Source organism: Musca autumnalis, unplaced genomic scaffold (assembly GCF_047663935.1).
Source record: "Musca autumnalis isolate F117 unplaced genomic scaffold, ASM4766393v1 scaffold_2, whole genome shotgun sequence".
Lineage (NCBI taxonomy): Eukaryota > Metazoa > Arthropoda > Insecta > Diptera > Muscidae > Musca > Musca autumnalis.
This window is the reverse complement of record NW_027411755.1, coordinates 90,331,993-90,404,081: the sequence shown is the minus strand read 5'-3', so window position 1 is coordinate 90,404,081 and position 72,089 is coordinate 90,331,993. Positions and strand designations below refer to the sequence as shown.

Sequence of the window (72,089 nt, the reverse complement as noted above, 5' to 3'; positions counted from 1 at the left end):
TATGAGGAAATGTTCTCTGGGACTCTATCTTTCATTCCATGTATTCAGTTTGGACGAGGTTTGTATATTGAAGATTCCAGAGGCGATTCTCTGTCCTGACCACCAGTTGGAAAACGGAAAATGGACAACTTTGTTCTACAAAAAACTGAAATTGAATATTCCTAGTATGAGGAAATGTTCTCTGGGACTCTTTCTTTCATTCCATGCATTCAGTTTGGACGAGGTTTGTATATTGAAGATTCCAGAGGCGATTCTCTGTCCTGACCACCAGTTGGAAAACGGAAAATGGACAACTTTGTTCTACAAAAAACTGAAATTGAATATTCCTAGTATGAGGAAATGTTCCCTAGGACTCTTTCTTTCATTCCATGCATTCAGTTTGGACGAGGTTTGTATATTGAAGATTCCAGAGGCGATTCTCTGTCCTGACCACCGGTCAATTTTAGGTTCAAAACAATGCGTTATTTGATATGGTTTGGTAACATTGACGTACATTTAACTCTTGAAAATTACTTAAATTTTATTATTTATAATAAGATGGATTGTTTTTAGAGTTTTCCATTCATAATTTTATAAAATTAATTAATTATAATATTCGTCGCTAATATTGCCTTTATATAAAGTGTTCTGCAACGTATTGTGTGACCTCTGGGCAGCAAATTACCGGGCTATACCAATGTGAGAACAAGTCCTGCTTTGGACCCGGACGGAACAATATCCCGTTAATATATCACAGATAGAGTGGGTGAATATAGCGAAACGATTTTTGTCGTGCACATGTCAATAAATCGGTAGATATGGGCCTTTAAATTTCCGTGCGTACAGATTACTTTTTATATTTTAACATCCGACCTAGGAAATGTAGTACGAATTGTAAATCCCGCGGTTAAACAAAAACAAAGAACTATTGTGTACGGCCGGGAATTTAAAACTTTCCCCTATGGACAGGACCGGAATCCGACTATGTGGTTTAATCTCCCTTAAAAATAATAGGTTTTTGTGGGTGGCTAGTGGGAATCGCACGTCCAGGACTTTACAATAATATCCATATTGCCTTAACCGTTTGGTTAAATATGAGGAAAGTTATAGGTACTATAAGCGAATTATGGACTTGTGCATGACAAAACCTATTTCGTTTTATTCAGAACCCCACGAGCTATCTGTGGTCCGTAACCAAATAGTGCTTAAGCAAAGAATAATATTGGCCGAAAATCCTACAGTGATCAACGAGTGCAAGAGTATATGTACAAGACACTGATAGGCTAATGTGAAGACGTGCAGTACATTGTATACTTGGAAGGAAAATTCTGTAAAATGTAGTGTCAACCTGATTTTATTCTCAATACTAGGTAGTATACTAGGTAAAAAACTACAAATAAATATTAAAAATATCGAGTTCGCGGATACACCTATTGTATCACCAAGACATTTTGGATATGGCTTGTGTATCATATGGTAGTGTCCTATGTTGGTATTTGGCAATGTTTATAGCTATAAAATTTACATTCCCATTCAGTTCCATTGACCCCTATAGAATTATTAGCCCCAGATTGGTTCCAGACTATAGACCTATGCAGCAAAATGCAACAACCTAAAAAAGTACCACAAAGAGATGAGAAGCAAAAACGGAGAAAGGTAATAACATTTTAAAATATCAATTTAAAAGATAATAAATGTATGTACATCTATTTATAGGAATATGTTAAGTTCAAATGCCAACATCCTCCGGTAGCATTGGTAGCGGCAGTGTCCATTATGACATAGAAAATATAGAAATTCAAGTTTGACACCAAAAATAGCAGCAAATCATATTTGTGATAGAATCTTGATTTGTTTTTCAACTGGACTTAAACATCATTGAAAAGGTTCAGAAAACATACGAAGTGATGAAACGAGAACACCAACGTTTACTTCATGTCCAAAAGCTGGTAGGTAAAACGATCCCGAGCCAATGGATATTGAGCTACAGCGAAATTTTTTAGAAACCAAAACCGAAAATAAATGAAAATACATGTAACGCATACGGATTCTGCTAATGATTGGCCAAACCCAAAGGTGGTGGTATTTATCGACAGTGGGGCAACTTTCGCAACCTACTAACGACCATAAACCATTACCACAAGTAGCTGCCGATGAAATAAAATAATTTGAATCAATGTTTTTGTATGTAAAATAATGTAATTTTGAAATTAGATTAAATTATAGCTATCTTTATTTATAGTATATACATATGTTTTTGTTAAAAATACAAAAAAGACAGTGATAATCCACAGGAAGTTTTTATTTTGCTCAGTTGAAGTATAATATGTATGTATATAGAGGTAGATAAAATGACCTAACTTATAGTCGTACTTCCAATCTTCCACTGCCTATCCCGATTTGAAAGTTTTAGCCACATTATCGAACTAAAATTAGTGAAATTTGGTATTAAGTCTTCCTTGGGGATACAAAAGATTGTTACAGGCACAAAACATCTCTTAAGAAAACATACAGTTATAGGTCCACATTTTGGTATAGCCCCCATATAAGGGTACCACCGTATTTAAGATTTTATTCACATTTTTCTACCAAATTATTTGGAATTTTGTGTTCACAGAAGATCAACAACTTACTCGGAAAAAACTGTCCATATATATTATGCCCAATCCTGTCCAATTGTATGTATTTGTATACCCACAACCCTAAAGTTGAGAACAGAATAAAAATTCGTGCTTATCCAAGCCTAATTTTATGTAAAAGAATAAGGAAATGGAAGATCGCATTACATCTAGGAAGTGTCTGGCCTTTAGTCTTTTACATGAAATGGAGCGGAAGCGAGCAACAAAGTTCATTGTGTTCTCACCTTAAAGTCCTGGGTACATAAGCAACCTCGTCTTCTGGCTTTTGTGCTTTGCTTCATTTTTGACTATAAAAATAAAAGAATAAAGAAGAAGAGGGCAACCTATTTCGAAATCAGCTCAGCAAGGAAGTCAGGCAACGAGGCGGCTTATGTACCCAGGCCTTAACGTTAAAGGGTATATATGTACACTTTGATACACAAAAATGATTTTAGACCCCAAGTATGTGGGGACGGAATTTGTTTCAGACAATTTGGAGTCGAATTAGCCATGTGGGCTAGGGATTTGAGGACTTTGTTCCTACAGTTTGTCGCAGATAGGTGTGGCGTGCGCGGACTACGTGAACGTAGTATCGAATGATACACAAACATCAGAGAGATTGGACCGTTCTCTGAAGCGTTGGTTGGTGAGTTCTCTGAATCCTTGTCAGTTGCCTTTCCCATGGTTAAGGAATGTACCGCGATCACAGGTTATGAAGAGATTGCAGTAATTTGTTTTTGTGTGTTTTCAGAGGAAACAAAAGTTCAATTCAGAAAATGGTTGATATAGGTCCATATTTTGTTAAATAGAAGTTCTATATTGGAATAAAAATCCCAGTTGACATAAGAAAGTGATTATGAAAACAAGTAAAAACGGATCAGTCGGCTTTGCCGACAGAGATTACCCTCAGCCTGTGTGAGTTGAAACTTGCATCAATACTAGTTATACATATATGGATTTGGATTAAAATACAAATTTCTTGTTGAGGAGGTACTTGAAGGAATGGACCCACATTGCCCATTTTGAGATAGGATCTTATATTGGGAGACATTCCTTTCATGCCAGTGTGTCACCGTAGAATTTAGAACTTTTGTACCATTAAACATTGAAACACTTTTTTACAAAAACGTTTATATTTAGGGGGTCCTAAAAATGTTGGGCGTATGAACCGGCGAAAATATTGATTTCGATAGAAGCTCAAAAAGCTTTCCGGGAAAGATATCTAAAGGAATGGACCGAAAAAGTCCATCTTGGAAGTCAGTCTTATTTTGGGTGTCATTCGATAGATATCGCGATCACCTGTCGTTCCAGTTGGTCACCATATAATTCAGAGGTTTTGGACCATTATATCAGGAAGCATGTACTTGCCTACGAAAAACATGATATCGCTGTAAACAAGACCACTAGGTAAAAATTTTCAAGTGATCCTCGAAATTTAATATAAGGTTCACTGATCGTTTCTAATGTAATATATTAGCGGTATTCACTCATTGTGGTAGATTTACAACTCTTGTTAATGTACTATATGTACCAGGGTTTTTTACAACGAAGTGTGAATGTCTTTTTTGTGAATATCGTAAACAAATCAAAGCATCTTAATATCGTCGTAAGTCTACATTTTAGTTTCAGTTTTATTACACTTTTTTCATAAAAAATTGTTTTTTCTTGGCCTCCATTCTTTTATTATTCTCTTTATTTTCCCATTTTTCTATCAAAAAAACAAAACTCCGACTTAAATAAAACTCACAACAAAGTGACGACACAACAATCAGCTGTTCTAACCCTTGTAAAAGTACAATGGAATGTTTACAATACTTTTAAGTGGAGTAAATTAACAACCCTGTGGTAAATTAAACTTTCATGTATTTTGTTGTTGTGGTATTGTAAACACTTGTAGATCTACAATATTAACAAGATGTACAAGATCTACAATGCCACTTTACCAACATGAGTGAATACCGCTATTATTATTTGCGATCCATAAGCAGCATGTATTCTTGATCAGGGGGATTACTCTGTATCGCGATGCGTAAGAAAAATTGTGCCGAATCAAGTAATTGGTACTCTCTAATGCGTTTTCGCATCTCCTTCCGCATCTAATTTTCGCAAATCTGGTATCACCGCACTCAGTAATACGAAAGCGTATGTCAAACTCGTTCGATAAGCACAAATATCTTGCGTTAACAAAATATCAAACGCAAATGAAACGAATCATGTAACTTAGGCACAATTAAATGCTTGTATTTATATCAGAATTGTTTATTCTTTTAGGGAAATGTTGTTAAAATGTTAACGTATAATGTAATAAATTATTATTAAAAAAATCAAAATAAAATTATTAATTATTTGCGGCATTGGAAAGTACTCTTCGTCGAGTCTCATATTTCATAGGTTTTAGTAATAATGGTGATACAAGTAAATAAGTTAAGACCCATATCTCGGGAAGTATAGACTTAGCTCTGGAAAATTAAATATCGTTATAATCAGTGTACCAAGGGCTACTTATGGTAAAAATTTCAGACCCATCCGAGAGGTGCTTCTAAGCAAGAGATTTGCACAAAAAACCGTATAACTTTTACATAATTTGTTGTTATAAACGAACAATTAAAATAAAAAAGTTTCAAATTTTGGTTTTTGCAATACATTAGTTGTCTAAATGTACATAACCGCATCTTTATTAAGACGAAAAAATTTTTTTCTCCTTGTAATCCGTTCCGCCACCCAATCAATAATTATTTTTTTTGTTATAAACGATTAGCAAGTTTTAAAAACGCATGTACCAAACAACAATTTTTTTAAAATGTTTTTATTTACAATTTTTTGACATTTCCTTTTTTCATTCTTCGTTATTGTTTACATTGTGCAGCCAGCGTTGCCATATTTTCAGTTTGTTTTGCGAAAGTGTTTGCGTTTGTGATACAGAGTACCAAATTATACTCTTAACGCATTTAACTTTCACATCGCAATACAAAGTAACCCCCCAGTATAAAATTCTGAATCGATCTACACGGTGGCCTTGAAGCAACTTTAAATGGAATAGAAGTTTTTGCGGATTCTGAAACTACAATGTTTATAGATGAGAAAAAAACAAAAAAAAAAAAAAAAATAATCGCCGGAGCGCTTTTTAAATAAATCGCGATTTAAGTTGGCATTTGTAAGGGTTGTTTAGGTTTTCACAATTTTGCTTGGAAACCGCAAGTAGTATCGAAATGCGACTAAAAACAGTTGTTGCTATGTCGATGGTCAGACTAGCACGATTTCAACATGGCGACGTCAAGTTTATAGGCGAGGGGTATAAAGTAGTGAAACCCATGTACATGGTTTTCTGTGTTTGTTATGTTGCCTCTTCTTGTTTTTCGTTGCAAGATTTTTTCTTCCATTTTCTTTCATTTTTATTTTCTCAAGCAAACGTTTACAACAAAACAACCATAAAAAGATTTAATAATAAAATTTAATTAATGGAATAGTGAAAATTTAACTATTAATATTAATTTAATTATTAATGTTAATTATTTTGTGTGGTTTTTTAGTTCATTTATGTTTGTTTTGTTTTTATTGGTATCGGAAACACAACAAACGCGAATGGTAATATAAAGAGGACACGCAAAAATCTTAAATTTCAGGTTAACGTGTGTGGACACTAACGAAACTTTAAAAGAAACTTTAACGAAATTGGTTTCAAGAAACCTTGCTAGTCTGACCATCGACTATGGAAATTCCTCACAAGATTGACTTTTGTGATGTTTTCGTAGGTTTTACCATTTTTGAGATACAGAAGTTGAAATTGGGACAATTCACTGACTTTATCGCCTACTTATAAAACAATGTCATGACTGCAAATTCTCACATTAAACTTATATATCTCAAAAATGGTACAGTCTACGAAAAAATTACAAAAGCCAATATTGTATAGAATTTTCTCTGTTTCCTTTATTCCCATTTCGATAGAAGTTGCTGTTTTCAAGCTAAAACCTGAAGACCTAAGAAAAAATCTGAAAGTTTGATCTGAACCTCTATATCTCAGAAATGATAAAAGCTAGAAAAATACCAATCAGCCAATCTTGTAGAAAATGTTCAATGCTACAACATTTTTTAAGCCCCATTTCGATAGCACTAGCGGTTTCCAAGCAAAATCACAAATACCTAAAAAACCCTAAAAGTGTGAACTTTGACCGCTAATTATTTAAAAAGAGCCCCGGCGTTTTTTTTTATTTTTCTCATCTATGAACATTGTAGTTTCAGAAGCCGCAAAAACTTCCCAGGTGTAAGCACCTTTCATTTAAAGTTGCTTCAAGAGCACCGTGTCTAGCAACTTCCGTTCCGTACCGCCCTATTTTCTGTATTTGCAAATCTTTATCATACTTACATCAGTAAAGTCTTAATAAGATGCAAAATTATTTATTTGTCAAAAAAATTCGATATATTCAATACTAATCTTGGTATTATAAACGTGGAGGATTGATTTGGGCATATTTATTATAAATATGAAAAAATAATAAATGTTTCAATTTACAATATCCCATTGCCATGGAACTTGGCCTTCATTATTGAAGTAGTGACAATATGCATCTCGAACGTTTTTCGCTTCTTGGTACGATGGGCTTACTCTAGCTTGTTACGCGCCGGCTATCCGCTGAATAAACTCTAAGCATAAAATCGAATAAAAATGTATGAAAAATATACGAGGTCGGTTTGGGCATGGTAAGATAACAAATTTGCCTGGCTAGCTCATCCAGGAGGTCAGTTCTCAACCCGTTATTCTTCAGCGCGCGAACATATTAAAATAAACATTCCATGCCACGGAAACCAAACGTTTATTAAAAAAAATAGAGTTGATTTTAAATTATATTGCACAAGGTCAATTGTAAGTCATTGTTGTATCTTACCTGTGACCATTTTTGGTATGACGAGGTCTTATGACATACCGAGGTACACTTGTCCCACCCTGTCACCTATGACATTGTATGTACCTTTAATTTACAATGTCCCTTAATGTGACCTTCAAAACCTAAAAGCCTTGGTTACCCAACATTCCTTTTAAATGCGAAGTCAGTTTAGCATTTCATATTCATAACAAAATTCATTTTATTGAACATAATTCATAATAAGATTAGGAAAAATAATTAAATTTAAAATTTGAAAATTAAATGCATATTTGCATTAATTACTAAATTAATTAAACATAAAAAAAATAGAAAAAAGGAAAAACTAAGAAAAAGGCTAAATGTCAAAATATTTTTTTTTTTTGTTTATAACAAAAACCATTTTGTGCAATGGCACTAACCAAAAAGTCTATTAAAATAGCCTGATGATTGAGCTCAATAATCTAGCACTCGAAAAAATTACCCATTAAAAAATTATTTTTGCGTGAAGTCTAAAAATGTTTGCTGGGTTGTGTTCTAATATTTGACACTCATCTTCTTTTACAAAAACTCTAAACTATTCTTAAATGCTAACGGGATGTTATTTACAAAATAGGAATAAAAATATATGTATTTCTAATTATGTATGTATGTACATTGAAGGTCAGTAAGTACCGTTATGTACAGCAAAGCAAAATTCAATAAATTTGGGAAAAATCGAAGTATGTATTATATACATACAAATATTTCGGAATAGAACCGTTATTTATGACAATAAAAAAAAATATATATATAGAACAAAAATATTTTGCAAAAAATATGTCGAAAAAATCACATATGTTTAGATGTCTTAATTTTTTCAAGGTGTAATATTCTAATTGTTTTGGTTATGACTTAAATTTTCAGCAATTCACTACATTGTATTTTTATTTATACATCACCGCATAAATTGTTTGTGTGGTTATGTCTGGAGGCACCTTCATAGCTGGGAAGGATTGATCTTGCTGTTATCGAAGTCTGTTCCCCTTCCTTAAATGGTTAGTGACGTCAAAAATTCCCGAATAACTTTTAATTGTTGTTGTATTCACACATCGCAATTTACCAATGTAAGGTCAGGAATGCCCTTTACAAGATTTGGAATTTTCCAGTTTTGTTGATGTCACTTGAAAAAATCAAATTTATTGCAATAAATGCAAATTTATTTGGGAGGCTTGAGGTCTTTGCAAAATGTCACAATGTAATATTCACTTATTAATGTTCTTATTATTTGTAGGTCTTCTTATTAGAATATCCCCTTTTAAGAGGTTATGTGACAGTCTTTAACATTTGGGCACACTTTGCTAAAATATTTATTTTCACTACGGTCAAAATATGATTTTTATTTTCTTGCTGTTGTGCTCCCTTTGCTGATGATCACTGTGATGGCTTGATCGTGTTTCACATTTACACATACGTATGTGTGATAGTGAATGTAATTTTGACATACAGTGGTGCCAAACTCCAGTGTTGCCACTAGGCCATCCTTAATGATTGACGTAGCGTATAGCATCGCGTATGTCGTCAGTCATATTAAGGTCGACACACATTGAGTGCGCCCTAATAAAATAAGGCGATCCGTTTCAAAACTGCTTCGTCTCTAGATCTATGATCGTAGAACGAACAGGCAGGATAGCCGTTTAGAAAACGTGTGGCTCGACCCACGAAGCCGGGCTACATCAACACCACAAAATATATAATTGTGCTATGCTAAGACGTCATGAAGTAATGAAAGTTTATTGCAATCATAGGATCAAGTTTATTCTGGTGTCTTCATCGAAATTGTTGATAATATTTTCTTCCGAAATCTCATAAACATGTCTAGAAGGTTTATTTTCTTGAAATACTATTTCAGCTTTCCTAGCAATGTCTCTAAAATCACTTAAATCTTTTGGCATAATCTTAAGGTCGGTATTCACATTTTTGTTAATAATGTCTATTACTGAAGAATAAAGTAGTGGTTGACCAAGTCTTTGGTTCATTTGGACTATTACTGAATGAAAGTCATGATAACTTTCTTTAGAATGTTGCTTACGAGTAGACATTCTTATAATTACCTCATGATCACTTTCAAGATTTCCAAATTCGCGTGTCATGGCAGCTTTGAGCTGAGGGTAGGTCAAACCTGGATTCTATTTTGTGTACATCCAGTGCCACTCATCAGCTTTTCCACTCAGAAAATTTGAAAATTTGCCATTAAATGATCATATGGGCACTGAGACCTTTCGGTAAGGGTATCTATTTTAAATACAAACTCCGAAACACTACCTGTATCATTGTATGTGATATTCCAATCCTTAAGATTTTTCGAAAGTCCAGAAGAAAAGCTTGAAGGTATGCTCGTGTTTAGCTCTAGAACCTGTAGGTTGGCTTAAAGTCTGACGAATCGAGCTAATTTCTCTCCTAAAATTTTCCTGAGTTTCCCTCATAACTTCTCTGAAATATAACATAAGTGACTGTGTTTAGTCAAGGTCCTGATTATCAGGGCGTTCTGTCAATGGTGGAGGAGGTCTACCAGTTCCCTCGTTATTTTCTTCTGACGCCATATTTGGTGGATTAATTAAGTCTACAGACGAATCAGTATCTGCTGACTCAATAGATAAAAATAATGGTTTACCTCGACCTCTAGTGGAAGTAGCAGAAGTATTTAAAATATTTTTAGAATTTGCTTTTGTACTGAAAAGTCCTGCACTACTAGTTCTATTGTAAATCCTAGTAGTTGGAGAACCTCTACCTCTAGTACTGGAAATTGGTGTATTTGGTGAGCGATTACTTGATGTACTGTAAGTCGATCGTGTAACACGTTTGCTCATATTAAAACAAAATGTCAGAAAATAACTTTAAATGTATTAAGCTTTCAAATAAATCGAAAATATTTCATAAAATTTCAAGGAATGTTGAGTAACTATACTAATAAGTCTTCAGGACACACTCGAAAGAATTGCAAAGATACCGAAGTATACTGTCTATTCTATATGTCTTTGGCTCATCACTATCTCCCAAATGAGGAAATTAATTGATGACTCAAAGAGAAATTAATTTATATTCAGAAATCTGCTGTTCTATTTTTATTATTTTAATGCCAATGTCCAATATCTTATAAAAGACCAGACAAAAGTCTGAAGGAAAAGTCAAGACAAAATCGATTTACCTAGAAATGATTCCTTTATGCAACATAAACTGAACTACTCATAGTCGTCAGTCTGGACTCTAAATTCCTCATCAAAAGATAAAAAAGATCTAGGCATTTAAAAGCAGAAATCTGAATACGGATCTATTTATTTCAATTTATTTCATTTTATAGTCAATTTTACCAAGTGTATACAGGTCCCAGTAAAAAGGTCTTATAAAAATGATTAAAATATCGATAAATAGAAAAAGAACAAATATGTCACTAAAATGTTCCAATAGAAATCACCTGTATATGATTCAATTAGAACAATAGTTAATAAGATCCAATCAACGACTCAGAATTTTTTAATTTGTTCAAAAGAACTGATTTTTCGAAAAAGGTGCAAAAATAATTGAAATCAAAAGGTCAAAATACACAAAATGTATTTCGTTGGGCGCCATATATGTTACGCGCCGGCTATCCGCTGAATAAACTCTAAGCATAAAATCGAATAAAAATGTATGAAAAATATACGAGGTCGGTTTGGGCATGGTAAGATAACAAATTTGCCTGGCTAGCTCATCCAGGAGGTCAGTTCTCAACCCGTTATTCTTCAGCGCGCGAACATATTAAAATAAACATTCCATGCCACGGAAACCAAACGTTTATTAAAAAAAATAGAGTTGACTTTAAATTATATTGCACAAGGTCAATTGTAAGTCATTGTTGTATCTTACCTGTGACCATTTGTGGTATGACGAGGTCTTATGACATACCGAGGTACACTTGTCCCACCCTGTCACCTATGACATTGTATGTACCTTTAATTTACAATGTCCCTTAATGTGACCTTCAAAACCTAAAAGCCTTGGTTACCCAACATTCCTTTTAAATGCGAAGTCAGTTTAGCATTTCATATTCATAACAAAATTCTTTTTATTGAACATAATTCATAATAAGATTAGGAAAAATAATTAAATTTAAAATTTGAAAATTAAATGCATATTTGCATTAATTACTAAATTAATTAAACATAAAAAAAATAGAAAAAAGGAAAAACTAAGAAAAAGGCTAAATGTCAAAATATTTTTTTTTTGTTTATAACAAAAACCATTTTGTGCAATGGCACTAACCAAAAAGTCTATTAAAATAGCCTGATGATTGAGCTCAATAATCTAGCACTCGAAAAAATTACCCATTAAAAAATTATTTTTGCGTGAAGTCTAAAAATGTTTGCTGGGTTGTGTTCTAATATTTGACACTCATCTTCTTTTACAAAAACTCTAAACTATTCTTAAATGCTAACGGGATGTTATTTACAAAATAGGAATAAAAATATATGTATTTCTAATTATGTATGTATGTACATTGAAGGTCAGTAAGTACCGTTATGTACAGCAAAGCAAAATTCAATAAATTTGGGAAAAATCGAAGTATGTATTATATACATACAAATATTTCGGAATAGAACCGTTATTTATGACAATAAAAAAAATATATATATATAGAACAAAAATATTTTGCAAAAAATATGTCGAAAAAATCACATATGTTTAGATGTCTTAATTTTTTCAAGGTGTAATATTCTAATTGTTTTGGTTATGACTTAAATTTTCAGCAATTCACTACATTGTATTTTTATTTATACATCACCGCATAAATTGTTTGTGTGGTTATGTCTGGAGGCACCTTCATAGCTGGGAAGGATTGATCTTGCTGTTATCGAAGTCTGTTCCCCCTTCCTTAAATGGTTAGTGACGTCAAAAATTCCCGAATAATGCTTTTAATTGTTGTTGTATTCACACATCGCAATTTACCAATGTAAGGTCAGGAATGCCCTTTACAAGATTTGGAATTTTCCAGTTTTGTTGATGTCACTTGAAAAAATCAAATTTATTGCAATAAATGCAAATTTATTTGGGAGGCTTGAGGTCTTTGCAAAATGTCACAATGTAATATTCACTTATTAATGTTCTTATTATTTGTAGGTCTTCTTATTAGAATATCCCCTTTTAAGAGGTTATGTGACAGTCTTTAACATTTGGGCACACTTTGCTAAAATATTTATTTTCACTACGGTCAAAATATGATTTTTATTTTCTTGCTGTTGTGCTCCCTTTGCTGATGATCACTGTGATGGCTTGATCGTGTTTCACATTTACACATACGTATGTGTGATAGTGAATGTAATTTTGACATACAGTGGTGCCAAACTCCAGTGTTGCCACTAGGCCATCCTTAATGATTGACGTAGCGTATAGCATCGCGTATGTCGTCAGTCATATTAAGGTCGACACACATTGAGTGCGCCCTAATAAAATAAGGCGATCCGTTTCAAGCTGTTTGCAGAGACATAAGGTGGGAGTTTTTAAAATTTTGGCCACGCTGTATATTACCAGTTGCCACATTTTCATATTCCATGACAGACCGAGAAGCATATTCCTTTTTATTATGCTTTATTAAAAAATTGTGTAGATAACAACATGTCAAAGTAACTATTGCCGCTTTCTTTGGTTCCAAAAGCATAGGTTTTTGAAAATCACCAAATCGTGCTGCAAGGACACCAAAGGTATTTTCCACAACTCGTCTTGCGCGGCTAAGTCTATAGTTAAATATTTGTTGCTCCTTTGTCAAATTTGTTGAAGAATACGGCTTCATTAAGTCCCGGGCCACACTAGAGTAATTTCACTGAAATTTTAACATGAAATTATGCGTCTCTAGATCGAGTTCCATAGTAGAGAAAAATCATGAAATTGCTGTAATGAGGAATTCGGCCTAAGAACACCTAATTTCATGAAATTTTTTTATGAAATTTACTCTAGTGTGGACCGGGACTAAATTCGTTGACAAAGGAAAAGCGTCATCAGCTATAAAAACATATGGGGTTTCAGATTGTATCCCTGGAAGTGGTTGTGGAGGTGGTAAATTGAGCTGTCCATTTAGAAACCGCTGCCAAAATGATGTATAAAACATCACACCACCATCGGAGACACGGCCATTAGATCCAACATCCACCATTATAAATTCGTAATTGCTGTTAACAACAGCCATTTTGTAGTTATAATACATCGATCCCGAATTGGCTGGCTTTCGTATTGCCACATGTTTGCCATCAATAGATCCCAAGCAGTGGAAGAAGTTCCATTTCTTCCCAAAATGTAATGCAGTACTTCTCCATTCGTCGGCCGATGTTGGAATCTGAAATAAATAATATAAAACATTAATATTATATAATTTTTTGTATATGTATGTTTATAACTTATTTAATAAGTAAAATATTTAATTATGTTTTTTTTAATTTTCCATTGCAGTTTAATGACAGCACAAATTATCTGGCGACTGACGATAGTTCGGGGCAGACTCCAATAAAAATGAAGAGAACGAATAAGCAAAACAAAGCCTTGGATGTGGCGATGTCATACTTACAAAAAGAAAGTGACACTTTTGATTAAGACTAATCAATGAAATTATGTTTCAAGGCGAGTCACATATGCTGACAATAAATACTACAATTCAAAACAGAAGACCGCTTTCCACATTGGGACGATCCTCCACACCAAATGAAAATCGACCAAATGCGTATTTTTGTGCTAACAACTCCCAAGAAAATGAACCTCTACCATATGAGAAGATGTTTATTTCATCCTTAAATGAAGATGTTGATCAAGGCGAAAATGAAGGAAAAGATTTTGGGAATGAAAACCGCATGAATCTCAAACAATTTTTTTATAAATTTAAATAATAAACTTTAGTCATTACTGTTCTACTATAATAGTACGTTTATATATAACCGGATTTAACAAAACCACTGGGTTTCAAATGTCAACTCCCTTGTGTATACGTCAAATAAATCCTCATTAAGAAGGTTAACCCTGCAAAAGGCTATAGTATAAACATGACCTAAGTTTTAGTTAATTTTCCGCTAGATCTCTCTGATGTTCCTGATGTATTTATAATATAAATAAATATTAACTGAATTGAGTTTCTTAACTGCAAATAATTGTTCTGCTTGTAATCATGTAAGGATAATAGTTTAGCAGTTTACGAAATACATTCAAATAAAATCCAGTAGATTTATAACTAAGATTTATTAGATGTATACACAATGGAATCGACATTTGAAATTGAGTGTATTTCGTATTGAGTGTAATTGTACATAACAAGCTAACATTACCCATAAATTATGGAACTGGCTCCTTGTGATGTCATGATTTCACTGAATCTTTTCAATAGGTATAATGTCGAAAAACATATTTTTCGTTTTATTAGGTCATTTCTGGCTTAAGTCCGGCTTAAGGCCTGACCGCAGATCACCTTATCATATGTACTGGTGGTAGTCTTTGGGGCCCTGATTATAACTATATACAATTTGTGTTGCGAAAGTCCATACTACCCAATATATTCAACTTTAACCAAGGCGATATTAATATAATTTTAAAGCTTCTGAAGGCTAGATTTCAAATTAAGAACGAATATTACTCAATTCCTTAAAACACATCGAAGAACCTATATAGACTATTTTTCGTGGAGGAGTGTTGCGACTAGAGTTGTGTCAATCAATCTAGTTCACTTGAACGATATAGTTCATTACGTAGTTCTAATCGTCCACACAGTTTGTATGGAAAAATGTGTATACGCAATTTCATACGTTTCTTCGCATTACGTCACTCATACAGGTAAATACGAACTAGATCGCCAAACTTTAGTTGCGACCAGCTAGTTTAGTTCAAACTTGTAGCTAAAATCCTAAAAATACAAAAAAATTGGGAGAAACCGTAATAAACGATGCCGATATGGCCCATCTTCGATCTTGACCTGCCTATGGCAAATATACACTTGGGTACAAAATAGATATGGGTTCAACACTGCACATTTTGAGCTAATACGTTTTTGAGTACCTCCCCGTGGTGCAATGGTATGCGCCCCGCCTTGTACGCTGAATGGCCGAGTTTGATTGCCTGACTGAGTAATACCCCATTATTATTATAAGTCTCCTTTTGTTGTAGTTTGGATTTACCAAACAGATTTATAGCGTTCCGGTTAACTTAATGTTAAAAGTGACGACTTAATTTCAAGGAGAAGCTTCTTGGAATAAACATTCAATGTAAAAATCATATTTGTAATGCCTCCAAATTGGTTTATTTTGGGTTTTAAAATCCTTCAGATAGTAAAAGACACATTGTTCGGACTCGCCGATAAACAGTAAAGGCCTGGGTACATAAGAGGCATGACTTTCTTGCTATGTAACTTGAATCGGGTGCATTCTATATACATATATATATATACATATATATATATATATATATATATATATATATATATATATATATATATATATATTGTCTTCAATTGCAGCAGCACTTATTGTGATTAATTTTATAAACTTCTTTTATATTAACTTTTAGATGAATTTATACAAAGAAGAAACAGCACAGTCGCGTCTGGATGCCGTCCCCCAGCTGCAGATCTATGGAAAATATGATCTGACTAAATACTGTTACAAAGAATTATTGGAACCTTCGTTTTAAATGTGAACAAAGAAATCCATACCTTTATGAAACCTTTTAGTACCGTATTCAATGCTTCACAAGTTTCTAGAACTATCTCCCCGATAGTGCTCCTTCCCATTACACACGAGTAGCTCAAATCGGTAAAATTTCGTCCAGTTGCTAGAAAACGTAGGGTCAACGCCAATCTCTCCTCTACACTTATGGCTTCTCTAAATTGTTTATCCTGCCTTTTTATAAGTGGAGCCACAAGATTGAGCAAATAATTGAAGTTTTCATTTGTCATTCGAAAATAGTTTTGGTAGTCCAAGGGTTCCGAATGTTGAATTTCTTTTAAAAGGTTCACATGGGTATATTTTTTGCGGGATGTTATCCATTTCTTTACCCATTTTGTTCTTTTCACCACTTTTTTTCTTTTTCCATTAGGGCAATTATTAAAAATGCGCATCCAATTTTGTTCTCATCCATGTTTATTAATCAAATTTTATAATGTCATGTTCACACGAGCGTTTCAATAACGTTGTTCGCTTGTCGAACGACGAATACGAATTAACCCGTTTCCACGACACCATTCGTAATTAACAGAAACGTAAACAAAATTTCCTTCATTTTTGTTTCCCTGTTTTCACCAAAAATTTAACCGAAAACACATAAAATATACATTAAATGAATAGAAAAAGCAATAGACTTTCCTTCAAATGTATCTTCTATATTTAACTACACAAATTTCATTAATTTTTTCCATTAATTCTGAATAATTTTGTATTTTCAATCAGCCCAATCATGAATGAAAATTCCGTGCGGAATTTCTCTCTTTTCCCTTCTTTGCTATCACAAACAAAAAATCCGCACGGAAAAACATTCCGATGGAGAAAAAGTAGGTATCATGAACGCTCTCAAACATGTGTTTTCCTCTAAAAAAATCTCCCTTGCAAAACTGAAGGGAGATTACAAAAAAGTTGGTATTTCCCAACAATGTTGCAAAAAAAATGCAAAATAAACAGTTTTGTTGGCTTTTTATACTAAAATCTTCAATTTGCGGTTGGAAATTTATTAAAAAATTAACATATGTATTTCACAAAATAACATTAGTTTGCAAACTCGGTCACTCTCAACTTTTTGTACCGATCAACGAAGAATGGCAGAATTTTGCACATACAAAACACAGCTTCTTTATTGTTGAAAAACACTGGACATATGCATATTTCCAATTATTTTTATTTCAAAATTCATATTTTTTTTCAATTTTTGCCATCTTTTTATTAAAAACACTCGTTTTTGATACATTTATGATAGTGGCAGTTCGATAGCACAATGCACTGTTTCCTTGGAATTTTACAATCTTATTTGATGATTTTCATAACAATTAACATCTTCTGAATTTCTTTGATCTGTAAAAGTGTAATTTATTTGATTAAATTTGTTTATTTTGTCTAAAAACACAAACACTTAACATTTTCTCTTTGTTTTCACAACAATTAGGGCACACAAGGTATGAAAACGACCCTTCAGTGCTGCCAAATTCAATGATTATTTTTCCCCAATTATTCATGATAGGAGGAATGTTCTCTCGAGAAAAAACTATTCCGCGAGAACTGCATTCCGCAAGTATATTCATGATTGGGCTGAATATATTTTTATATCTTTCTATTTTCAAAATTAAAGAGAGAGAGAGACATGTCAAAACAATATTTGTTTATGCAGCCTTTCAGTTATTCGTTTCCTTTTTGTTTCTGATTGTTTTACGCGATTTTGAACTAATGAAAAAGAAATGTGTGTGGAATTAAGAAGGAAACACAACCATTTTCCTTCTGAATTTAAATAAAATGTTTAGTTCATTAATTTTCATTCATCTTTTTCCATTTTTCTAAAAAATTTTGTGTTTTCAACAAATTTTTCAATTTTGAATTTAGACATGTCATAATTAATTTTTTCGATAAATTCTCTCATTTGTTAGGGATGGGACATACTTATTCGTCGTTCAGAGAGTATTTCTACTCGAACAACGTAGAAAAATCGTCGTTCGTTCATAGAATTTTGTGTGGGGAAATAAGTAATTTATTCGTAGTTATGGGTCGAACAACGAATAGAGAACGAACGACGTACCGTGGAACGCTTTGATGACAAACATGAATTATGGTTTGACCGCTTCGAACAGCACAACAAAACTGAAGCAATCGATATTTAAAAAAAACTGTCATTCAAAACTGACAATGTGTACCCAGCTTTACGTAGCACAATTTTTAAATTTTAACGCAGAGACGATTGACGACGCGCCATGACTCGTGTCCAATACGGAATCGACCCATTGTTTATCAATTTTTCGTTTTTATTCACTTGTAAATATGCACGGCGACAGCAGCTATTTTGTTGTCTCCCGAAAATGAACTTTATGGCGACAGAATTTGACGTCGTCGCAATACGGAATCGACCCATTATTGTTTGACTGAGTTTTTTGCCTTGGTATAGGTGTAGTATGAATGACGTATAGGTGAATTATGAATGATCCGACAGGCAAGGCACTCGAGAGGGTGCTTGCAACGATCCAGTGTGAATGGTGCGACGGACAAGTTTTCTGTAAGTTTGGCTTGTAACAGTCCTGGGTGTCTGAGATTCTGTGTGCTTGCCTTTTATTTTTTCGGTAAGGTATATTGTTGGGTTGTTTGACCATTCTTCATTGTGTGAGTTTGTTGTTGAGAGCCGGCGTTTCGTTCAGTGTGGGCAGGCATTTGGTTGGCGCCACTAGTCCTAGGCTTTGAAAATCCCAATGGAAGAAGTCTATATTCTGTGGGTTACCAGCCCCGGACTCTTGAGTCATACTGATAGTAGTTTTTGGCTACGAAGTCGGCAGATACTTTATTCCGTGGGTTTTTCTCTGTGGGCTACTAGTTCCAAGCTATTTGTGGCTCTACTGGTAGTAGTTTTTACACTACCAAGCCTGACCGATGCTATATTCTGGTAAGGACCCACGTCATTTTCGGCATATCTATCCGTACTTGCTCACCGGGCCACCAGTCCCGCTTCCATTTGGGAACCAACTGGTTGTAGCCTTATTGTTACTATGTCGTACAAGACTTAATTCGGTTACCACTGGTGGCACATAGGTCTTTGTAGCACTTTCCTTGTTTCGGGAAGAGTTTCAGCTCGGCCTTTGATAACTTAAATTTTTCTGATTCTGTCAGTTTCTCCTTCCTTTCCGGAACTGTACTACCATCCTATATTGTACATCTTAAGCCTTTACCTAATTAACTGCGTGTTGCGTGTGCGTTCAAAAATACAAAAACAAAATACATGTATTTCAAATTGAAAACAAAAACAAATACATGTATTTTGTTTTTGTTTTTTTGAACGCACACGCAACACGCAGTTAATTAGGTAACAATCTAATCAACATTACAATAGGTGTGTCTTTTTACGTAATAATTTGTAATAATTATTACGAAATGTTACTAAATGCTGTCTTTTTACACAAAAGTTCAGTAAAAGAGAGCGAAGTGAGAGAACAAGTTTGACAGTTGTTTGCTGAGAAATTGCTAAAAGTTGCTGAAAGAATTTTTCCTAGCAACTTTTAGCAAGTTCGATCAGCTGTTTTTTAATCATCTGCTAATGGCCAGCTGCTCAATGTTTATCTTATTTTTGTGGAAAAATATTATAAATATTACGATTCAGCTATATTTATTGATTGTTTTATTAATATATTAATTATTTTTTATTTATTTTGCTTAAAATTGAGCAACTTTTTCATTGCTTTGGAGTTAGTTTTTCTTTCATGCATTGGCGCCAATGATTTAGTTTTGGTTATCAACTGTTATCTTGCTAAAGTTTACTAAATGCTGTCTTTTTACTTTTTTCTCTATTTTCGTATCAAAGAGTAAAATCTCTCTTACTCTCTGAAAAGAAGTTACTGAATAATTATTACTGAAAAAGTAAAAAGACACAACTATTGTTTTTTTAATATAGAAAAAAAATCTAGGCTTAAATCTAGTTTAGTAAAAACTCTCCGATTTTTTTGAAATTTTTACCAGAGGCAGATATTGTTGCGCTGATCACGGAAATGTATAATTTTCTTGGGGGACGGACCCGGTTACCCGGTTATTGGACCCGAAAGTCCGGGTACAAAACCCGGGTTGGGCCGGCTCTACTGAACCGATTGCTACAAAATAGGTATCATTGGAAAGCTTATATAGCACCATTTTGGAAAGGTTAAAGTGCGAGCTATAATCTGACATACATTAAGCGGGCTCCCATAATGGACCCATTTTCGACTTTTTGAGGGTTTTATGGAAAAATCCGGGTCCAAAAATCAGTTTTTGGGTTATATCACCTGACCACCTGAAAATAACCCCATCATATGACCACTTTTTGGAAAGGTATTTCCATAAGTTGGAAAGGTATTTCCATGAGCTTTTGTAGCAATCGGTTCAGTAGAGCCGGGTCCAATAACCGGGTCCGTCCCCCAAGAAAATTATACATTTCCGTGATCAGCGCAACAATATCTACCACTGGAAAAAATTTCAAAAAAATCGGAGGGTTTTTACTAAACTAGAGTTGTTCCAAAATCTATGTAATGTACAGTAAAATTATTTATTTCTTGCAACAAAGTGTTAAAATGGCTTCATGGAATTTTTCAATCATTTCTTGATTATCCTTATAACCCACTATTTCCTTGGCAGCCTCCTTATTCAACCACCTTAGCTCTGTATGTTCCTCTGAAAGTACAGGTTCTTTGGACACATCTTTCAGTTCTGCTAACCAGTAAATTACAGTTTTCGGGTTCCCTCTTACTTCATAATTGAGAGTAATTGGATTATCTTTGTAGATAAGAAGGTCTTCTTCAGAGTACCTAAATTAATTTGTTTTAATAATGAACAAGAAATAATGAATGCTACCATTTACCCAGCTTCCTCTCTAGTTTCTCTAACAGCAGTAGTATAGTCATCTTCATCTGGATCTACATGGCCCTTTGGGGAGCTCCAGTGGAAATCACCATATGATGCCTTGAGTAATAGATATTCAATTTCATCGCGCAAACGGCGGAAAATAACAAAACCGGCAGCTCTTTTGGCCATTGAAAAAATAATTAAACTATTTCCACCTGCATGGTACAAATACACAGGTAGCCGCATCGGCAATTGTTGGTAACATAAGGTGTCAAAATTTGATATCAATTCAATGCAGTTGACACATTATGTTACCATCAGCTGGCATGATAATGCTACCTGTATTATTGTACCATGTCCACCTGATCATTTTCATGGTACAATAATACAGGTAGCATTATCGAGCCAGCTGATGGTAACATAATGTGTCAATTGCATTGAATTGATGTCAAATTTTGACATCTTATGTTACCAACAATTGCCGATGCGGCTACCTGTGTATTTGTACCATGATCATTTTATATTAGTGTTGGCATTTCAAATTGAACCAATGACGACAGATTTGTAATAAAAATTAAAATGAATATATTATGTGAACATATGTTTAATTTCGTGTTGTCATTGATTACAGCTTTATATTAGAGAAAATCAGAAAATTTATATCTCATTGTTTAGTATTTTTTTTTTCATTATGCATAAAATTTTCTTTTTCTGTGTAGAGTACGAAACATCGCCAACATAAGTTATGGTACCAATTATGCCGATAGTTTGCCGACTCTGATGAAATCATCTGATGTTGTTTACAACATGGTACAAATACACAGGTAGCCGCATCGGCAATTGTTGGCAACATAATATGTCAAAATTTGACATCAATTCAATGCAATTGACACATTATGTTACCATCAGCTGGCATGATAATGCTACCTGTATTATTGTACCATGGTTTACAATACGAACTCTGATAAACTAATAAAAACGCCATTCACATCGAACTGAGTACTTTCATTTGATAAGGAACAGTAATTGTATTTGTTTTTTTTTTTTTTTTTGCTGATAAAATAATAAACAAATCGAGTTAAAGATGAATGATTAATGTTGGAAATGTTCAAAGCTCGAATTGAATTCTAATTATGTAGCTTTTGAATAAAAAATACAGTTCAGTTCTGGCTAACAACGAAACGAATAGAGAGGGTCGAGAATATACCTACATATCCAAGTACATAAATATTGAATACATGAAAGAAAATGCGAAAATGTTCCACTTGAATGTCAGTAAATGGAGGAAGCTGTTGGTTGTTCTGATTGTCGTCGCTTTTCTTCTGGCGGCATGTCAAGTTTTACAAGGCGAACATGGAAAGGACCACTGGGAAAGTAAAAAGACTTCCAGTGATATTCCATTGATAATATGGTGGACTCCACTAGTAGATGGTGGCTATGAATCGAGAAGAATTTGTGACGTTAGTAATATTTGCAGATTTACAACAAAAAGAGATCAACTGCAAGATGCTAGTGTAAGTAGATTCAACATTAAATCTGAAATGGGCGTGGTGTCACAGTGACAATATGTTACTTGACTGTTTTGCTATTGGTTGTTTTTTTGAACATTACTTTCGTCCCATGGCAGAACTACCTATCACACCACCTGATCGAATATGAAAAGTCAAATCACTTTATAAAAAAATTATTTTTGTTGTAATTTCCCCAACAACATAAAGAACATAACATATTCAAAATTTTACGATGCCACTACTTGGGTAATTGTGCCATGTTTCGTCCGTACTTATCAGATTATGGGCCATTATTACATGTGTTCTTTTACTATCTGATGGATTTGAAAACGCAGAATAAACCAATTTGGAGGCATTAAAAATATAATTTTTACATTGAAAGTTAATTCCAAGAAGCTCTTCCTTAAAATTCAATCATCACTTTTAACTTTAAGTTAACCGGAACGCTATAAATCTGTTCGGTAAATCCAAACTATAATAAAAGAATACTTATAATAATGGGGCTATGACAAATTTAAAATTGGTTTAAAAATGATCTTTCTTTGACTTACATTATCTTCAAGTTTTTAAGTATGCAGTTTGTCCACTAAAATCCTATCAAAGACAATGGATAACTTGGGATAAATATGTATCCTGAATAATGATAAATAATTACAAAACACTAAATTTTCGGCCTAAATTTTCTTTAGAGGCACATAAGATAGGGAATACCGTATGACTACCTTGGAATAACAATCTAAGCTCCAATTTTTTAATATACACATAGGTATGGCCAAAAAATAAGTACATCATAGATTATGTTTGATGTTGTGCTTCACCATCTGTTTTTTTCTCGAGAAAGATGTGAACTGCTCTACATTTTGAAACTTCTATTTGTAATCAAACACGCAACAAGCATAAAAACGAACAAAAGCACTATTACCCTGAAAAGAGATTGGCGTCAAAATTAAGAAATGAGAGAAAAAATCTTATGACAAGATGAATTTCAATCTCAAGGAAAACGAATTTCATATAATGGTTACAAAAATTCAATTTAACACGGAGGTGGCAAGCTAATCCGCGTTGCTGTCCCGCCGTAATGAGTTATAATGAAAATTTTTATGCTTGACAATTCAAAAATTGGTATTTTCTACCTCACTTCTCCGGTCCATTGTCAAACAGAGGAGGATTTTAAATGTATCTACCGATTTTGGCTGTAACCTTTCTATTCTCATGCGGACTTTGTCGAATTTTTTCGCCCATTGATGCTGTTTAGGATTTATGATCGTCCATGTCCCCTGCCTTTTTACTAAAACGATATAATTATAATTCTCCCGCTTATTGAGACGTATATGTTTTAGTTTTTCATGGCTGATGGACCGTTGAACCTCACCATTTTGGGGAAATTTGTAAATACATACATATATCATTTTTCTTGGTCGGAGGCGCAACCACCGTTGTCTCGAAAATTAATTTGCAAGTCGATGCACTCATAAGTTTAGCACATATAGCGATTGTAAAACAATAAGCCCCGGAAATTCTTCTATAAATAAACGGCATTTTGGACCACGGGACATTCCTGAACATTTTCTGAAAATTGCATGAAATTAGGTTCATTAGTTTTCAATATATAACATATTTAAGAAGTGGGCGTGGTCCGGTCATTTGACTCCAAATATATAGCTAGTATACACACAACCCCATTGTCTCCCAAAATTTATGCTGAAACTGATATAATCATAGGTTTGGTTTATATATAGCGTTTAAAAGAATTCATAAAATATTCATAATAACGGCAACCATTGAGCTTTTGCTGCAAATTTTATGGAAATTGGTTCAGTAGTATTGGATTCGTAAATAAGTAGATAAGGTCGGAGACACAACCACAATTGTCTCGCAAATTAATTTTCAAACCGATACATTCGTAATTATTGTAAATATGACAATTTTTAAGAAATATGGTATAGGGGAAGTTCCCCGCCCCTTCCGAAATTGAAAAAATTATGTAGCCTATTTTCACCGGGGGCCATCCCTGTACATTCCATGGCAATTTCAGGAAAATTAGTTCAGTAGTTTTTGTAAAAAAGAATAAAAGTGAAAATTGAAAAAGTGGCCGTAAAAGCGGTCGTGGTCAAATTTTCTTTGCATAAAAATTCGGGTTATGACGAACATTTCACAAAAAGAATTATCCAAATCGGTCCAGCCGTTCTCGACTGACGCCATTACCAACGAACGGAATTTGATTTTTATTTCAAAAATTGACGCAACAGAAGCACAAGAACCCCATTTACTATTGGTGCACCTACAATTTTCGCCAAACTCTGTCCAAAAATAGTGTCACGATATACTCCACGCAAAAGCTCAGTAGAAATGTGTGGGAAAATTGACTTTCTTCAACAAATATTTTTGCAAATTTTTGGCAGATTTTCGCTATTTTTTTAGGTTTTATCCTTTTCTGTCATGAGATCATTAGCTCAGACCTACAGCAATAAAAATCGCCCAATATTTTAACCGTTATGTTATCTTAAGGCCAACATTGAAGCCTATTATGCAATAGGATTCATAGGAATTTGAAGTTTCAAGGAGATATGTACCCAAATTTCAGTAGAAGCTCAAGTTTATTTTGCACCATTTGTCTTCTATCATTCATTTTTCATTAAATCTTTATAAATCTGACAAAAAACTGCCAACTTATGCCAAATTTTTAACGTATTATAGACAATTAAGGTCCACAGCTTTTATAAGGTCTTATATTCCTGGTATTAAAGTCATAGTTCGACCAATTTTAGCGTTTCAAACTTAAAATTGTTTTTATTTGTTCAAATTTTAACGAATCGTAACAGAACCATTCGAAATTTGCATTTTTACCCAAGTTATTAAAGAATGTGCTATTCCGATGAATCACTTTAAACCGTACAAATTTTGGACTTTTTGAATGAAAATTAAAAAAAAATATAACGGTACGTAATCGAAGCCAAACTTTTTGTTGAAAGATACTTCATAAGATTACAAACCAAGATATATAAACATTCCCGAGGTTATTTCACGGATATCGACTAAAATGAAGTAACAAAAAGCAATTTGAAATGTGCTATTGACATGAAACGGAGTGTATATATAGATATATGTACATATATATTGTAGATATATATGACAGATCTTTGTCTAGAAACTTAATATCATAAAATTATTCTTGTTGCAAAATTTTGTTTGTTTCTGTCTTAGGCGATTTTATTTTACGGGTCAAATGTTAAAATCGGTGATTTTCCTTTGCCACGCCTACCGCATCATATATGGGCTTTAATACACGAAGAATCGCCACGAAATGTGCCATTTATGCCATACAATGATTGGCTACAACATTTCAACTTTACATCAACATTCAGTCGGAACAGCAATATGCCATTGACAACATACTACTTGACGGATGTTGAAAACTTAACCAGTCCCGCCTATACAATTCCCATAGGAGAAAAATCACGCCACAAAGACGAAGCTCTTGTTCTTTTTATTCAATCAGATTGCGATACTATGTCTGGGCGTGACGATTATGTGAAAGAATTAATGAATTACATTAAGGTTGATTCATTTGGAACATGTTTAAAAAATCGAAATTTGCCAAAAAGGTATTTAACCAATGGATTTTGAAATATTAATTATATTCATACATTTATATACTCATAGTTTGCAGGTAATACAACACGACTATTTAAACAACCTGTATGCACCAGAGCTTTTAAAATTCATGGCGCGTTATAAGTTCGTAATATCTTATGAAAATGGAGTTTGCGACGACTATATAACGGAAAAATTTTGGAGGCCTCTTATTGCTGGTTCTATACCTATATACTACGGATCACCTTCCATAAAAGTATAATATGTGCTACACAGTAACAAAGTATGTGTACAAGACTAATTTTTCTCTTTCAGGATTGGTCCCCGAATGAAAAGTCATTTATAGACGTGAGAGATTTCAAAAGTCCAGAATCATTAGCAATATTTCTCAAAGAATTGGATTCAAATGACCGACTTTATAATTCGTATTTAAACCATAAATACAATATGCTGCAGCCTATTGCAAACAAGCGGCTGTTAAATGATTTGAATAATCGCAAGACTGCTATGTATAATGGAGATATCTTTCAAAGTTTTGAATGTGCCGTTTGTTCCCATGTGTATAATCAGAAGAAAAATAAAGCAAGTCACATGGCATCCGAAATGCACTATCAATGTGCCCATGAACCGGTCTATCCATCTATGTATGCAAAGGTGTCTAACTATGACGATTGGTATTCGATAATGAATGTTGGTAAGTGTAAAGCGCACATTTTGGATCAGTTCTTTAGGCAAAATAAGAATTTTACGAGTGAGGAGTTCATGAAAAAATTAAATAAAGAATTATCACTTGGTAAATGTTAGATGTTAAAATTTCAAACCGGTATACTAAGCATACTAATTGAGGCTTTGAAGGGTAAATAGCCACCTCGTAAACCAAAAACGTTAAATGGACTTAACAAAAACTAATATTGCATTTCAGCTTCTCTATTTTTATTGTTCATATATACCAATAATATAAGAAAATATAAAATAATAAATTATAGGATTATTTATTATTTGTAATATACGAAACTACTACATTTTTATTAAGTAAATACCATTGTTTTTATAAGATTTCAATAATAACTGTAATAATTATTACTAATGTTGCAGATTTTGACAGTTGTATAAAAGAAAAGTTGCTGAAAAAATGCTTCAGCAACATTTAATAAGTAAAAAGACACACCTATTAATTTCCATATAAGCCAAATAGAATATTATTGTTTTAGCTTATTATTTAGTTATAGTTTTTAAATGCATAAGTTTTGAAGATATGAATTTTTATGAAACAGCCTGTGTTGTGTAAGAAACTAGTCCTTTGGTCGTATTAAATAAACATATGTATATGTTATGGAAACTAATTAGCGAGTAAGTTATACATGTAACATTCAATAAATATAAATTGATGCAAAAAATTTGACATACACCAATTATTGGGAGCATGTACCGTAATTTGGAGCTGCACATACACACCTACAAGTGTGACCAAGTTTGAAACAGACTTCATGAGTAATAAAAATAAATTTAAAAAAAGAATTAAAAAAAAAGTGGAGAAATTTGTCCCTACAAATGTTCTAAAGTTTAGAATCTAAAAACCATTTAAAAATCTACTTTTTTTCAAAATTGGCATATTATTCTAACAGAAAGAAAAACTTTAACAATTTTTTCTATTTCAATCATGATTTCTTCCATATTATAGTGCTTTGGATTAATTTTCTTCGAAATGTGGTTTTACCCCCAGTTTTTGTAAAAAAATTTATTCTTCTCACACGAATTGTCAAATTTTGTAGATCGATTTACTCGCTTTAGCGCAAATGTAGAGCGCTGATTTTTAAACGAGGAATCCTTAATGGTATATGGAACGTGTATACGAAAAATTAGATGTGTATGTCATCTGGAGGCTGAGCTGTGAATGCCTAAATTATTACGAATATAGACGAACGAACAAAAATAAGTTACAAAAACTGGGGGTTAATCAGTCTAAAGAAGCAATTGCAAAATATCCCATAATAAATGAAATGAATTTAGTCCTTATTTACATTACATTAGTCCTTATTTACATTACATTAGTCCTTATTTACATTACATTAGGCAATTTTCCTGGCGGCAATCGTCAGTTTGTCGGTAAGAGAGGTTGTTGAGAGGCAAAGGGTCACCATATGCCTCACCCCTCCATCAAACTGACAATTGCCGCAAGGAAAATTGCCCAATATAAATAAGACCATAAGCAATTATTGTGTGAATGCAGTCATCGGAGCACATCCCCCATCTGTCGCAGCTGAAGAGCGTCAGCTGCCACGACAAACCAGAGTAGTTTTGGCTCAATTACGCTCAGGATATTGCAGTCGCCTAAATTCCTATTGGGCGGGAATCGATCGCACCGTGCAAGACATCTGCCCAGTATGCGGCATGGGCCCGCACGATACTAAGCACCTATTAAACTGCCCCGCCAAGCCTACTCATTTGACTCCAGTGGATCTGTGGAGATCGACCCAGAGCCAGATTGAACAGGAGAACGTACATACAAACATAATAATAAAACACTGTTACAACAACAACAACTATTGGTCTGTTCCAGTACTGCAAGAATCTACTAATTTTCACTATTTTTTTTCAATAACATAAAGGAAAAAATGTTATCTTATATGCTGTTTATATTAGAGCTTTTTGCAGGGTTAACCTTCTTTATAAGGATTTGTTTGAAATATAAGCAATGGAATTGACATTTAAAACCCAGTCGGTTTGTTAAATCCGGTTATACAGTCAACCAAAAAAGTCTACATACACCCTACAAATCTCGGGTTTTAAGGGTAAGGAAGCATTTTTATGGAAATCCAAGTACATAGTTCTATCTCATATCCCTAATAAACAATATTACATACAACAGAAATATATTCCATAATACGAATAACGGTAAATTCTATAAAAATTAAAAAAATAATAGGGAGAAAGTGTACATACACCCAATGAAATATTAAGATTACCGTAAAATTTATGGAATAAGCAATACAAATTTTACATTTTATTGCTTTATCGAATGTCTCTAGTTGTCTATGATATATTTTAGACAAAATAGGAACATATTTGTGGATTAATTGCCGTTATTTAATGTCAGACTTCGCGTATAGCTCGTTAAGGCGGACCCTTGCAGATTTCTTTGAGTTTTTCAGTCTAGTAGTTTACCACAAAGTACAGAAACAACTTGTTAGAAGCTCTATGTACATAATAAAGAACAACTGGCCACAATATATTATATTCTTAAAAATTGTAACGGATCAAAAAATTGAATTACTGCAAAATCCTAGATTTGTTGCTTTTGATATGCACAACACTGTATTTTAATAACCAAACGTTTGTTATGTTTTTGCCAGGAAGTCCGCCGCAAAACATTCGAATTTAAATCAGCTGATCAAACTTGCAAGTTCTTACAAGAAAAATTTTCCTTGCAAAAACTTGTAAACAAAACTCTCCAAAGATCTCCAAAATTCTCTCACTATTGTCTCCAAATTCGCTCTCTTTAACTTTACAAGTTTGTTATCGAACAGCATTTTGTAAAAGTTTGTGCAAATTTGTACAAACTTTAGGGTTATCGTACAGACCTATTATCTCACACATTTTTACAAAAAATGTCAAAATTTTGTTAACCCTGCTGTCTGTGAAAGAATGATGGACAGCTGGTAGCCAAACGACAAATGTATGTATATGTTAGTAAATCAGAGTTGTATTTGAAGACAAACTGCCTAGTGTAAACGCCTAGTTATTTGTGTAAAGCAGGAATATTAACTAGGCGTTTACACAAGACAGACTGTCTGCAAATACAACTCTGACTTACTAACACATACATATATTTGTCGTTTGTCTCCCAGCTGTCCATCATTTTTTCGGAGACAGCCGGGTTAACAAATTTTTGACATTTTTATAAAAATAAGTGAGATAATAATTGAAATGTGTTGGAAACAAAAGAACATGAACAAAAACAAAATATGTGAAAGGAAACAAAAAGATATCGACGATTTTTATTCATAATTTTAAAACTGTTTTTGCAGTTGTCTGGACGCCAACGTCACACAGGCAAGTTTTGGGTTTTGACAATCAATACATGAACTCAACTGTCCTGTCATGTGTAAACGCAGGGTAAGAATTTTATTTCATTAGTCCGTGTTTAGACACACGGGAAAGTAAATTCAGTTCATGGTATAAATACACAGGTAGCCGCATCGGCAATTGTTGGCAACATAAGATGTCAAAATTTTACATCAATTCAATGCAATTGACACATTATGTTACCATCAGCTGGCATGATAATGCTACCTGTATTATTGTGCCATGATTCAGTTTTTAGGCAATAGAGGGTAGGAAAGAGTATTGAGGAGCTCTTTCCTCTCCGCTCTCTCCCAAAAACTCAATTTACTTTCCCGAGAAATTTGTGTGTCTAAACACAGACTTAACACACATGTCTAATGTGATGTTCACACGAGCGTTTGAAGTACGTTGTTCATGGTACAATTATTACAGGTAAAAGCAAGTGTTGTTGTACAACACATAGAAATTTGTTGTTGTACGTAATACTAGTGTCATATGGCATATGGGCAAAAATGTAAACAAATATAAAAAATATAAACACATTTTGAAGGTTCATAAATATTGCCTTGAAAAATGTCAAGGCTTTTTAATTAAAAAGAGATGAATGGAAAAACGTTAGATTTTTAAATTTTAACGTTTCAACTATATTTCTTCTTAACAGAGAGATTTTAGCGGTATGTATTTCTCTTAATATAATATTTACAATCACTAATAATTGATTCTTTTTCAGATGGAATCAATAATTATGAAGAAAGAGCGACGAAGGATGACAAAACAAAGGGGTTATATATCGCAACGGCCAAGATTGTTTGTGCTTGAATTTTGTTTAATGAATTCTTTATATGCTAAATACTACATGCAAACTTGTATTAAAAAGAAATAAAGTGCGCCGCGCCGCATATTAGAATGAGGTCATCAAAACGTATTGCTTTGAAAGAGGACGGCGGTCTTTTCTGCACCTTGCTATCAATGCTTGCACCCAATATAGTTGGTAATGAGATCCAGGGCTTCATCGACCAATACATTCAGAGTGAGCTTTATTTTAGCTGTCCATGTGGCTATTATGTCTGTACATTTTGCGGTGGATGATTTCATATTCCTCAGAGGAAGAACTACACTAAATCAGCTATGTAGACGTTTAACCTATCTCTCCACGCCATGGTTGTACAATAATATGCACATATTAGGATCTATATGGAGGTTGTGAAATATCAAGAAGGTGTACTTTAAACTGTTTTGTAGAAGTTTTCGTCAAAGTCCCTGTTCCACTCAACAGGTCTCCGACTTCTTGTTTCTGTGTTCTGCAAACTTCTGTCGTCCACGCATATAGTTAATTATTCAACATTTCAAACACGGTTGAAGGGTAGGTTCGTTGTTCGGGTGTGTTCGTTTACGTATACTAGCCATGGGAGCCACCGTGGTGCAGTTGTAAGCACTCCCACCTTGCACTCAGGAGGCCTTCGGCTCAATTCCTAACCAGATTTTCATACATCTGCCGTTTTGGCAGCTTTCATTTGCAGAGTATTTCAGCCATGAAAAACTTCTATACAAGAGCGGCGATAGAAAATAGTTTCCATATCATTGAGCTAATATGAATCGGCTTGCATTCAGTGATATGAGAAAAGTATCCCTTGTCCTTTTGGGAATGTTCGGAGAACACATATGGATATGTTGGACACGGGAGTCCCATGAAAATCATTTCTTAATATAACATTTCATTATAAATAATTTTTTTATTTGTTAATTCAGGGCTGAGGTAAATACATAATATGGAGTTTATGTGTAACACTGACGTTTTATCCTGGTGTATATTTAGTTCCTTTTCCTCACAAAGTTCTTGAACGGATGTGGAATGGAATGTAATATTTACATCTGTTGGAACTGAACAAAATACATATTACATAAATTTTCAATTCTTAAATACATGTACTTAATTACCATTCCATAGTCACGTTCGGCGAATGCACCACAAATGGTTCTGCATGTGACACGAGCTTCAATTTTTTCCTACTCTTCCAGTGATCCCAACATGTACAGGCATTCTTCTTGAAAGGCGTGACTGCGATGTGGATCTAATGGAAAGTTGAAATAAGCACATTTATCCATCGTATCTATTCATTATACCCTCAGCATTTATGCTAACGAGAGTATATACACTTTCATACGGGCAAAATGTGCCTCATCGAAATAATGGTTTTAGACCCCAAGTATGTTTGGACGAAATGTGTTTCAGACAATTTGGAGTCGATTGAGCAATGTCCGTCCGTCTGTCTGTCTGTCTGGCTGGCTGGAGCGCACGATAACTCTGGAACGGACGAACCAATTCAGTTCAAATTTTGGCTTTCTTAATATTTTTCCCAAATTTAGTTTAAGTTCGAAGATGGGCTTTATCGGTCCACTCCTTCCGGTTCCTCTCCCACAAAAGTTCGAAAATGTTCGGAAAATTTGTGCGCACGATAACTCTTGAAGGGAGTAACCGATTTGGTCGATACTTTACCAATCATGAAATGTGTACCAGACTTAAATAAGGTTTCAATATGGACTCAATCGGTCCACTCCTTCGGGTACCACCCACACAAAATTTCGGAAAAGTTCATTTTAGGGCCATCTCTCGAATCGCTTTGATTTTTGTTTTAGCAAATTGTATTCACCGCCCTCCATACGACGGTACAAGTTTCATCAGGGGCAAGTCCATACTTCCTGAGAAAATAGCCTGAAAGTTGCAAAAAAACCCCTATGACACCGTGTGAGGTGGTTGGAGCGCAAGATAACTATCGAACGGATCTGCCGATTCGGTTCAAAGTTTGGCCTTAGTAATATTTTGTCCAAACATAGTTTAAGTTTGAAGATAAGCCATATCGGTTCACTCCTTCAGGTACCTCCCCCACAAAAGTTCAAAAATGTTCGGAAAAATTGTTCGTAGGGTAACTCTTGAAGGGAGTGGCCGAATTGGTATATATTTTACACATCCTAATATATCTACCAGATATAGATCAGGTTCAAATATGGACTATATTTGTCCACTCCATCCGGTACCTCCCGCACAAAATTTCGGATAAGTTCACTTTAAGACCTGCTATCGAATCACTTTGATGTTTGTTGAAGCAGCTTCCATTCGCTGCCTCAATTACGATTGTAAAAGTTTTTTTAGGGGCAAGTCCATACTTCTTGAGCAAACAGCCCGAAGAGTGTAAAAACCCCCTATGGCACCATATGTTTTGGCTGGAGATCCACTTCCATAACGGCCAATGTCGATCCATTCCTTTTAGTATCTCCTCCGCAAAACTTTTGATCTTTAATCCTAATCAACATTTTTGTCGGTTCAAACGTCCAAAATTTTTAAAACGCCCTAAATACATACGTATTTTGGAAAAAAAAAATAGTTTCAATATACACAGTCTGAGGGTATATCTCTGTCGGCAAGGCCGACTGTTACTTTTTTACTTGTTTTTTATATTTTTAATTTCCATCTGTTTGTATGTGAACGATTTATTTTTTTTATTTTGAAAACAACGGTTGACAAAAAGTATACACAATGACAAAACGTCATATACATTTTGACACTAGTATTACGGGCGAATCTAATCAGCTGGGACTTGCTTTTACCTGTATTATTGTACCATGGTTGTTCGTCTCTCGAAATACGTACACGAATTAACCCGTTTCCACAACACCATTCGTAACCCCCCGTTTACACATGCAAGTAACTTGCATACAGTTGTGTATACATATTATAGTCGAAACTTCAATTTTTTCGAACTGACACTTGCATGTGTAAACGTTCGGAAAAAATTTAAGTTACAGTCGGACCTCGATTATCCGTGATAGTTGGGACCGGAGGCATTACGGATAATCGATTTTCCCGGATAATGGAGGCAATGCTTTTACGCAGTGTTTGAACATATTTTTTAAGTAAAAATGACATAATATTGTACAATAATATGAAAGTCTGCAATTTTTATTAAATTCGTTACGGTAATCCTCCAAATTTTAGAAGGATATATAATATCATCATCATCAGATTCATCTGAATGAACATTGTCCCATGGTTTTTGTGATACCATAAATACACAAATTGTGTAATACGGGAGTATTTCCAGTTTTTGTTTGTTTACCTTCTGTTTGCTTAATCAGATTAATTGGATAGTGTGTTTATAACGAAGTTTATAACGAAAAATAGAAGAAATGGAAAAAAGTCCAACATTTCTTTTCTATCACGGATAATGGAGGTTCCCGGATAATCGATTCACGGATAATCGAGGTTCAACTGTACTTTCAAAGCACTTACATTGATTACTGACAAGGAAATTTTGTCGGCAGTGAGGTTGTTAGTTGGTGTGGCAGTGAATATGTGTGAGTGTATTGGAATTTTTCGAACTGTCACTTGCATGTGTAAACGGGGCTGTTTACACTATCTATCAATGTCTTTTATCCATTCGACATCCATTATAGATTCGTTCCAGAACTAAAAAGTTTTTACACATTTAACATATTTTGCACATTTTTGCCCAAAATGCGTTCCCGTACACCAAAAAAGTTGCAAAATGTTCACATCTCTGAACAAAAATGGCGCTGAATAGCTTTATCTTTAGAAACTTTTTACACGACAAATTTGGGCGAGCAAAAATTTGCAACATGTTTGCCGGCTTCAGATTGGCTGATACATCGACTTTGACATTTGTTCCAGTTTTTATGACGTTTCTGACATTTTTCCGTTCCCGTACATTTTGGAAAAATGTGTATGTGGAACTCCTTTTCGACGGCTTTCTCTTTTGACACTTTTACGATTAAAAAGTACTGGAACGAAGCTTATGTTTGTCAAAGTCCATACCACTTTTTGTTTATGCGTTCACACTAGCATACAATATCATATGATCACAAAATATAAATCACGCAAATAATACAATTTATATTGTTAAAAACTTTGGAACAAATTGAATACTCTACCAGCTGACGGAAAAAATTTTAAAATTTATTTTAAATTGTAAGTTTTTCCTAAGTTGCCGGCCTTCGGCCGGGGATTTAAAACTTTCTCCTATGGACAGGAGCCAATTTAGGGCACGAAAACAATTTTTTTAATTTAAAATTTTTTCTTTCTTTAACAAGGGAATTTTCGGAACTTAAGAGGCCCATATCTCGGGAAGTATGGACTTCCCCCCGGAAACGTTTATATATTTGTGATCAGGACAAGATCTACCTGTGGTAATTTTTCCAGATTTTTTCCGCCAGGTGGGACAGTATTCTATTTATGCCAAAACTTTAATCGCACTCACATTTATGTTTTCTTTACCTATTTCCTTCATTTTTTGGTAAAATTGTTTTCTTCTAATGGGTACTTTACACGGTATGTTTTTTACATACGAGTTGTCACTTCTCCCATACAAAATATATGTATATGCAAAGTGACAACTATTATTATTCTGACAATTTTGGTATTTTCTGTACATTTTTCTATTTTCAAAATTAATGAGAGAGACATGTTAAAACAATATTTGTGTATACAGACTTTCAGACTTTGTTTCTAGATTTGTACGCGAATTTGAAACAATGGGCAAAAAATGTGACTGCAATCAAAGAAATCGCTCGATGGAAGTGAAGAAGTGATTTGGCTCAAAGAATGAATTTAGGAAGTATGGATTTGCTCCGAAAAATTTGTACCGTTTTAACTAGGGCCGGACACAAAACATGTTGCCAAACATTTAAAAGAGAGGGTATGGGGGTGATTTTTCGTACTACCCAATGTAGTTGGTACCGGCAGGATTTTTTGAGATTTTGGGCCTTTACCTCAGGAAGAGTGGACTTGCCATCCCAAAAAAAGTTGCGCCGTCGTAACAGGGCCTTCAAGTAGAACTTTTTGGAAAGAATTTCAAAACGATTCGAGATGAGCTGTTAAACTGCACTTTTCCTAAATTTTGTGTTGGAGGTACCCGAAGTGCTGGACCGATATAATCCATATCCCAACCTGATACATGACTAGATGAAATAATACGATGTGCAAAGTTTGCAAAATTTGTACCGTCGTAAAGGGGACCGTAAAGACAAACTGCTGAAAAAATTCAAATCCATCCGAGAGGGGCTCTTAAACTTCACTTTTTCCGAATTGTGTGTGGAACTCGTTCAATGCCTGGAACTAATATTACCATATGCAAAATAATTACCGATTTGGTTATCTTCCGATATGGTCCATCTTCGAACTTAAACTAAGTTTGAACAAAATCTCCAATGCCAAATTTTTTACCTTATCGGTGGCTTTGTTCGAGAGTTATCGTGTGCACCAGCCAGCCGGACCCTCTTCAGCCCAATGTCTGAGGGTATAAAAATGGGACTTCAAAATCGAAAATATTCTTTCGCATTTAAATGGGACAAAATAAAAATCCGTCGTTATAGTCCATGTTTTTGGTGCGGCAATTATAATTTTCCCTGAAAACACGTTTGCATATTAAAGTTATTTCCACATCTTTTGTAATTTTTTGATTCTGTAAAATCTAATCGAATTCTGATTCTATGGTACATATAAAAGTGACGGGCATAGTTTATTCATTCATTCAATATTAGTTGTGATAAATGTAAAAAGGTATTTCCCGATTTCCCGGAAAATATGATTTTTTCCCGGGAAAATCCCGTATCCAAAAAACCGAGAATTCCCGGGAATTCCCGGTGCGGGATTTCCCTACCCAAAACCCTAAATGGGACATATTTTATCGTTGTTCGGAGAGTATTTCTACTTGAACAACGTGGAAAAATCGTCGTTCGTTCTCAGAATTTTGTATGGGGAATCAAGTCATTTATTCGTATTTGAGGGTCGAACAACGAATAGAGAACGAACGAGGTACCGTGGAAACGGCTTTTAAGGGCCAATACATACGGTCCGCTGTGTGTCGCTTTGCGCGTTGAAAACAACAACCACATGAAAAATGTGTTTGGTTTGGTTTTGGGACGCGGAGCTACCATTGTTGGCAGCTTCTCCACTCGGAGAATTTATGGTCCATACCTTGAAGCGCTCGGCACATACGATGCGTTGAGCGTCGCGGTACAACAACCACATGAAAAAAGTGCAAGTGATGCCAAGTTTTTTTGAAAAACAACAATGTGAGCTTTGTTCCTTTACTTTTTTAATGGTAAGAGTGGTAAAAGAGAAAAGTGTCAAAATTGTTCAAAATTGCTCTCTCATGAACATTTTTACCAGAAAAGTAAGTCCCGGGCCACACTAAGAGTAATTTCACTGAAATTTCGACATGAAAGTAAAAGAAAATGTAAAATAAAGCGGTCTGTTTGTTTCATACGTGTACACTAGTTTCTTGAAATTATGCATTTTTCCCAAAAAATGCAAAGTTTCATGTCAAAATTTCATTGAAATTACTCTAGTGTGGCCCGGGACTAAAGGAACAGAAAAATGGTAGTTCCGGCAGCAATGTCAGAAAAAAACATAAAAAATCAATTTTCGTCTTTTATTTCACAGTTTTTAATTTAGTGTTGTCAGTGTTCGACTTTTTCTTCGGTTTTTCGTCCATTTTGTGAAATAATCGTCAAACAAAATTCGAAAAATCAGTTCTGCCATTTTCTACCTGCAGAAATTTTGCTGGTAGCCTGTGGTAGAAGAGTAATGCAAATTTTACACTTGCGCTCCAAAATCCACTGGATTTCACGAAATCCTGAAATACACCCCGGTGTTTACATTTATTTTTTGTTGATTTCAAGCATATCACAATGATAAAGGTAGATGCATATGCGCAGCTGATCGAACATGAATTTTCAAAACAATTTATTGTAAATTGATCAAATTATCTATACATCGTATTAAGTGTGTATAGTACTAACAAATGAAAAAATAAAAAATTATTTTATCGTTGAGACATCATAGTAAAAAATTTTTGATAGATAAAAGTTTTGCTCAGAACCTGCAAAATATTAGTACTTGCAGTAGTTTTTCCTGTTTTCTGCCATAAAATTTTGGCCTAGTAGACACTAGCAGCAAGCATGTTCATATGTTCATTGGTATCTAATATTATAGCTGATACGTTGATTTTGACATTTCTGCTAGAGTTTTTGCAATTTCCGTCATTTTTCCGTTCCCGTATTTTTTACGAAATTTGTATGGGGAAGCAATTTTTGACAATTCGGTCTATTTTCTAACATTACCATTAAACAAGTACGGGAACATAATGAAAAATAGCATTGTAACAATGTAATTTAATATTTTTTCACATTGTTTACAAATTTTGATATTAACATTTTTTGTTCCAGCAATTCGCACATCTACCTTGTTTATTGTGATACGTGAAAAGTGTTGCAACTTTTGGTACTTTTTTAGGCAAAAGCGAGGTTGTATATCATGTGTACTGTGATTTCGATGTTGATTTCGCTGAAATCACGAAATGAGATGATTTCATTTTTGTATGCGAAATCATGATAAATTTTGCTTGATTCCGCGCGAAATCACGAAACGCCTTCGAAATCACGAAACGACGCCGAATGTAAACCAAGCATAAGCCATTTTCGCTCTCTCTCCCCTCTCACTCCCTTAAAAATTGCTTCCAGTTTTGCCACTTTTCGGGGTTAAGAAACGCTTTGCAGGTTAAAAATGGTAACAAATGGTTAAAATGGTAACCTCAGGTAATAGAACGGTTACACTACAGCTTTTTGCCGGGTTAACCCACTTCATGAGGATTTATTGTTTAATCTGGTCAAATCTGACCAGATTTGTCATACAAAAATTAAATCCTCTCACGTCTGGGTTTATTTTAAATCCGGCACAAATCCACCAAAAATACAGTGTTGTTTTCGGTATTTGTGCAAAAAAATCCAACTCTACTCAAAAAGTACCAAAAGTTGCAACTGTTTTTGCAACAGAGTTTGTCGTGTTTTACACGTTTACGACTGGTCGCATGAGATTCTGTGGAATTAATAAATCTAAAGTTGTTTGAAGATCATAAAATTATTTATATTTTTACATTAGACACTTTTTTAACAAAAAGTACGCTTGATACCATGATACAAAAATGTATCCCTGTGTGTAAAATATACCAATATGAGCAAAGAGGGGACGATATCTCATACGAGAAATTGTAAAAGTGTAAAACACGACTTTATTAGTTATTTTGTATGTATACGTAAACAAACATCAGCTGACAGTTTATATCCCCGAAAAGCTAAGTGTAACCAGCAAAGATTAACCCACTGGATCTATTAAGTAAAGGAACACAGCTGTGGCTGACGCATAGAGTTGTATAGTTCATGAACGAACTAGTTCAATTGAACGATTCATTGAAAAGAGCGTATGAACTAGATCAGTCGATATAGTTCATTATAGTTCACTGTACTATAATCAGTCGGTGACCGTACGATCAACGAACGATTCACAATCTAGTTCAACATGTCGTTCACAAATACATAAAGTGACGGCGTTGTCTATGTTAAAGGGTTGTTTACACCATCTATCAATGTCGTATGAGATGCCAAATTTTCTACCTGCGAATGTTGTACACATAGTGTAACCACTATGAAAATTTTCATCTATCAAAATGATTTGGCAACTCATATGTAAATTTTTCATTTAGGGAGCGCTCTATTTGATACGGCATTCTCGTATGTAAACATACATTTATCAGCTGTTTTCTGACATTCTCAAACAAAAAATGAAAAACAAAATCTTTTAAGAAAGAAAATGGAAAGGTTTGTATATTTAAATATAGTATATTTATATACAGTCGAACCTCGATTATCCGTGAATCGATTATCCGGGAACCTCCATTATCCGTGATAGAAAAGAAATGTTGGACTTTTCCATTTTTTTCTATTTTTTGTTATAAACTTCATTACCCGGGAGTAAAAACACACTTTCCAATTAATCTGATTAAGCAAACAAAAGGTAAACAAACGAAAACTGGAAATTCACCCGTATTACACAATTTGTGTATTTATGGTATCACGAAAACCATGGGACAAAGTCAATTCAGATGAATCTGATGATGATGATATTATGTATCCTTCTAAAATTTGGTGGATTACCATAACAAATTTAATAAAAATTGCAGGTTTTCATATTATTGTAGAATATTATGTCATTTTTACTTAAAAATATGTTCAAAAACTGCATAAAAGCATTGCCTCCATTATCCGGGAAAATCGATTATCCGTAATGCCTCCGGTCCCGACCATGACGGATAATCGAGGTCCGACTGTATATACAGTAAAGTAAATAAATGGCGTTTATAATGTTATTTTCAGACCGATTGGTCGAAAGAAATGATTGTTTGGTGGCAAAAACATGAATGCCTCTATAACTCGAAACACCAATTCAGTTTCCTTCAACCAAAATTAAAATTTGCGCAAAATTGCAACTCAACAATAAATGTAAATAATGACAAAAACAGCTGTTTTTATATTTTTAGGTTATGTCATACGAAAATAACACTTGCAGGTATGAACGCACAAATTGAAAGTTGTATGGATGACGTCATTTTTGACAAACATAGAGAATGTCGAATGGGTGAAAGAAATGGCAGCTCATATGACATTGATAGATGGTGTAAACAGCCCTTAAGGGATGCCTTCGTAATGTGATCAGTTTGTTTATGTTTTGGATCAATGTACATGGAATAGCTGTCCGAAAATTAATATTTCTACAAAAACATAGAGACATAACATATTACAATATGTCCAATCTATTACCTAATGAATCTGCCTTTTTGGATAGAAAAAAAGGGAAAACATAAAAAGAAACAAACACGCACAAAGCTTTTTCGCAATGACAATTTCTACACACACACAACATAAGATTTTTTGCCAGCCACCTAAATGAAGCATGTTTTTTTTCTAAAATTAATTAATCTTTCTTTAAGAATGGAAATATAATATTGCTCTCTCATGAACATTTTTACCAGAAAAGTAAAGGAACGGAAAAATGGTAGATCCGGCAGCAATGTCATGGTTTAATAATAAAGGTTAGCTAAAGCTTCCTGTCAATTTAAATTTTTTTCTTTCGACTGTTCCTAAAACGTCAAAACAATATACACAATCTTTGTATGTGTGTGTGATGTTTGCCAACAATTTTAAAAACAATCGAATTCAATGATTTTCAAAATTGTTTTTAGAACATTTGTATAGAAGAAATCCTTCAGCTTATTATGGAAACAAAAATTTTATCATATCCACAACTCGATTATGTGGAGAAACCCTGGCCCTTCATTCATTTTACGCGTTTTTTATAAAATGCTCAAAATTGGTATTTTGTAAACAAACCCACTTGTTGCCTTTTTGTTTACTGATTTTGAAGTTTTATGAATTCAGGAAAAACAAGGGTTCTATAGATTTTTTTCATTTAAATCTACCTCTTTACTTATACCATGAGCAATGTCAGAAAAAAAACATAAAAAATCAATTTTCGTCTTTTATTTCACAGTTTTTAATTTAGTGTTGTCAGTGTCCGACTTTTTCTTCGGTTTTCGTCCATTTTGTGAAATAATCGTCAAACAAAAGTCGAAAAATCAGTTCTGCCATTTTCTACCTGCAGAAATTTAGCTGGTAGCCTATGGTAGAAGAGAAAGCCATTTTCGCTCTCTCTCTCCTCTCACTCTCTTAAAAATTGCTTCCAGTAATGCCACTTTTAGGGGTTAAGGAACGCTTTGCAGGTTAAAAATTGTAACAAATGGTTAAAATGGTAACCTCAGGTAAGTAAAGGAACACAGCTATAATTTAACTTTTTTGGGACAACGGGTGTCCCAACGTGTCACTAAACGGACCGTATGTGCCGAGGGCCGCTTGACTATCGACAAATATAGTCACGGGTCCTTTAAGGCTACTCCCAAGTTCTTTGACCATCTCCACTGCTTTCCTGATTGCAAAAATCTCTGCCTGAAAGACGCTGCAATTATCATTGAGTTTGAAGGATTGTTTAATTGGTGGGTTCTCGCAGTAGACCCCGGCTCCTGTGCCATCCTCCATCTTGGAGCCGTCTGTGTAGATGGCCAGACCGCCAAGAGGAGGGCTGCCACTAGACCAGGCATCCCTGCTGGGAATTATCACGTTTATTTGGTTGAAATCACTAATGTGATTAAGCCCACTGAACTCAAGTAGTTCTTTAAAAGGAGAGAGGACTTTGCATGTCCAAATCGTGAACACTGCCACACCCCTGTCTCTCTGAGCCTGAAAGCCGTTCTCGCCGTCTGAAAATGAATAGTGATATCCAGGGGTTGGAGATCAAGTATCACATTCAAAGCGGCTTGAGGTGTGCTTCTGATAGCACCAGAGATGAGTAGAGGTATTTGCTTTCCGATGAAAGTCTTAAGGCAACACCGTGCAGTTTTGGTAGCAGAAATTCGGGAAGTTTGCCCTTCTTTGTGTAAAGTGCTAGTTCCGTCTTTGCTGGATTCACTTCCAATCCATTGGCGCGAGCCCAGCGAGAACTTGACACTAATGAGGATAACAACATCATCAGCATAAGCTACCACCTTCGTCCTTAACTGGTTGAATTTCACAAGAATGTCATTTAATACAAGGAGCCAAAGAAGGGGTGATAAAACTCCTACCTGTGGCGTACCCCTGCAAGCAGTTTTCCTCACGGAACTCTCTCCTAGATGGGAGTTGATGATTCTGCTCTTCAGCATCTCATCAACCCACCTAACAAGGATAGAGGAAATTCCTGCGTTGACGAGCGAATTATGAATGAATTCAAGTTTCACATTGTTGAAAGCTCCCTCTATATCGAGGAAGGCTGCAAGTGCGAAGCCCGATCCCTCCATATTTCTCTCAATATATCCAACCACCTCGTGTAAGCGGTATCTACTGATTTGCCTTTAATATAGGCATGCTGCGAGTTGCTTATAATAGTGGGGCCTAGATGAGACCGGATGTCGTTGTCAAGTATTCTCTCTAGAGCTTTAAGGAGGAAGGAAGAAAGGCTAAAGGCCTGGGTACATAAGCTGCCTTGCCTGATTGCCTTGCTCTCCTGCTTCATTTCTTTTTTTTTTTTTTTTTTTTTTTTATTTCCATTTATTACAACTGAATTCAAGATTCATCAAGTAATATTACTCTATTATACATGTATAAATAACATATTTTTACATTTGTGTTGAGTAAGTAATTCAATAATTACACTCTAATGAAATAGACTTGCATCTAAACTAAATCCAATGGACGAGTTCTTCGTAGTCTTCTAATATTTCCTTCCATATGTTCGTAGTAGATATTTTTCATATCAATATTTTTATGATGACGTATTTTTTTGGCATACGCCTGTGCTTGTTTCCTTATTTCCTCGGTCACCAGTTTTACGCCAAGATCTCTATGTAGATCAGTATTACGTATATACCAAGGAGCTTGAACAATGGATCGTAATATTTTATTTTGCAATTTTTGGAACTTTTGGATATCATGTACATTTGCACAGCCCCAAAGTTGAATTCCATATGTCCATATGGGTTTTATTATTTGGTTGTAAACAAGAATTTTATTAGTAATAGAGACACTGGATTTTGTTGCGAAAATCCATTTCAGTTCGTTCAATTTAATTTTTATTACTTGAACTTTCTTCTTAATGTGTTCCTTCCACTTGATCTTTGCATCTAGCGTCATCCCTAGATACTTTGCTGTATTAGCATATGGAATTTTTATGCCGTTTATGTACAAAGGTGATGGTTGTATATTATTTTTGTTAGTGAACAGCATGTGGATTGACTTGGTTTCATTTAATAGTATTCTCCATTTTTTTGTCCAATTTACGACATTATTTAGGGCTTTTTTAAGTTTGTTAGTAGCAAGCTCTTCAGTTTCACCGCATGCTAATATTGCAGTATCATCTGCAAATGTGGCTAGATTGGTATCAGCCGTTAAGGGCATATCCCGCGTATATATCAGATAGAGAAGTGGGCCAAGGACACTTCCTTGGGGCACACCAGCTTTTATTTGTTTGAGAGAAGAGTATTCTGTTTCAATTTTAACGCGGAAGTAACGGTCTTTTAAATATGATTTTAATACTTCATAATATTGTATTGGTAAATATTTATGTAATTTGTAGAGAAGGCCTTCGTGTCACACCTTGTCAAAAGCTTGACTTACGTCCAAAAAGACTGCAGAGCAGACTTCTTTTTTGTCCATTGCTCTTTCGGCTATATTAACAATTCTATGAACTTGTTGTATTGTAGTATGTTCTTCTCTGAAACCAAATTGGTGAGATGGAATCAAATTTCTTCTGTAACATATGTTCTTTAAGCGTTTGACAAGAAGTTTTTCAAATATTTTTGATAATACTGGGAGCAGTGATATTGGGCGGTATGATTTTAGATCATTTGGCGGTTTACCAGGTTTTTCAATAACAATTATCTCTGCTACTTTCCATTGCAGCGGTACATACATAAGATTAAAGCAAGCATTCATTATATACATGAGTTTACGAATAGCCTTTTCTGTGAGTTTCTTTAGGATTTTTCCTGTTATTAAATCATAGCCAGGCGATTTTTTATTTGATATGTCTTTGTCAATGACCGTTTTCAGTTCCCCGAATGTCACTTTTTCGATAACCTCAGTATCGTATTTTGGAATAATTTCTACTACTTCATCTGGCGTTTGTCTAGCCGGCGGGCTGAATATACTTTCGAAATATGTAGCAAAAAGCTCTGCTTTTTCTTTATCCGTTTTGATCCAGATTCCATTAGTGTTTTTAATTGGTGGTATCTTTGGTTTAACTTGGTTGAAGTGCTTAGTGGCTTTCCAAAGACTGTAGTTACTCTCCTTAGTAGCTGTTAATTTGCTAAGGTAGTCAGTCATTTGTCTGTTTTCAGTGGCTTTCATTAGGTGCTTTAATTGCGTAGTTAATTGATTCAAAATTCGCTTATTTTCCGGTGTTCTGTTTTTCTGCCAAGTTTTTCTTGCCTTGCGTTTTTTCGATATAAGATCTCTCACTGTTTTTGGATAATTTTTACCACCGTAATTGTTATAATTTCTTGCAGGTGTGCTTTCCCAGCAAGATTCTTGAATAGCTAGGATTAGGTTTTCAACCTCATCATCTATATCTTCTTTTGTTTTTAGGGAAAAGTTTAGGCTGATTTTGCGATCGAGTAGGAGTCTGAATAGATCCCACTTAGTGTTGTATGTTGATAATCTTGGTGGTAAAGGTTTCTCGATAATCCTGTCACCAACAGTCAAAATGACGGGAGAATGATCTGAAGACAATCCCACATAGTTTTCAATATTTGTGTGTGTGTTTGGAATATTTTTTACTATAAAAAAATCTATTAAATCTGGAGTTAGATTTGGATTAGTGGGCCAGTATGTGGGCTCGTTTCCTGATAAGACATGGCATGCATTATTTTTTATGGATCTATATAACTCATAGCCCTTAGGACTTGTTAATCTTGAACCCCATAGTTTGTTTTTTGCATTGAAATCACCTCCTAGTATAAAGTGATCTCCTAAAATGTTTAATATTTCAGTGTATTCTATCTCCTTAATGGCATGTCTGGGTGGAGAGTATATTGCTGCAATTTTGAATGTATTGTAACTCTTGAAATTTACCTTAACTGCTGCAATTTGGAAAATTTCAGTCTCAATTTTTAAGTCTTCATAGTGCTGCAGAGTTTCTTTTATTATCACGGATGCTCCTCCACGAGCTCTCTGTGATGGATGAATAGAGTTGTAAATTTTGTAGCCCTTGATGTTAACAAAAGTAGAGTTTGTGAAGTGACTCTCAGAGATTAGTAGAATATCAATTTTTTCAGTGTACAGAAAATTTTCGATTTCTCTTGTGTGGTTCGTCAAACCATTACAGTTCCATGTAGAAATTCGTAAAAAGGTCATTTAAGATAATTGGTTTAATTTGTTAATAATTTTCAGGTTTAACTCGTTTTGTGAGTCAAGCCTTTGATTGATTTTTTCGATACTTTTTAGTAGTTCTGAAAGAATAGTTTGTTGTTGGTTGTCAGAAACGGATGCGTATGTATCCTTTTGGGTGTAAGTTTGAGTTGAACGGGGTGTTTTGAACATGTGAACAGTGGGTTGTTTGGGAATATTTTGATTTGCATCATTATCCAATTCAGTGTTAGGTATGTTATTTTTAACAGCAACTCGAGATTTTTCTCTTATTTTTTGAAGTTCTTTAGCAACTTCACAACCTCTGTAGTTTGCCGGGTGGTTACCTAAGCAATTTACACACTTCGGTTTGTCCACCACCTTAAGTTTGCATTCGTTAGTGAGATGTCTTCCTGCACACTTCACGCATCTCGGTTCTCTTTGGCAGTATCGTTGGGTATGGTTGTAACTCTGACACCTTTTACACTGGGGAATAAGGTTTGATGTTCGTTTCAGAGGTTCAATTGTGACTCCTAGCTGCTTCATTTCTGACATAATAAAAATAAAAGAATAAAGGAGGCCGAGCAAATTTCGGACTGGGTTGCCCTTTTCTTCTTTATTCTTTTATCAGAAGCAAGCAAGGCAACCAAGCGAGGCAGCTTATGTACGTAGGCCTTAATAGGTCTATAGTCTTTGGGTAGTTGTTGCTGTTGTAGCAGCATGAAACCTACGTAGAAGCACAGGTTTCATGCTGGGTTGGCAGCCGCTGGCCGAAACACTATGGTTTCGGGTCAATCCGGTACGTTAGAACCCGCTGCCGTGGGATTGTCTTTGGGTAGTGTGTGACTTGGCTTCCAAGCTTTGGAAATGTAAGTCACCGTTACCTCCTTCCATTAGTTACGTATGTACGATAGACGCAGACAGGCCCTATATATCTCCCTGATGGTTGACAGTACCGAATCAGCCAAGTTCTGCAGCATAGCCGGTATAATGCCGTCCGGTCCAGGGGATTTATAGGGCTGGAAACTGCTTATCGCCCATTTAAGTCTTGGGATGCTAATTAATCCATCAATCAGTTGCTCGTCCTGTGCCGTACAGCCCTGATTTTGATTTGTTTGCTGCAAATCACCTTCAAGGTCAGTACAGCCTGGAAAATGCACTTCTGACAACAGATTTAGAGTCTCTAGACCAGAATTAGTCCACGTGCCGTTTTCTCGTTTGATGCTACCTATGGGTTTGGGATCCTTGGATAGAATCTTACGAAACCTGGCAGCTTCATTAACTCCTTCTTTAGACTCAGCGAAGCAAGCCGAAAGTAAACAGAAGCCTTCCTAGAAAAAACCAGCAAACAATCAGCTGGCTTGCCAAAACAGAAAAATTTGTCCGCCAATAAAGGAAGCAAACACGTTGTATTTTATTAAAAATAGGAAAGAAAATGAAACAAAAAAGTATTTTTCCACTTTACAAATTTATTATCCATAACACAATACAGTAAAGCTGAAAACAGATACAACGTTTGATTAAAGTTTTGCGTTGGGCGTCGAGAAAAAAACAACAACAACAGGGCGACGACGATACCAAAGTCCAGCGTTTATCTGTTTGTCGGCATATATTTCAAATGAATTTGAATTTTTCGGCATCATGCCCAACAGTGTAAAAACGGCCAAAACGACACAAAACTTTACTCAAACGTTGTATGTGTTTCCAGCTTAAGGGCCATTATTACATGTGTTCTTTTACTATCTGATGCATTTGAAAATGCAAAATAAACTAACTTGGAGGCATTAAAAATATAATTTTCACCTTGAAAGTTAATGACAAGAAGCTCCTCCCTGAAATTCAATCATCACTTTTAACTTTAAAGCTGAAAACAGATACAACGTTTGATTAAAGTGTTGTGTCGTTTTGGCCGTTTTTACACTGTTGGGCATGATGCCGAAAAATTCAAATTCATTTGAAATATATGCCGACAAACAGATAAACGCTGGACTTTGGTGTCGTCGTCGCCCTGTTGTTGTTGTTTTTTTTTCTCGACGCCCAACGCAAAACTTTAATCAAACGTTGTATCTGTTTTCAGCTTTACGAATGTAACTGATAGGTTTAAGTTAATTTAGTTTAATTTCCGTTAATTTAAAAATTTGAATTGTAACGCAAAGTTTTTATTACGCAGTTAAGCCCTCGGCGCATAGGATCCGTTTTGTTTCGCATTGCGCGTTAAAACAACAACCACATGAAAATTTTGTAAGTGATGCCAAGTTTGTTCACGAATTTTTTATATGGTTGTTGTAACGCAACGCTGAACGCTCCGTATGTGCCAAAGGCTTTACTTTATTTAAGCAACAACAACTACCATGTAGAATTCTCTTCATCATTCCAGTTCTTTACCCTTTATTAATGTGCTTTTGTTTGTTTTGCCATAATCATGTAATTATCGATTAGTTTGCTATTCTTGTATTTCTTGCATTTGTTTGTTGTTGTAATTACGTCATTGATCTTGTATTGATCTTCGCCCATGTATATGAGTATGGTTGTCCGCTTAGGCGGCCATCAGACCATCTGCTTTTTCACATGTATGTTGTCACTTTGGGTATATTAATATGCAGAACAGCTGATGTCATACATGTGAAAAAGCAGATGGTCTGATGGCGGCCTTAAGGCCGCGGCACATACGGTCCGTTATGCGACGCGTTGCGCGTTGAGAACAACAGCCACATGAAAAATGTGTAAGTGATGCCAAGTTTGTTCTTGAAGTTTTCATGTGGTTGTTGTAACGCAACGCTCAACGCGCCGTATGTGCCGAGGGCTTTAGTGCGAATGTGCGTCTGTGTGTTCGTTGCACAGATTCGAGGTGTTACCAGATGTTCTGGATAACTCTCGAACAGGGAGATTTTGGGATAAATACAGGTGGAATCAGCAACGGCGAGTTAGTTGTGTTTTAAGCGTTGAACTGAACAGAACGGCAAAAGAAGAGTTGCGTGCTAACTAGAGACGAGCTGCGTGCTTAGTGATTAAAGTCGGTTCCGAATAAGTGTAATAAAGTAAATAAAGCATTGTAGAAACGTAATCTGAAACGAACCCTGTTTTATTTGGTACAAATCGTATCGGAAAATAAAACAACGTCTACACGGAGATTATTTAAACCTAATTCCGTAACAATATGATTTCCTGGCTGCCTTGCGGAGATTAGCCAGGTCTTTACTCCACCATACCGGCTGGGATTTCTTCCCAGGGTAGGTAATTGGACTTACTTAGAACATTTACAGTTTCCTTGACTTCCTTTGCTGTGAAGAACCTTTGGGGATTGCTTAGCACCGAAGTCGTTAGTGAACTGAACTTGTGCCAGTCTGTCCTCCTGGGATTCCTGTATGGCTTTTGTTTCACCGTAGTTATGGGGACTTTGAAGAGTATCATCTTGTGATCAGAGAAAGAACACTCTTCAGATACCTTCCAGTCCATAACTTCGGAGTCGTCCATATTAGTTAGGGTGATGTCTATGACTTCCCCTCTAACTCTATTTTGGAAAGTAGGTTCGGCACCCCTGTTACAAATTCTTAAATTATTTAATAAAATAAATTTGAAAATGGACTCACCCCTAGTGTTGGTATCGCTACTTCCCCAATGGAAGTGATGAGCATTTGCATCGCATCCGAGAATGATGTGGCCTGTGCTCCCCATTTCGTCCATCAGAACCTTCACGAGGCTACCAGGTGGGTCGGGGTCTTCATAAGGCATGTATACAGAGGCCATTATAATGGGTTACCTATGCCCTCTGTCCATTCTTATGGTAGTGATGTCTCCCTGCTGAAATTGGAAAGAAGCATTAGTTTTATGTTCTTTTTTGCAACTACACATGTTCGCGTTACAACAACCACATGAAAACTTCAAGAACAAACAACAATGTTGCTTGTTGTTTTCACCGCGCGGCGCGTCTCACAGCGGATTGTATGTATTTGGCCCTTAACCTCCAGTTTTAGTAACTAATTCTTGTTCGTTCGTCTATATTCGTAATAATTTAGGCATCCATAGCTCTGCCGCCAGATGACATACAGACCTAATTTTTCATAGACGCGTTCCATATTTGGTAAAGAATTCCTCATAGAAAAATTAGCGCTCTACATTTGCGCTTAGGCGAGTAAATCGATATACAAAATTTGACAATTCGTGTGAGAAGAAAAAAATTTTTACAAAAACAGGGGGTAATTCCCTTTCCATGTCATGAACTAAAGGCCCCGGCACATACGGTCCGTTGAGCGTCGCATTATAACAACCACATGAAAACTTCAAGAACAAACTTGGCATCACTTACGCTTTTTTCATGCGGTTGTTGTTTCTGACGCGCTACGCGACGAACAACGGACCGTATGTACCGGGGCCATAATGCACAAATATAAAACATCCTGGAACTCAGTAAGATGTTTGGCATACACACATATTTATTCATGTCGTCGGTGTGGGTTATGACTGTTTGACCTTTTTTCTCAAAAATGTTTTCCTATAGCGGGAATGAATTAAATTTTGCCTATTAAGTACTAAAATAGGCTGACTTCCGTATCGTCAGATGCTTTGTTGTTTTTAAACTTCGTCAAAATATTTTAGTTGCACACTCATGCATTGTTATTAGAAAATGCAACTAAATACATCAGAAATATAAATGATACATGTTTGCTTTTTACTTGCGTTATTGTAACGCTCTGAAATACATTGCTTTGCATTTGTTAAACTGAAAACACATCCAACGTTTGAGTAAAGTTTTGTGTCATTTCTGGTAGAAGAATAAAGAAAAATTGAAACTTGGCAGCTACTTGTCTTTTAAGCTGATAACACATCCAACATTTGAGTAAAGTTTTGTGTAATTTCTGGTAGATGAATAAAGACAAAGTGTTGCCAAGTTTCAATTTTTTTATTCTTCTACCAGAAATGCCACAAAACATTACTCAAACGTTGGATGTGTTTTCAGCTTTATTTCTTCTATCAGAAATGACACAAAAGCTTTTGGTCTGTTCCAGTACTGCAAGAATCTACTAATTTTTACTATTTTTCCGATAACATAAAGGAAAAACTTTGCTCTGATCCACAACCTGCAAGAAGCTACTATATTTTACTTCGATAACAATTTTTCCTTTATGTTATCGGAAAAAATAGTAAAAATTAGTAGATTCTTGCAGTACTGGAACAAACCAATTGTTATCGTTGTAAAAATTAGTAGATTCTTGATTTTGCAATTTTTATCACTTTTACACATTTTACACGAAAAACCGTTCCCGTACACAAAAAAGTTGTAAAATGTTCACTTCTCTTTTAGCAAAAATGGCGCTGAATGACGCTCTCTTTAAAAACTTGTTAAGCCCTAAACACATCCAACGTTTGAGTAAAATTTTGTGTCATTTCTGGAAGAAGAATAAAGAAAAATTGAAACTTGGCAGCACTTTGTTCATCTAACTAGGTTGCGCCTACTGATTGGCTGGTAGACTTTTTTCCAGTTTTTTTCCTTTTTTTCCATATTTTGGTTCCAGTTCTGTTTGAATTAATGGTTTGTTCCAGGACTGCAAGAATCTATTAATTTTTTCTTTTTTTCCGATAACATAAAGGAAAAAATGTTATCGTTGTAAAAAATAGTAGCTTCTTGCAGGTTCTGGAACACCCATCAAGTTGTAGCTGTGTTCCAGAACTAAAAAGTTTTTACAATTTTTACGACTTTTACATATTTTACTCGAAAAAGCGTTCCCGTACACAAATAAGTTGTAAAATGTTCACTTCTCTTTAAACAAAAATGGCGCTGAATGACGCTCTCTTTAAAAACTTTTTACACGACAAATTTGGGCGAGTAAAAAAATAGTAACATGATTGCCGGCGTCTGATTGGCTGATACGCCGACTTTGACATTTGTTCCAGTTTTTTTGACGTATTTTCCATTTTTCCGTTCCCGAACTATTTCAAGAAACTTGTGTGTGACAACAAATTTTTTGCAGTTCTCTCTTTTACGAGTTTTACCATTAAAAAGTACGGGAACGAAGCTTGTATGTGTGTCTCATTTTTCACAGTTTGTTTTTTACTACTTTTACCATTAAAAAAGTACGGGAACACACATAAAACTTTTGGTCTGTTCCCTTACTTTTGAAAATGGCAAAATCGGTAAAAGTTGTAATAGCCCGTTTCCACGGTACGTCGTTCGTTCTCTATTCGCCGTTCGACCCATAACTACGAATAAATTACTTATTTCCCCACACAAAATGAACGAACGACGATTTTTCTACGTTGTTCGATTAGAAATACTCTCTGAACGACGAATAAATATGTCCCATCCCTAACAAATGGGAGAATTTATCAAAAAAATTAATTATGACATGTATAAATTCAAAATTGAAAAATTTTTTGAAAATACAAAAATTTTTAGAAAAAAGAAAAAAGATGAATGAAAATAAATTAACTAAACATTTTATATAGATGCAGAAGGAAGATGGTTGTGTTTCCTTCTTAATTCCACACACATCTCTTGTCCATTAGTTCAAAATCGCGTAAAAAATCAGAAACAAAAAGGAAACAAATAACTGAAAGTCTGTATACACAAATACTGTTTTGACATGTCTTTCTCTCTTTAATTTTGAAAATAGAAACATATAAAAATATATTGAAAATACATAATTATTCAGAATTTATGGAAAAAAATGAATGAAATGTGTGTAGTTAAATATAGAAGATACATTTGAAGGAAAGTATATTGCTTTTCCTATTCATTTAATGTATATTTTATGTGTTTTCGGTTCAAATTTTCGTGAAAACAAGGAAACAAAAATGATGGAAATTTTGTTTATGTTTCTGTTAATTACGAATGGTGTCGTGGAAACGGGTTAATTCGTGTACGTCGTTCGACAGGCGAACAACGTAATTGAAACGCTCGTGTGAACATGACATAAACTGTTCCCATATGAATTGTATGGTGTCAGAAGTAAAGGAACGCTTTTCGAGTAAAAAGTGGTAAAAATTGAAGATTCTTGCACGTAAATGGACAGAGCTTTTACTCAAACGTGGTATGTGTTTAGAGCTTTAAAGGGCTACGTACATAAGCTGCCTTGCCTGGTTGCCTTAAGTCAACCCTGCATTTACACATGACAGGACAGTTGATTACATGTAATAGGTGTGAATTTTTACGTGATAATTTGTAATAATTATTACGAAATATTACTAAATGATGTCTTTTTACACAAAAGTTCGGTAAAAGAGAGCGAAATGAGAGAACACTTTTGACAGTTGTATGCTAAAATTAAAACGCAAAATTATGAATGAAAAATAGAAGCTCTGTTCCTTTACCTGTCTGAGGTTACCATTTCTTACCATTTTTAACCTGCAAAGCGTTCCTTTACTTTAACACGCATACAATTTATATTGACCCCGGCACATACGGCGCGTTGAGCGTTGCGTTACAACAACCACATGAAAACTTCAAGAACAAACTTGGCATCACTTACACATTTTTCATGTGGTTGTTGTTTTTAACGCGTGACGCGACTCACAACGGACCGTATGTGCCGGGGCCATATGAGAGCAATTCACCACTTTTACCATTTTTTGCCACTGTTACCATTTTTTAAAGTAAAGGAACAGACCAAGAAATAAAAGTTGACAACATTGTTGCTATCGGTAGGTCTTAGCGACTACTTTATTTTGGTTACTAACTTACCGACAAATTTCCTTAATTATCGAAATTATAAGCATTTTATTAATTTTCTCGTTTAGAGTTAATCTAGATGATCGAACATTTTTTGCAAGTGAAAAAGGAAAGCCAAGGGCACATACGTCCGTTGTGCGTCGCGTCACGCTTTAAAAACGACAACCGCATGAAAAAAGTGTAAGTGGTGCCAAGTTTGTTGTTGAAGTTTTCATGTGGTTGTTGTAACGCGACGCTCAACGCACCGTATGTGCAGAGGCGTTAACACGCAGTGACAACAGATTTGTTTCATATGTTTTCTAAGACGCGGGTTCAAATCCCAGCCGAGCTTCGCCTGTTTTTTTATTTTTTGAAATTTTGCCTGTTAGGGCTAAGATCATTTTTAATGATTTTTATTAATTTTCTCCTTTAGAGTTAAACTTGATGATCGAAAATTTTTTGCAAGTGAAAAAGGAAAGCCAAGGACTCGAACCCATACAGTCACCAAATTACGTGACCTGGTTTCGCTGTTAGTCGAAGGTCACACTAGAGTGTTTCATTGAAACAATTTCATGAAAACAAGGGTTCCTAGGTCGAGTTTCACAGTAGAGTGATATCATAAATTTGCTGTAGTGGGGAACTCGATCTATAAATACCTAAAAGTTTCAATGAAACCACTCTAGTGTGACCTTCGACTTAGTTGAGCAGCTCTTCAGACGTATCGACTGTGGGATGGCTTCTCTGTCCTAGAACTTTTGGTTTTTCAAATGCAAATATGTTTATGTGATATTTTCGGAAAAATACTGCAAATAATGGGACTCAGCTATATTTGTAGAGCATTTTATTAATCTTTTAACTAATTCTTTTTTTGTTTTACTTAAAATTAAAGAAGTATTTTAGCCTTTATTTAGTTTCTCATACATTGGCGCCAATGTTTTTGTTTTGGTAATGAACTGTTAAGCTGAAAACACATCCAACGTTTGAGAAAAGTTTTAGCTTTGTTCCAGAACTAAAAACTTTTTACAATTTTTACGACTTTTACACATTTTACCCGAAAACCCGTTCCCGTACACAAAAAAGTTGTAAAATGTTCACTTCTCTTCAAACAAAAATGGCGCTGAATGCCGCTCTCTTTAAAAACTTTTTACTCGACAAATTTGAGCGTGTAAAAAATAGTAACATGGTTGCCGGGGTTTGATTGGCTGATACGCCGACTTTGACATTTGTTCCAGTTTTTTTTTGACGTATTTTCCATTTTTCCGTTCCCGAACTATCTCAAAAAACTTTTGTGTGAGAAAAAAAAATTTGCAGTTCTCTCTTTTACGAGTTTTACTATTAAAAAGTACGGGAACGAAGCTTTTGTGTCATTTCTGGTAGATGCATAAAAGACAAAATGCTGCCAAGTTTTAATTATTCTTTATTCTTCTACCAGAAATGACATAGAACTTTACTCAAACGTTGATGTGTTTTCAGCTTTATCTTGCTAAATTTTACTAAATGTTGTCTTTTTACTATTCTCTCTTTTTCGGTATATTTGTTCTTAAGGCCTGCGTACATAAGCTGCCTCGCCTGCTTACCTCGCTTCTTCTGATAAAAGAATAAAAAAGAAAAGGGCAACCCAGTTCGAAATTTACTCGGCCTTCTTTATTCTTTTATTTTTATTATGTCAGAAATGATGCAGAAAAGCAAGGCAACCAGGCAAGGCAGCTTATGTACGCAGGCCTTTACTGTCTGAAAACAAGTTACTGCCTAACAGCCAGTTTCTGTATGTCGAAAGAAGAATTTGTGCGAATAAAACACGCCCGAACTTTAGTTTTCGAAATAATTTTAGCTTTGCTTTTGCTTTAAAACAAAAAACAAATTTGAAAAACACACAAGAGTTTGGACGTGTTTCTTTCGCACACATTCTTCTTTCGGCATACAGAAACAGGCTGTAAATCTTACTGAAAAAGTAAAAACACGCAGCTAGTGATTGTCAAAAACCCAAAACTTGCCTTTGTGACGTAGACGTCCACACAACTGCAAAAACAGTTGTAAAGTTGTGAAGGAAAATCGCCGATTTCTTTATGTTCATGTTCTTTTGTTTCCAACACATTTTAATCTCACTTATTTTTAAAAATGTCAAAAATTTGTTAACCCGACTGTCTGTGAAAAAATGATGGACAGCTGGGAGACAGCCGACAAATGTATGTACTATGTGTTAGTAAATCAGAGTTGTATTTGAAGACAAATTGTCTGGTGTAAACGCCTAGTTACGGCGTTATGAGACACAATTCTCAAGATATTTGCAGCCATTTGTTAAGCATCTGACGTTACGGAAGTCAGCCATAAAAGCCAGAACAGAATCAATCGTCGCTTGCTTTGCTTGCTTCCCAAATGTCAAATTATAAAGGAATGCCAGAGCCTTCTAAAGGAGAACGCAAGCGGATTTGCAAAGAGGCTATGGCATTCCTTTATATTTTTGACGTTTGCGGAAGCAAGCAAAGAAAGCGACGATTGATTCTGTTCTGGCCTTAAGCCCCCGGCACATACGGTACGTTGTGCGACGCGTTGCGCGTTGAAAACAACAACCACATGAAAAATGTGTAAGTGATGCCAAGTTTGTTCTTAAAGTTTTCATGTGGTTGTTGTAACACAACGCTCAACGCGCCGTATGTGCCGAGGCCTTTAACGTCCCAGCAAAAAAATAATAAAGCTGAAAACTCATCCAACGTTTGAGTAAATTTTTGTGTCATTTCTGTTAGAGGAATAAAGAAAATATTGAAACTTGACAGCACTTTGTCTTTATTTATCTACCAGAAATGACACAAAACTTTACTCAAACGTTGGATGTGTTTTCAGCTTAAATGATTTCGCCAGCGGCGGGTACGGATCAATCAACTGTTTTTGTTTGTAGGAATCTCTAAAGCTGAAAACACATCCAACGTTTGAGTAAAGTTTTGTGTCATTTCTGGTAGATGAATAAAGACAAAGTGCTGTCAAGTTTGACAACATTGACAACATTGTTGCTATCGGTAGGTCTCAGCGACTACTTTATTTTGGTTACTAACTTACCGACAAATTTCCTTAATTATCGAAATTATAAGCATTTTATTAATTTTCTCGTTTAGAGTTAATCTAGATGATCGAACATTTTTTGCAAGTGAAAAAGGAAAGCCAAGGGCACATACGTCCGTTGTGCGTCGCGTCACGCTTTAAAAACGACAACCGCATGAAAAAAGTGTAAGTGGTGCCAAGTTTGTTGTTGAAGTTTTCATGTGGTTGTTGTAACGCGACGCTCAACGCACCGTATGTGCAGAGGCGTTAACACGCAGTGACAACAGATTTGTTTCATATGTTTTCTAAGACGCGGGTTCAAATCCCAGCCGAGCTTCGCCTGTTTTTTTATTTTTTGAAATTTTGCCTGTTAGGGCTAAGATCATTTTTAATGATTTTTATTAATTTTCTCCTTTAGAGAGAAAATTAATAAAAATCATAAATTTGCTGTAGTGGGGAACTCGATCTATAAATACCTAAAAGTTTCAATGAAACCACTCTAGTGTGACCTTCGACTTAGTTGAGCAGCTCTTCAGACGTATCGACTGTGGGATGGCTTCTCTGTCCTAGAACTTTTGGTTTTTCAAATGCAAATATGTTTATGTGATATTTTCGGAAAAATACTGCAAATAATGGGACTCAGCTATATTTGTAGAGCATTTTATTAATCTTTTAACTAATTCTTTTTTGTTTTACTTAAAATTAAAGAAGTATTTTAGCCTTTATTTAGTTTCTCATACATTGGCGCCAATGTTTTTGTTTTGGTAATGAACTGTTAAGCTGAAAACACATCCAACGTTTGAGAAAAGTTTTAGCTTTGTTCCAGAACTAAAAACTTTTTACAATTTTTACGACTTTTACACATTTTACCCGAAAACCCGTTCCCGTACACAAAAAAGTTGTAAAATGTTCACTTCTCTTCAAACAAAAATGGCGCTGAATGCCGCTCTCTTTAAAAACTTTTTACTCGACAAATTTGAGCGTGTAAAAAATAGTAACATGGTTGCCGGGGTTTGATTGGCTGATACGCCGACTTTGACATTTGTTCCAGTTTTTTTTTGACGTATTTTCCATTTTTCCGTTCCCGAACTATCTCAAAAAACTTTTGTGTGAGAAAAAAAATTTTGCAGTTCTCTCTTTTACGAGTTTTACTATTAAAAAGTACGGGAACGAAGCTTTTGTGTCATTTCTGGTAGATGCATAAAAGGCAAAATGCTGCCAAGTTTTAATTATTCTTTATTCTTCTACCAGAAATGACATAGAACTTTACTCAAACGTTGATGTGTTTTCAGCTTTATCTTGCTAAATTTTACTAAATGTTGTCTTTTTACTATTCTCTCTTTTTCGGTATATTTGTTCTTAAGGCCTGCGTACATAAGCTGCCTCGCCTGCTTACCTCGCTTCTTCTGATAAAAGAATAAAAAAGAAAAGGGCAACCCAGTTCGAAATTTACTCGGCCTTCTTTATTCTTTTATTTTTATTATGTCAGAAATGATGCAGAAAAGCAAGGCAACCAGGCAAGGCAGCTTATGTACGCAGGCCTTTACTGTCTGAAAACAAGTTACTGCCTAACAGCCAGTTTCTGTATGTCGAAAGAAGAATTTGTGCGAATAAAACACGCCCGAACTTTAGTTTTCGAAATAATTTTAGCTTTGCTTTTGCTTTAAAACAAAAAACAAATTTGAAAAACACACAAGAGTTTGGACGTGTTTCTTTCGCACACATTCTTCTTTCGGCATACAGAAACAGGCTGTAAATCTTACTGAAAAAGTAAAAACACGCAGCTAGTGATTGTCAAAAACCCAAAACTTGCCTTTGTGACGTAGACGTCCACACAACTGCAAAAACAGTTGTAAAGTTGTGAAGGAAAATCGCCGATTTCTTTATGTTCATGTTCTTTTGTTTCCAACACATTTTAATCTCACTTATTTTTAAAAATGTCAAAAATTTGTTAACCCGACTGTCTGTGAAAAAATGATGGACAGCTGGGAGACAGCCGACAAATGTATGTACTATGTGTTAGTAAATCAGAGTTGTATTTGAAGACAAATTGTCTGGTGTAAACGCCTAGTTACGGCGTTATGAGACACAATTCTCAAGATATTTGCAGCCATTTGTTAAGCATCTGACGTTACGGAAGTCAGCCATAAAAGCCAGAACAGAATCAATCGTCGCTTGCTTTGCTTGCTTCCCAAATGTCAAATTATAAAGGAATGCCAGAGCCTTCTAAAGGAGAACGCAAGCGGATTTGCAAAGAGGCTATGGCATTCCTTTATATTTTTGACGTTTGCGGAAGCAAGCAAAGAAAGCGACGATTGATTCTGTTCTGGCCTTAAGCCCCCGGCACATACGGTACGTTGTGCGACGCGTTGCGCGTTGAAAACAACAACCACATGAAAAATGTGTAAGTGATGCCAAGTTTGTTCTTAAAGTTTTCATGTGGTTGTTGTAACACAACGCTCAACGCGCCGTATGTGCCGAGGCCTTTAACGTCCCAGCAAAAAAATAATAAAGCTGAAAACTCATCCAACGTTTGAGTAAATTTTTGTGTCATTTCTGTTAGAGGAATAAAGAAAATATTGAAACTTGACAGCACTTTGTCTTTATTTATCTACCAGAAATGACACAAAACTTTACTCAAACGTTGGATGTGTTTTCAGCTTAAATGATTTCGCCAGCGGCGGGTACGGATCAATCAACTGTTTTTGTTTGTAGGAATCTCTAAAGCTGAAAACACATCCAACGTTTGAGTAAAGTTTTGTGTCATTTCTGGTAGATGAATAAAGACAAAGTGCTGTCAAGTTTCAATATTTTAATCATTCTTCTACCAGAAATGACACCAAACTTTACTCAAACGTTGGATGTGTTTTCAGCTAAAGCAACTGCTTATAAATTGTATCCAACGGAGTGCATTTTTCATAACTCCGTGTGGACTGCATCGAAGTATGTTGTGAAATCATAACTCCCCATGCACAACTTCCAAAATTTTTTTTGCTGGGAAGCGCATCTGATTTTGCTTCATCATCCTAAAGCTGAAAACACATCCAACGTTTGAGTAAAGTTTTATATCATTTCGGGTAGATGAATAAAATACAAAGTGCTGCCAAGTTTTAATTATTCTTAATCCTTCTACCAGAAATACCACAAAATTTTACTCAAACGTTGGATGTGTTTTCCGCTTAAGATTTTTTGGTGTTGCCTTCCCATCACTAGTTCAGTTTTCGACATGGACTTCAACTCCACTCCATTAAAAATTTCCGTCTCGTGAGTTACCGCAAAAAGTTCGCTACTTAAGTTTTTATTTCTTTTTTATAACAAATTCTCATAAATGTATACACTCTTTTTTGTTTTTGGAAAAAATGATTTAGCCGGCGGCGGGTAGGGATTAACCAACTGTTTTTTTTTGTAGGGATCTCTAAAGCAACTGCTTATAAATTGTATGCCTTGCTTTTGCCAGTTTTACCATTTTCAAAAAAGAAAGAGACCAAGGCGAATTTATATAAGGTAAATGCATGAATTACAACAACTAATAAATTTACAAAAACAACATTGTTGTTTTTGAAAATTGTCAAAGAAAATATTGAATAATAGCGTCGTTCCAAAAATTTTCTCAAGAAAAGCATAAATACATTATGAAAATCCTCTAAAACAGAACAAATTTGAATCAAAATGTAAATATAAAACATTCAGAAAAGTCGTGGGTCATTTTTATTTCACGTTTAGGATGAAAAGTAGTATTTTATAGTAGCAAATTTCGAAATTTCAAATTTCATGAGTAGAACCTTTTACATTTTAAAAACCAAATTCACAAGAAAGTAAAAATACAGCTGTTGGTCACTTCTACCTTATATAAATGTGCCTTGGAACAGACCATCTGTTTATTTAATATTTTAATTTTTTTTCTGTGTACTTGAAACATATGACGTTAAACACATGTTAAGAATTTGCTTCGCTGTTCAAGCATGTTGTTTTAATTGTCTCTCGGTATTTATTATATAAAAAAGCTGTAAAGTTAGGTGAAATGTTTAAAAACTGTCTAAATTCGGTTCTGAAATGGAGACCTTTAAGTCGCAGTCACATACACTCAGTACAATCAAGTCGAGCATATGCATCATTTAGCTCAAGGGATATTGTCCATGAGACTTCTGACGAGACCGGGACACTGCTCACAAGATTTGCTAAGCATGTAGCAATTGAAAGATACAACATATGTGAACTTGTTCCTAATAAAGTCCGTTATGTAGACTATTTCCCTGTTAGCGACATGAAGTACTTCAGCAGAGAACTTGCAAACACTCCAGCGGATCAATTGGCTTCAGTCATTGTGTACGCTTCAACATACCGTTCAAATGCAGATCCAACAAAATTTTCTCTTATTTTAAATGAACTCGACCGATTTGCTGTGGAAAAATTATGCAATATGAATGTTGATGCAATTCTACGAACATTGTATGCATTTTTGTTTTTAATTCCAAATTGGATGAACAGATTGGATTTCTATAATGATGCTATGAAGAAGTTATACGATTTGCTATTACAGGACGGTTGCAAATTCAAAGAACTATTTGTACAAGTAAGCTTTTACTTCGGCCTATCAAAGAAGTTCTCCAAAAATAATTTGCAGAAGCAATGGAAAACATTTCTCGATTTACATTTGGAATCTTATTTGGATGATTTTAGCACACTGGATTTGGCCCTAATTGCTAGCGCTGCATACAAAACATCTACCAAAATTGAAAGTGAAAAGTTTAATCAACGATTAATCAAAGAAATTTTAAGTACGTCTACAGTGACTAATGGCAATGATGCAGTTTTAATAACATTAATAAAATCTCTGCGTTTTCAAAGAATAAATTCTAGCGAAGTTTGTGAACATCTTGGCAGGTTTTGTTTAAATTCTAAAAAACTAAACCAATTTCAAACTCGTGGTCAAATACATATATTCGCCTTGTTTGCTGATAACCTCTGGGATAATGAAAAGTGTGTGCAAACATTAGTAAATGGATTCATGGCTAAACTGGAGGAGCCAAAGAGCGATAACTATGTTGACCGAATACGCGGCAAGGATATAGCCACGTTTCTCTGGTGCTGTTTTCAGTTAAAGTGTCACATGACTCCTGATCAGCTTCATACGATTGAGGATGTGCTCTTGAATATGGTGCACAATAATGAATTCAAGTATTTTCCGGATCAACTTGTTGAGTCGTGTTTATCATTATGGAGCTTAGGTTTGAAATCTAAGGAACTTTTAAATAATGCGATTACGGTTAAGTCCCAGACATCATCAAAACGACAGCAACCGAAGGTTGATAGTCGTCTAACAGTGTTACTGTCGGCAGCACAAATCGAGGAACCTTCCTGGAGTACACATTTAACTAAAGGTTTTCGTTCATTTAATCTTGATGCTAATGTTCCTGAATATTTATTAAATTCGAATATACCATACAACATTATCATTTCCAAACTGAAGGAAGGAAAGTCTGTGGAATCAGCTACAATAGTTTGCCCTATAAATGGTATTAACATTCCTGGCATACTTGTAAAACTCTCTTCACCATCGCTTGATTCTCATGTATTTGTCGAAACTATGACCAAGTCACAGACACTGCAATTCAGTGGCGAACCTGTTGGAATACTACGACTAAAATTGCAACTCCTCCAGGCCATGGGTTACAGTGTGAAATTGGTTAGTAAATATGTAATTTTTTCAAAAATAACTGTTTTAATACTTTTTTTCTTTTTCAGTTGTCACCTGAAAAAATAGTGGAAGAATTTAATGTGGATGATTTCTTACAAATCGAAAATCATGTTGAACCATGCGAAAGTAGTATTAAGGCATAATTTTGAATAAATTGTTTAAGTACCTGATAAAACATAATGTGAAGTATTTTTCTCTATTATATAAATGAGCTTGGTGATAAGTGACTGACTGACTGACTAATCATCAACGCCCAGCCAAAACGGCTAAAGCTATGAGCTTGAAATTTTACCAGTAGGTAGGTTGGTGCAAATGTGCGAGATAAGGACGGGTTTTAGAAAATTCGTTCTGGAACCACAAAAAATATCAACAACAAAAATCCTTATTTTTCATTATTATTACGTACTTATTTACTTAGTTGGCCCTCTGCAAGACATGTGTCAAATTAACAATGCTATAACTTCTTGATACCGTAAAACATCGCACATAATTTCAAATTTTGTAGTTGTAGCTTCTTGGCGCACTTATTTTATCGTAAACCACTAAATAATAGAAAGACAAGACATTTGTTATCTTCAATTGCAACAGATGTCGCAGTTGCTGATAATGGTATGAACATCAATTACGCAAAAAATACAAACCGATCCTGATTTTGTTTTCACATAACAGGTGTCGCACAAAAGATTTTCATTCGTTAAAATCCAGTTAGAAAAAATGATTACAAAGTATGCATTTGTAAAAATTTTGATTTTCAATTTAAAATTAAAACAAAAATTCTTTCAATAAATAATGTTGGGTTTGTTGAACAAATGAGTTGCTGTTGAAGACAACCTAAGGGTAATAAAGTCAGAAATCGGCCAGAAATAACAACAACTAAAAACTGTATGGACCTGACTTTTTGGTAATAACTAAATGTTTGCAAATTAATGAAAGTGCAATAAAATTTTGCGTATTACCACGATTTATTTGCCCGTTAAAGTACTTTGATGACGTTATATTTTCTGATGAGATGAAAATTATGTTGCACTATTACGACGGAACCCAAAAAATATGGCGCAACCTCTCACAGCCCTGGAAAATAAAAATGCAATACATACTGTAAAGTTCGGAGGACTGTAAGTTATGGTATGGGCATAGACAAATGAAGTGTATAGACAAAGGATTACTCATGTTGAGTGCTGTCAACAGACTCAAACCAAAATACTCAACATTTTTCGAAGTCGATTTTTGATAAAAATTGCAAGATTTTCTTTTACATCTGAGGATGTCGATTCCGTCAAAAACTAACCCCACACAGTTTTTGTTAGAACAAGATGTTTTTAAAATTGTGTTTTTAATAGAGTTGTTCTGAAAACGAAATCGATGTTAACAAATGAATCGTATAGACAAAGGATTATTCATTCGATTTGTTCCTAGGTTTTACCATTTTTGAGATATAGAAGTTCAGGTCACAGTTTTAGGTTTTTTGTTAGGTTTCGCGATGTGAAAAGCTGTGAAAATTACGTAATTTTTTCCTGGGCTGTACCATTTTTGCGATATGTAAGTTAAAGTAGGGAAATTGCAGTCATGACATTGTTTCATATGGAGATGATACAGTCAGTGAATTTTCCTAATCTGAACATCTATATCTCAAAAATGGTAAAACCTACGATAATATCATAAAATACAATTTTGTAGACAATTTTCACTGCTACAACATTTTATTCCATTTTGATATGGCGCGAAAACCTAAAAAACCTCAAAAAATGTGAACTTTGGTCGTGATTTATTTAAAAAGCGCTCAGGCGATTTTTTTTATTCCCAGGTGTAAGCTCCTTTCATTTAATGTTGGTTCAAGAGCACCGTATCATGTTATATGCAGTTAACCGATCCAAACCAAATTACTCAAAGTTTTTCGAAGGCGAATTTAAAAAAAAAATTGCGATATATAAGTTAAAGTAGGGAAATTGCAGTCCTGACATTGTTTCATATGGAGACGATACTGTCAGTGAATTGTCCTAATCTGAACATCTATATCTTAAAAATGGTAAAACCTACAAAAATATCATAAAGGACAATTTTGCAGAGAATTTTCAATGCTACAACATTTTCTTTATTCCATTTTGATAGGGCGTGAAAACCTAAAAACCCCCAAAAAATGTGAATTTTGACCGTGATTTTTATTCCCAGGTGTAAGCTCCTTTCATTTAATGTTGGTTCAAGAGCACCGCATCATGTTATATGCTGTTAACCGACCCAAACAAATATACTCAACGTTTTTCGAAGACGATTTAAAAAAAATGCAAGATTTTCATTTATACATTTATCTGAGGATGTAGATTTCGTCAAAAACTAACCCCATACAGTGCACAGTGGTTTAGCTTGTATGGGATAGAGCGACAAAAATATTTCTAATCAAGATATCGATCTGAAAATTTTACCGTAAACTAGTGGTGACTAGAAGATAATTTTCCCCAAAAATCGTCAGGATTGGTCCACTTTTAGGTATAGACCCACCATAACGGAACTTACAGTTTTTTTTTGTTAATATCAAGATTTTGTCTATATTTTCAAAGGGAATTCGCTGTAATTTGAAATTTTGTGTTCTATGGTGGTATTAAACATCTTGCGTAGGTCCATGGTCAATAGAGGTCCATGTTTTGGTATATTATCTATATAGACGTACCTCCCGTTTTTTATAATCATCAAACATTCTTGCAAAAATTCATCAATGTATGTCCACGTTTTCGTATAGTCCTAAATCATTGTAACTCCCGGTATTTGGAATATTTAACTATTTGCCCTAATTTTTTTACATACACGTTTGTAAAAATCGTGACATTTTATGAATTTTATTCTTGAGAAGGATTAACTGGTAACAAGTATCAACAAAATAAGGCACAGAATATTCTTACTAGGAGGTTAACATATGGACCAAGGGCATACAAGATTATATTAGATGTAAAGAATGCCCTATAGGTCTTAAACAGGGAATATCTGGAAACTAAGATGTTTTATGAGACGTGTAGTTCGCGAGGATGGGTTGGCATCTATTAAAATAAATACTAGATACAGGATATCTCGATTATGAGAGTTCCCAGATGGACTAAAAATGTACCAGGATATATAAACAGTAAACAAGACCACACAGGTGGTCCTGCATGGCAATTTAACCATTCTACGTTGTTTAGTTTTCTGTGTGGAGCTTAAATCTACGGCAGGCCTTCCGCGTTTTTTACTTTCAACGGCAGATAATTCTTGAAGTGGCACTTATGCTTCAAAAAAGAATGGTGTCTTTTATAGCAAGCCAATTTGCATGATGTTTATAATTTTTTATTCTCTTGTTGTGTATCCAGATTTTTGAAAATCCTTTGCAAAGGTAATTTATGAAATGAAATCATATCCCGCAGCATCCACCTGAAAATTTGCTATAATTTCTTCGAATACCGTCCGTCCCATGCTGGCATTGACAAAGTTTTTTTGAACACCATATTTCAAAAACATACTAATTTCATTCTATAATCCTATAAACATAATTTTTTATAAAAAAAGATCGAAACAAAATGCGAAACAACTACACCGATTGCTTGAAAACACTCAAAACCCCTTATACTAAACATTCACAAAACTCCGAGTATACTCAGTATAATGAAAACTGAATAACGCTCGGCAACTTTTGGCAGACGAGATAATTTTTTTCTAATCCTGGACACTTCCACGAACATTTAAGTAAAAATAACGTGAGGATCCGCGAGGATCCAAGGTACTAAAGGTCTATTTCTTTTCACAATATTAAATAAAAAAAAACACAAAAATACATTTCAAAAGAGATCAATTTTACAACAAAATAAAGATACAACATTATGATGTTATCAATTAAAAACAAAAACAATACCATTAACTTTAACTTCCATTTCTTACTATAGTAATTTTACACATTACTTTTTTGTGATATCACCTGAAACTTGTCACTACATTAATGGAAATTTCAATGTCTCAATTTCTTCAAATGGAAATGCTCACTTCTGTGGCTCTGCTTTAGCAAGTACCGTTAGAAGTTGTAAAAAGAAAGCCGGAATATTAAAGTTTGATGTGTCTCCGATGGATTTGAATAGTTACAATCGTAATTTGTAGACATCGATTTTTGTATTTTTGTCGCGGGCTGGGACCACAGTGCAGTGTTTGTTTGAACAAAATATAATTACAATTGTATTTTTAATTCAGTTGTTCTGTCAACAATCTCAATGTGAATAAAATTGGTGAGAGCAGTCCTTTGTCTATACACTCCGTTTTTCTGTGGCATGGGGTTGTATGTAAAGCAAGGACTTTGGTAAAATACGGATTTCGGAGGAAACATAGAAAAATTATTTAATCGACAACGTAAAAATTGGGTTTTTGGACACTGAAAATTATAAATTATAATATAAACTCTACCAATACAAGACACTCTAGACAGACGTAAATCTTATTTACGTAGGACTTGGTTTTTATACAACTACAACGAAGACGTCAACACTAAAGTCCAAATATTAACCCCATTGAAAATTTATGGGTTCATCTGAAGACAGAAGTCGGAAATAAGACAGCCCACTAATATGAGAGACTTAATAAAGATCAATGGCACAAAAACCAATAAAATATGACATTTCGAATTGTATTTTTTAAATCCCAGGCTGTAATTGATACCCAAACTAGATATACGTTATATTAACGTTTCCTGAAAGTCCCGGTACGATAAATGTTATACAAATAAAAGATAATTAAAACAGTCAAATGTATACATTTTTCGCAGAATACTTTCTTCGGACATCCTCAAATGTTCATGTGAAAAATAATGACAAAAGTCGACCAACTCTAAATATGTACATACAAAATTTATATGCAAAGTTTCAACACATATGTAAAAACATATCGTGTAAAGTATCCATTACATATTTAAAATTACAACGAAAATAAATACATTTTTGCTCTGCAGAAAAATTGCAATACATTTACTTTTCAGTGAAAAAAAATCTGCGTTTTTGAATAATGGTTATTGAATGATTATAGTATAGTAGATTTCTATTAACGCTGAATATTTTAAGACAAAATAATTAATTAATGGCCTGTTTTTCTAAGATGATTCGAAATCAAATCCGTTCGAATTACTACCAACCAAACTCCTGTTGTTGTAGAAAATATTTGTTTGACTGAAAACAAACATGACTCATAAATTTCAAAAAAAAAAAAGGTTTGGTAGTAGTTTGAACGAATTTGTATATGTATCGTATTAATGAAACTGGCCATAAATCTTCTTATGATAAAGTTTGTCGATTTTAGAATTTTTTGTTATACCCTACACCACACTGTGTTAAGGGGTATTATGAATTTGTGCATTTGTGTGTAACATGCAAAAGGAAACGAAATAGGTCAAGCAGCATCACATTCTGAGTCCATTTATACGTGCCCGTCCATCCCGTTAATGCACTTTTGTCGCATTTATTATCCTATCCGGGTTAAAATTTATGATGGTCGCAATTTTGACCAAAGGACTATAGCTATTGTCTTGACGAGAATCAGTTGAGATTTGGATGTAGCTCCCATATATTCTCCCGATTCCGTATATTCTATCCAGCAAACAACTATTTTATAACAAATGTGTAATGAAATCGGTTCAGTAGTGCGATTCACTAACTAGTTTTGTGAGTTACCGACAAGTGTCGGTAAAATTAAAATGCTTATAATCTCGGTAATTACCGATGTTTTTCGGTAAGTAAGCGATGAATAAAAAGCAGTCGTAATGTTATACCGATAGCAACAGTGTTTTCAACATTTATTTGAACTTTTCATTTATAATTTTGCGTACATTTGAATTCCTAATTACTGCTTGATATGTTTAAGACATTGTCATTGTTTGCACTTATTTGTAATGCCAATAAGACTGTAAGTGAGCAGATAATCGAGACATGTTTTACCCCTCCGAGGAACATTGAAGTGACGGTTGAGCTAAGTACTTTCATTACTAAAGGGATTTAGTTATGCCATATTCGAAGTAGTGTAGGGTACCAAATGTTAAAGGAATATGTAGTTTTAACAATAGTCGTTGAGAATATAGTTTTAAAAATACTACGGGCCACATTTTTGAAAACAAAATTTTGCCGTTGATAGCTTCTAACTACTTCTACGCGGCATCAATAAAGCAAAATTAACACAAATCGATTAATCGATTTATGTATTTCTATTTGAAAGCCACAGGTATGATTTTTAGAAAGAATATGTGGTAAAACCTTAAACTGTCGTACCTTACTGGATAAAGAATTTCTAAATAGGAACGGGTGAAACTATACTCTGCATTTTAATTTATTTATTTATTATCCTCCTTTATATTCGTGTGAATTCTCCGCTAACGAAGTAGCGGGCACTTGCTAGTATTGCATATGAAATGAGAAATGGCCGACGCACAAATTTTGTTCTTTTACAAACGTAAAGTGTCACATACATATGTATGTACACATACATATGTATGCACTTAAAAATTTCGAGCAAAATTGCACACTTTCAACATTTCTTTAAGCTGAAAACACATCCAACGTTTGAGTAAAGTTTTGTGTTGGGCGACGCGACACCAAAGTCCAGCGTTGATCTGTTTGCCGGCATATATTTCAAATGAATTTGAATTTTTCGGCATCATGCCGAACAGTGTAAAAACGGCCAAAACGGCACAAAACTACCCAAACGTTGGGTGTGTTTTCAGCTTAAAATCCTCAGTATTTTAGAAGCCCAATAAACAAAAAAACCAAATACTTAATAAAATGTTGGTCCTGTGGCTATTAAAAAATGTATGGATCCACGGCAACCCTATAAACGAGAATAACAACGAAAAGTTTGTTCTATGCGGCAAAAATATTCGGTTTTTGTAACATTTGTCAAATATTTTGCAATTTTAGTATACATTTTAATAATTGCGAAGATAATCATTGTTCCTGTGTGTTAAAATATATTTTACAATTTATAGCGCTAAGGAAAAATTCTGTACTAGGAAAGAGAAAACTGGTTATATTTCATTATTCGGTATATATAAAATATATAAAAGGAAATTTCGATTATTTTCAAATATTTAGTCGAATATAGTTGAAATTACGTGCAAAAGTCACGAAAATTTAGGAATAATAGATTTCGTGACACATAAGCCAGCCAAAACCAAGGACTAGGAGGGAAATTAAAGGAATCTTCTGAAAAATTACTGCTAAATCGCCCATAATTTTCTTGAAATTGGTCACCGAGTCCTAAACGACCTTCAGCCTTTCATGGCCATGTAACACATCGGTTTAATGCGCTTTTAATTTTTTAGTAATTAATAGTACTTTATTTTAAGTTTTTTTTCTCTTCATTACGTTACTATTGTATTTATTTTGGACGTATGTCCTTTTGTTGGAGTAGTGAGTCACTGGTTTAAGCATTTTGTATTTCATTAATTGGCCTGTTGGCTTTGTTATACATGTTAAATTGAATAAATAAATAAATAAATAAAATAAAAAATATTGGTAAAAGAAAAAACCGAATATTTTTGACACTCACTGTATGTGGTGACGAAACGTTTTAAGGGGGTAATGTCATGTTCACACGAGCGTTTCAATTACGTTGTTCGCCTGTCGAACGACGTACACGAATTAACCCGATTCCACGACACCATTCGTAATTAACAGAAACATAAACAAAATTTCTTTAATGTTTGTATCCTTGTTTTCACGAAAACTTGAACCGAAAACACATAAAATATACAATTAATAAATAGGAAAAGCAATAGATTTTCGTTCAAATGTATCTTCTATATTTAACTACACACATTTCATTCATTTTTCCATTAATTCTGAATAATTTTGTATTTTCAATATATTTTTATATGTTTCTATTTTCAAAATTAAAGAGAGAGAGAGAGAGACATGTCAAAACAATGTTTGTGTATATAGGCTTTCAGTTATTTGTTTCCTTTTTGTTTATGATTTTTTACGCGATTTTGAACTAATGGACAAGAAATGTGTGTGGAATTAAGAAGGAAACACAACCATCTTCCTTCTGCATCTATATAAAATGTTTAGTTCTTTAATTTTCATTAATCTTTTTCCTTTTTTCTACAAATTTTTGTGTTTTCAACAAATTTTTCAATTTTGAATTTAGACGTGTCATAATTAATTTTTTCGATAAATTCTCTCATTTATTAGGGATGGGACATACTTATTCGTCGTTCAGAGAGTATTTCTAATCGAACAACGTAGAAAAATCGTTGTTCGTTCATAGAATTTTGTGTGGGGAAAAGTAATTTATTCGTAGTTATGGGTCGAAGAACGAATAGAGAACGAACGACGTACCGTGGAAACGGGCTATTATTACCCCATGGTACAATCATTACAAGGTATAGCATAGCAAACAGCAGGGATGTAAAAATAAAAATTTCAAAAAGTACTAAAATGGTACATTTTTCATTGAAAAGGTACTTTTTATTTTTTATGAAAAAAAAAAAAATAAAAAAAATTTATTCAGTAAAATACAACAACAAAGGCTTAAATCTATGAAATCTGAAGAATGTTCCAAAATATATATATTTTTATACCATACTGGATGGTATAATTAACTGTGTCATTCTGTTTGTAACATATTGAAATATTCGTGGGAGACCCTTTAAAGCATATAACCAGGTCCGTCCATCTGTGGAATTCTAGATACAGCTCTCAATATTTATGGAGCTTTTTTATTTGGTACAGAAGCTTCAATTACTCCTTGGGAGTTTGGTACTAAAATTGGCTCCATCGGTTCACGTTTTGATATAGCTCCCATACAACGGCGCCTCCCGATTTTCGATATTTTGAAGGTTTTAGCCACATTATCATACCAAAATTGTTGAAATTTGGTATTTAGTCTTCGTTGGTATTTAAAAGATTTAGCCTCCTTATCCCATCGAAATTACTGAAATTAGATTGTTTGTATTCGATATGGGTATAAAACATTCCTATAGAGAATGTGGGTATGGATGCACGTTTTAAATAGCCTAGAGCTGGCAAACTATCGATAGTCCAACTATCGTTTTGATCGCTGTCGTAAAGCCTTGTTTATATTGAACTCTGAACAAATTATTTCTTAAAAAAATCATGAAAGATAGTCCAAAAAATGTTTTGGTGGCCAACGTAAACTTTGGTTTTCGTCAGTAATCAAAACGATAGTCAGACTGTCGCTAGTTTTCCAGCACTAATATAGCCCACATAAAAGAGGTATTACAGATTTTCATATTGGAATGTACTTCGATACCGCTCGATATGTAATATTTTAAATGATTAGTCTACCGTAGCGGCTGTAACTTGATATTTCGGATTCTCAGGAAGAAAATGATCAATATATGTTCATATTTTGGTATATTCCTAACATAAATGCACATATATCCAGACTTATAAAATTTCTAGTAATTTTAAACTTGAATTTTGTATTTTTAGTTCCACATAAAATTTTTCTAAACGAGTATGGAAATGGTACTGAATTGGCCGCGGGGGTACTTCGGTACTTTTTATGGTGAAATGGTACTAATGTACTGAATTTTCCATCCCTGGCAAACAGCGGATTACAATTTGTTTCTATTGGTTTGCTTAGTCCTGCGTGTTCGCAGGAGAAGGGGAACCTCCTAAACACACCCAATTTGGCAGTGCCGCTCCATACAGAGGCGTTAGGGTCATCTGTTGTGAAAATAGGGAATCTCTGGATTTCCTCACTTCCACGATAGAGGGTCTTGGCGAACTCTGGGAGGGATGTCAATTGG

The 72,089-nt window shown here is 34.6% G+C and overlaps 4 protein-coding genes across 4 annotated transcripts; 2 read left to right on the top strand and 2 right to left on the bottom strand.

Annotated features, from left to right (window-relative positions):
• Positions 1–12,941: 12,941 nt before the first annotated feature.
• On the bottom strand, positions 12,942–16,275 carry LOC141392333 (uncharacterized). The gene is made up of 3 exons (XM_073965284.1): positions 16,158–16,275; positions 13,392–13,805; positions 12,942–13,259 (listed from the first exon to the last, which is right to left on the bottom strand). Exons 1-3 carry the CDS (start codon positions 16,233–16,235, stop codon positions 12,942–12,944), a joined length of 810 nt encoding a protein of 269 aa, XP_073821385.1. The 5' UTR covers positions 16,236–16,275.
• A 4,404-nt stretch (positions 16,276–20,679) lies between these two features.
• Datp (purine phosphoribosyltransferase family protein Apf) lies at positions 20,680–21,225 on the bottom strand. Its single transcript, XM_073965909.1, has 2 exons — positions 21,011–21,225; positions 20,680–20,957 (listed from the first exon to the last, which is right to left on the bottom strand). The coding sequence occupies exons 1-2, from the start codon at positions 21,181–21,183 to the stop codon at positions 20,699–20,701; spliced, it is 432 nt and encodes a 143-aa protein (XP_073822010.1). The 5' UTR covers positions 21,184–21,225; the 3' UTR covers positions 20,680–20,698.
• A 720-nt stretch (positions 21,226–21,945) lies between these two features.
• On the top strand, positions 21,946–27,496 carry FucTB (alpha-(1,3)-fucosyltransferase 10). The gene is made up of 4 exons (XM_073968245.1): positions 21,946–22,508; positions 25,710–26,110; positions 26,169–26,355; positions 26,415–27,496. The coding sequence occupies exons 1-4, from the start codon at positions 22,233–22,235 to the stop codon at positions 26,901–26,903; spliced, it is 1,353 nt and encodes a 450-aa protein (XP_073824346.1). The 5' UTR covers positions 21,946–22,232; the 3' UTR covers positions 26,904–27,496.
• Positions 27,497–60,532: 33,036 nt separating this feature from the next.
• LOC141394219 (uncharacterized) lies at positions 60,533–62,506 on the top strand. The gene is made up of 2 exons (XM_073968218.1): positions 60,533–62,314; positions 62,374–62,506. Exons 1-2 carry the CDS (start codon positions 60,650–60,652, stop codon positions 62,467–62,469), a joined length of 1,761 nt encoding a protein of 586 aa, XP_073824319.1. The 5' UTR covers positions 60,533–60,649; the 3' UTR covers positions 62,470–62,506.
• The last annotated feature ends 9,583 nt before the right edge of the window (positions 62,507–72,089 follow it).

What these genes read in the sequence shown, in the direction of transcription:
- LOC141392333 (XM_073965284.1), bottom strand. Translation starts at nt 16,235, where the DNA reads ATGGGAAGGAGCACTATCGGGGAGATAGTTCTAGAAACTTGTGAAGCA. An exon ending in TACTAAAAGGTTTCATAAAG is followed by an intron (nt 13,806 to 16,157) that starts GTATGGATTTCT and finishes TATTTATTTCAG; the next exon opens with ATTCCAACATCGGCCGACGA. An exon ending in AAAAATTTCATGAAATTAGG is followed by an intron (nt 13,260 to 13,391) that starts TGTTCTTAGGCC and finishes GACTTAATGAAG; the next exon opens with CCGTATTCTTCAACAAATTT.
- Datp (XM_073965909.1), bottom strand. Translation starts at nt 21,183, where the DNA reads ATGGCCAAAAGAGCTGCCGGTTTTGTTATTTTCCGCCGTTTGCGCGAT. An exon ending in GAAACTAGAGAGGAAGCTGG is followed by an intron (nt 20,958 to 21,010) that starts GTAAATGGTAGC and finishes AAATTAATTTAG; the next exon opens with GTACTCTGAAGAAGACCTTC.
- FucTB (XM_073968245.1), top strand. Translation starts at nt 22,233, where the DNA reads ATGAAAGAAAATGCGAAAATGTTCCACTTGAATGTCAGTAAATGGAGG. An exon ending in ATCAACTGCAAGATGCTAGT is followed by an intron (nt 22,509 to 25,709) that starts GTAAGTAGATTC and finishes TTTCTGTCTTAG; the next exon opens with GCGATTTTATTTTACGGGTC. An exon ending in AATCGAAATTTGCCAAAAAG is followed by an intron (nt 26,111 to 26,168) that starts GTATTTAACCAA and finishes ATATACTCATAG; the next exon opens with TTTGCAGGTAATACAACACG.
- LOC141394219 (XM_073968218.1), top strand. Translation starts at nt 60,650, where the DNA reads ATGTTTAAAAACTGTCTAAATTCGGTTCTGAAATGGAGACCTTTAAGT. An exon ending in TGGGTTACAGTGTGAAATTG is followed by an intron (nt 62,315 to 62,373) that starts GTTAGTAAATAT and finishes TTTCTTTTTCAG; the next exon opens with TTGTCACCTGAAAAAATAGT.